Source organism: Schistocerca piceifrons, chromosome 3 (genome assembly GCF_021461385.2).
Source record: "Schistocerca piceifrons isolate TAMUIC-IGC-003096 chromosome 3, iqSchPice1.1, whole genome shotgun sequence".
In the NCBI taxonomy this organism is placed as follows: domain Eukaryota; kingdom Metazoa; phylum Arthropoda; class Insecta; order Orthoptera; family Acrididae; genus Schistocerca; species Schistocerca piceifrons.
This window is the reverse complement of record NC_060140.1, coordinates 70,762,839-70,834,927: the sequence shown is the minus strand read 5'-3', so window position 1 is coordinate 70,834,927 and position 72,089 is coordinate 70,762,839. Positions and strand designations below refer to the sequence as shown.

Genomic DNA, 72,089 nt, shown 5'->3' with positions numbered 1-72,089 from the left:
TGAGCGTCTCATTTCCTAATCTTATACCCTCAGCATCACCCGATTTAATTCGGCTACATTGCATTAATCTCGTTTTCCTTTTTATATCCTCCTTTCCGGTCCATTCCGTTCAGCTGCTCTTCCAGGTTCTTTGCTGTCTCTGACAGAATTACAATGTCGTCGGCAGCCTGAGCGATATCACGCCAAATTCTGTCCAGTTGGTGGCGTTAGTCAAAATCCTGTGAGGGTTGGAGGGCCCTGTCCACAATTATCCAAACCTCCTCAGTTGAGGAGAGATATGGCGACCTTTGTAGCCAAGGTAGGGTATGAAAAACACAAACAGTAGAAACTTTCGCCATATGTGGGCGGGCAATATCTTGCTGAAATGTAAGCCCAGGATATCTTGCCACGAAGGTCAACAAAACGTAGCATAGAATATCGTTGGCGTAGCGTTGTGCTACAGGTATGCTGCGGACGACAACCAAAGGGGTCCTGCTATGACATGAAATAGCTCCCGAGACCATCACTCTTGGTTGCTGGGTCGTATGTTGGGCAAGAGGTTGGTTTCCCACCACTGTCCGGGACATCTCCAGACAAGGCTTCGGTGGTCATCGGGGCTCAGTTCAAAGTGGGACTCGTCACTGAAGAAAGTTATAGCCGAGCTAATGAGATTTCAGGCCTAACACATGTACGAACAAGCACTGATAATAGTTCATTAATCAGCAAAGCAAAATTAATAGTCGAAATTTTTGACAAAGATCGTATGGTAAATATTCCCCTCTCATGGCAAATCAACAATAGGAATAATATCGTCTATACAATTCTGAACGTCTACATCTACACTACTAGCCATTAACATTGCTATATCAAGTTGCAATGCAGATGATAAACGGGTATTCGTTGGACAAATATATTATACTAGAACCGATATGTGATTACATTTTCACGCAATTTGGGTGCATAGAGCCTGAGAAATCAGTACCCAGAACAACCACCTCTGGCCGTAATAACGGCCTTGATACGCCTGGGCATTGAGTCAAACAGTTCTTGGATGGTGTGTACAAGTACAGCTGCCCATGCAGCTTCAACACGACACCACAGTTCATCAAGAGTAGTGACTAGCGTATTGTGACGAGCCAGTTGCTCGGCCACCATTGAACATACGTTTTCAGTTGGTGAGAGATCCGGAGAATGTGCTGGCCAGGGCAGCAGTCGAACATTTTCTGTATCCAGAAAGGCCCGAACACGACCTGCAACAAGCGGTCGTGCATTATCCTGCTGAAATGTAAGGTTTCGCAGGGATCGAATGAAGTGTAGAGAAACGGGTCGTAACACATCTGAAATGTAACGTCCACTGTTCAAAGTGCCGTCAATGCGAACAAGGGGTGACCGAGGCGTTAACCAATGGCACCCCATACCATCACGCCGGGTGATACACCAGTATGGCGATGACGAATACACGCTTCCAATGTGCGTTCATCGCGATGTCGTCAAACACGGATGCGACCATCGTGATGCTGTAAACAGAACCTGGATTCATCCGAAAAAATGACGTTTTGCCATTCGTGCACCCAAGTTCGTCGCTGAGTACACCATCGCAGGCGCTCCTGTCTGTGATGCAGCGTCAAGGGTAACCCCGGCCATAGTCTCCGAGCTGATATTCCATGCTGCTGCAAACGTCGTCGAACTCTTCGTGCAGATGGTTGTTGTCTTGCAGACGCCCCCATGTGTTGACTCAGGGACCGAGACATGACTGCACGATCCGTTAAAGCCATGCGGATAAGATGCCTGTCATCTCGACTGCTAGTGATACGAGGCCGTTGGGATCCAGCACGGCGTTCCGTATTACCCTCCTGAACTCACCGATTCCATATTCTGCTCACAGTCATTGGATCTCGACCAACGCGAGCATCAGTGTCGCGATACGATAAACCGCAATCGCGATAGGCTACAATCCGACCTTTATCAAAGTCGGAAACGTGATGGTACGCATTTCTCCTCCTTACCTGAGGCATCATAACAACGTTTCACCAGGCAACGCCGGTCAACTGCTGTTTGTGTATGAGAAATCGGTTGGAAACTTTCCTCATGTCAGCACGTTGCAGGTGTCGCCACCGGCGCCAACCTTGTGTGAATGCTCTGAAAAGCTAATCACTTGCATATCACAGCATCTTCTTCCTGTCGGTTAAATTTCGCGTCTGTAGCACGTCATATTCGTCGTGTAGCAATTTTAATGGACAGTAGTGTATGAGTCTGGTGATTCGATCCGTTGTGCTGCCATTCATGAAGCATGTTTCCCAACAGCATAATGCTCTCCTACATACCGCTGCCGTAACCCAGCATGCTCTACAGAGTGTCGACTTGTTGCCGCTGCGTGCTCGATCACCAGACCTGCCTCCAACTGCGCACATATGGAACATCATCAAAAAACTCCAGCGTCATTAACTGTTCTTGTACTGACAGGCAAATATTAGAATATGTGAAGCTGATCATGAAGACTGTTAGATGTAGTAGCTGTCTGCAGACGAAAAGATTAGCATGAGAAGGAGGTGATGTAGAATTCTATCAAGAAAAGGAGATATGAGTGACACCACAAAAGCATATAGACTATAATGGACACGGTAAGCTCTATACAAACTGAGTGTAGCCTCATTTCACAGTTGCTCGCTGCACAGTAATCTCCTAGGATATAAAACTTTCAAAACGTATAAACACAGTCTACTGTAATAAAATCTTAAGCTGTAAAGAAATTATATATTCTATGTATCATTCGAATTTTGGAAAATTTGTAGGAACTAGTTTGAGTATTGAAGGGTAGAGAGATTTTGGTCATATGGTGCCTGATTTAAGTTAGTTGTCATCTGACTGTGGTCTGCACGCACCTACCACCGTGCTCTGCTCTGCGCGGTGACAGAAAATCACTTTAGATTATCTCCCACGAAAATCACGTACAAAATCTTAAATTAACTTGGGCTATCCTTGGACGGGAAAGAAATTTCTCGTTCGGGAGCAATTTCAGTTTTATTGCCTCATATTTAAAATACTACTGAACTCCATTATTTACGTCTTTTTCCATTGATTAGCGAAATATTATGCACGCCAGTGGATGTTCCATAGTTTCATATCGCATTGCGCTTCTTGCGTATTGGCTCCCAAAAACGGTGTGTTTTACCATTTTGTCAATATTTAACTGGTAACAAGTATGAAGTTTAAAGTCTGTATCCTCTACTTATGAAAGGATTCACGAAACCGCCAAAAGGCGCTCAGCTCACGTGCAGGGTGACAATCATTGAACTACAAGAAATAAATTTGTCATAACTTCCGACCGGTTTGTGTTGGGACATTCAAACTGAACGGGTGGCCGCGGTCTGTTTGGGAATTAGTATGGTTTGGCTTAGCGACGAAGCCCACTTTCATTTGGATGGGTTTGTCAGCAAGCGAAATTGGCCCATTTGGAGGACTGAGAGTCCACATTCAGCTATCGAGAAGTCTCTTCACCCTCAAAGAGTGACTGTGTGGTGCGCAGTGACCAAACACGGAATAATCGATGCGATATTCTTTGATGGCACGGTGACTACCGAACGATACGTGAAGGTCTTGAAAGATGATTTCATCACTGTTATCTAAAGTGTCCCTGATTTCGGCAAGATGTGGTTCATGCAAAACGGAGCTCCACCCCATCGAATCAGGAGAGTGTTTAATGCACTGGAGGAGCACTTTGGGGACAGCATTCTGGCTTTGGGGTACCCAGAGGCCACTGACATGGCCCTCGATTGGTCGCCATGTTCTCCAGATCTTAAACATACGACTCCTTTTCGTGGGGCTATGTTAAAGACAATGTGTACAGCAATAACCCTAAAACCATTGCTGAGCTGAAAACAGCCTTTCAGGAGGTCACCGACAGCATCGATGTTCCGACACTTCAGAGGGTCATGCAGAATTTCGCTATTCGTTTGCGCCACATCATCGCCATTGATGTCATAACCTGAATCCAAATGTCTCTACTGACGTTTGCATGTTGAATAAAGTGTGTGCAGGCCGTAGTTTGCAACTAATTTAATTTTTTTTCATATAATTCAATAATTGTCACCCTGCAGGAAGACTTGAAGATAAATACTCATTACAGCAACCTTTGGCAGTTTCGTGGTGCTGTTCTTTAAATACACTGAAGCTGTAAACCACTGATTTCAGTAAAATTATTTTGAATATTAGGCCATGTCATTATGAAACACTAAAACAAATGCGACGTTTCGACCACCTTTGCAGTGGTTCTCTTCAAGACGAGTAATTGCTGAATTCTAGTGACAGTCTTCCACTATAAACTGTCATAGTATATGCAGTATATAGGAGAAAATGATCACCAGAAACCAACAGCTAGTCCCCCTGAAGATGACGGCCGAAAAGACAGTAGAAACGCCGCTTTTTTAGTAGTTTTTGTTTTTCTATATGACGAAGCCTAACACCCAAAATGGTTTTACTCAAACTGAGACTGGCCGTGGAAGCCTATGAACTTCTAGCACATATTCATCTAAACACTACAAGTGATCTTGTGGTGTGTCGTGGAGGGTACTTTGTGTACCACTATCACTTTCTCCTTTTATGTTCCAGGCACGAATGGTTATCGACAAGAACAACTGCAGGTAAGCCATCGCGCGACCTCTAACGTCTCTAATTTTGTCTTCATCGACTCTTCGCGAAATATAAGTAGGAGTAAGTAATATATAGGTCCACTCTCCTCGGAATATACGCTTTCTGCAGCTTAACAATAAACTACGCCATGAGGTACAGTGTCTCTCTTACTCCGTCTGCTGTTGGAGTTGGTTTATCATGTCTGTGGCGCTTTCGTGCATACTAAATGAACCTCTAAGGAAGAGTGCTGCTCTTCTTTGGAACTTATCTCTTATTTCAGTCTTACCTGGTGTGCCCTCCAGTCCGACGAGCAGGATTGAAGTACTGGTCGAATGGGGGTCTTACAAGCTACTTGCTTTGTTGGTAGACTACATTTCTTGTGGATTCTACCAACGAATCTCAGTCTGGCATCTTCCTTTTCTACGATTAGGTTTATGTGGTTATCAAACTTTAAATCGTTCAGTTCGCATATTCCTGAATATTTTATTGGCGGATCTGCTTCCAGTGATCGTTCTGCAACCAGTTAATCATATAATAATGGGTCTTTATTTCTATGTTCACGCAACATGTTACATTTCTTTATGTTGAGTGTCAATTGCCACTACCTGCACCAAGCTGCAATTTTCTAGAGTTTCGACTTCTGTATGTACAACAACATCATCCGCGGATAGCCTAATGGAACTTTAGATGTTATCTACAGTGTCATTTACAAATATTGCGAAAAGTAATGCATCTATAACACCCCACTCCCACCGGGGCATACCCAAAATCACTTTTACGTCTAAAGCCTTCTTTCCATTTTGAATGACGTGCTGTGTTCTGTTTGTTAAAACGCTTCGATCCAGTCCGGGAATTGGTTTGATATTCCGTATGCTCGTATTTTGTTCATTGTGGCAATGCAGAACTGTATAGAATGGCTTATGGAAGTCAAGGGACACGGTATCTACGTAAACACTTGTATGTACAGCCTACTGGGACTCGTGGACGAACAGAGCGAGCTGGGTTTCACACAATCCTTGTCTGTGCAGTACTGTTTACATAAAATGTTTCTATCCGTTCCAGAAATCACGAAAAATTACGTGCTTTCATATCGTACATATCTCTATGCCTCCTCTAAAAATCTGTTCCTAACTTTAATTTTTTGTTGAAATAAGCGAAATTTTCGTTTCAGAAAAGTGTCTGGCACAGTGATTTGTGCATAGGAAGAGACAACGCAACGGAAGCCGACAATGGCGGTATTGCTGGCGGGAGCAGCCCAGCGCTCTAGTTTTGAAATGTCAACTAATTTAAATACTGCTGTAGTTGTTGCGCTACTCAGAGCAAAGCACTGTCTTCCAACATGACAGTTCCACTGGGTGACACGGCGGAAGAACACGAACGCGTGTTAACACCCGAAACAATGGGACCTGCCCCCGCGATGGCTTCACATATGCGAACTTTTTATGTTTCAGTCGGTCAATTTTCGCGTATTAAGAGCAGCGAGGTGGTAGTCTTGTTAGCCGAAAATGGCGGCCGCATGCCGCAGTGAGGGGCACCTGCGTTGTGGGGGAATGGAGGGAGTGGGGAAGGGGGGGGGGGAGAATAGGTGGCGCGAGGCGGGCGAGAATGTAACAGGGCAGCCAACTAAATGTAGTTAAAAGCTTAACATATAACAGGAAGGAGCCGTAGGGTTTCCCTCACAGTCGCTGCGAGGCCGCCGCCGCGGGAGCATCTTCCCTCTCAGCTGGCAGCAGTGCAGCCACTGGCGCCAGTAGCCAGGTAAGTGGCACGGGCGAAAGGAACGCTGCCGCGCTGTGCTGACGACTGCAGTAGTTGCACTCCTGCATTATCTGAGAAACCAGATTGCTGCGGAAGTGATTACATTCCCCACTGAGCCTTCATAGTAGTAGCTGTGTGACACATCGGTGTCACTCATAAGTGTCTAGGAAAGTAAGCTTGTAATGCTTAGCGTTTCACTGAATACGCTGACGAAATACTGCTTGCTGTACGGACAGAGCTGTGTGTTTGTTTCTCCTTCTGTCAGCCTATGACCATAGATACGAATTTTAGGACAATTCTTGAGTGTTGGCTGGATATCTCAGTATGTAAGCGTACTATTTGCAAGGTTCTCTAAAAACGTGTGTGAAAGCTTATGGGACTTAACTGCTAAGGTCATCAGTCCCTATCCTTACACACTACTTGATTTAAATTATTCTAAGGACAGACACACACACACACCCATGCCCGAGGGAGGACTCGAACCTCCGCCGGGACCATCCGCACAGTCCATGACCCCCTTAGACCGCGGCTTACAAAGTTCTCTATTCGAGTCGTGGCCGACAAACAGTTTTGATCTGCCAGGAATTTCTAAAACAACGCACTCTCCGTTGCAGAGTGAAGTTTCATTATGAATTTCATCATTATACTCTCTAATTTTTGAGCTGACGGACAGAACAAGAGATATTTGTAGAGCGGTTGAGATGGCAACGTTACATCTCACGGCGGAAGCACTCAGCCCAGCCTGGAAAAGTGCCAAATAAGTTCTGCATTTGACAATTGCTATTTCCCACTTCAATACTGGCGTACAAGGAAACAATTATAATTTACATGCTTCAGTGACATGGCTTGTCTTCTCTTTTCTGTAGATTCGGCTGTAGAACTGCTCCGAAACTGCGGTATACATAATTTTTCGTCTGTAATACAATTTCATTAGGTGAGTCGTTGCAGATGTGGCAAATTTACCGATAATGATTTGTATACGGTCTCTCGTTACAAGAACCATTGCGAATTATCTTGTAATTTATGAATAGGGAAACATTTCTGCTTACTACCGATCCTTTTCTCATCGATGTTAGGAAACCGACTTGTGAGACTTGATGTTAGAGATGTCTGTCTACTACAGTGAGCGACAAATTAATAAAATAATCAGACATGAAAGTATAAGAGAAACGCGTTAAAACCTTCGAAGACCCGACGCAGTGGCACAACTGAAGAACATTATTGACAAATTTCGGTAATTGATAAACACACCACGTCGTTGCTTAGCAGGGAGTAGAAAATTCTGTACGAGTGTGGAACAGCAGCGCTGAATATTGTCCGAATTCTGAAAGTGTCCGATTGGATTGAGAAGAAAACATTCGGCAGTTCATTGACGGAATGATACGACATATTTATACTTCAGTCTGCACTGCAAACTACTACGAAGTGCATGGCAGGAAGTACTTCCCATTGTAGCACGTATTTACGCGTCCTACTGATCCATTCGCATACTGAGCTCTGGGGGATTAATTGTTTAATTTACACTCTGTGCGATGTCCTAAGGGAGCGATACGTAGGGGGTTGTAGTACATTCCTCGATTCTCCAAACAGTACAGGTTCTTCAAACTTTTTAAGTTATCAGTTCGAAAATCAGCATGGATTTACAAAGCATCGGCTCATTTGAAACTCAGCTTGCCGTTTTTTCGCAAGATAAGGTGCCAGCCTCGGATGAAGATCTCCGGATAGCCTTTGAACAGAGCGCCATTGCAGACTGTTAACGAAAGTACGAACATACCGATTAGTTTTCCAGGTGTGTGTGTCTCAAGTAACAGAACTCAGCACGCTGTCCTCAATAGCGAGTGCTCATCAGAGACGAAGGTACTGTCAGCAGTCCTCCATGGAAGTGTGACTGTACCTCTTTTTGTCTCTATACACATGAATGATCTGACAGACAGGGTGAGCAGTAATCTGCGGCTGTTTGCTGATGTTACTGTGGCATGCGGGAAGGTGTCGTTGTTCAGTGCCTGTAGCATGATACAAGATGATTTAGACAATATTTCTGCCTGGAGCGGTGCATGGCAGTTCGCCCTGAATACAGAAAAATGAAGGTTAATGCAAATAAACAGTAAAAACAATCTCGTAATGCTCGAACATAGCATTAGGAGTGTGCTGCTTGACACAGCCACGTCAGTCAAGGCGTAACGTTGCAGACCGATATGAAATGAAACGAGCATCATCGGCGGTAGTACGGAAAGCGAATGTTCGACTCCTTTTTATTGGGAGAATGTTGGGAAAGTGACGTTCATCGGTAAAGGAGATCGCGCATAGAAACCGTTCTTGAGCACAGCTCGAGTGTTTGTGATACCCACCAGGTCGGATTAAAGGAAGAGTTCGGAGCAGTTTAGCGGTGGGCTGCTGGATTTGTTACCGGTGGGTTCAATCAACAAAAAAAATGGTTCAAATGGCTCTGAGCACTATGGGACTCAACTGATGTGGTCAGTCCCCTAGAACTTAGAACTACTTAAACCTAACTAACCTAAGGACATCACACACACCCATGCCCGAGGCAGGATTCGAACCTGCGACCGTAGCAGCAGCGCGGCTCCGGACTGGAGCCCCTAGAACCGCACGGCCACCGCGGCCGGCGTTCAATCAACAAGCAAGTATTACGGAGATGCTTTGCGACCTCAAATGGGAATCCCTGCAGGAAAGACGAATATCCTTTCGCGAAGCACTATCGACTAAATTTAGAGAAACAGCATTTGGTACTGACTGTACAACGATACTACTGTCGGCAATGTACCTTTTAAAAAAGCGTGCAAAAATGTAGAAGGACTTACAAAACGCTCCACTGAACAGTTCAAGGTAGGGAATCTGGGGTTGGAGAAGCCAGCTTAAGGAAATAATAGGAATAATATCATATTACTGTGCACTTTTTTATTTACATTAATTACAATTAACTGCAAATACCATCAGTGACACAATGAACCTACCATTTGTACTGTGTCTTACAAAATGTGCTGAAACTGATGGCCATCAACCGCAGTGCAAGCAGGACATGTTGTTGTTGTTGTTGTGGTCTTCAGTCCTGAGACTAGTTTGGTGCAGCTCTCCATGCTACTCTATCCTGTGCAAGCTGCTTCATCTCCCAGTACATACTGCAACCTACATCCATCTGAATCTACTTAGTGTATTCATCTCTGGTCTCCCTCCACGATTTTTACCCTCCACGCTGCCCTCCAAAACTAAATTGGTGATCACTCCATGACTCAGAACATGTCCTACCAACCGATCCCTTCTTCTAGTCAAGTTGTGCCACAAACTCCTCTTCTCCCCAATTCTATTCAGTACCTCCTCATTAGTTATGTGACCTACCCATCTAATCTTCAGCATTCTTCTGTAGCACCACATTTCGAAAGCTTCTATTCTCTTCTTGACTAAACTATTTGCCGTCCTTGTTTCACTTCCATACATGGCTACACTCCATACAAATACTTAAGGAAACGACTTCCTGACGCTTAAATCTATACTCGATATTAACGAATTTCTCTTCTTCAGAAACGCTTTCCTTGCCATTGCCAGTCTTCATTTCATATCCTCTCTACTTCGACCACCATCAGTTATTTTGCTCCCAAAATAGCAAAAATAATTTACTACTTTGGGATCCTTACCAAATAGCGCTGACGGCCTACATCGAAAAAGTTCAAAGAAGGGCAGCACGTTTTGCATTATCGCGAAATATGGGAGAGAGTGTCACAGAAATGATACAGGATTTGTGCTGGACATTATTACAAGAAAGGCGTTTTTCGTTGCGACGGAATCTTCTCACGAAATTCCAATCACCAACTTTCTCCGAATGTGAAAACATTTTGTTGACACCTACCTACATAGGGAGAAACGATCACCACGATAAAATAAGGGAAATCAGAGCTCGCACGAAAAGATATAGGTTTTCGTTCTGTCCGCGCGCTATAAGAGATTGGAATAATAGAGAATTGTGAAGTTAGTTCGATTAACCCTCTGCCAGGCACTTAAATGTGATTTGCAGAGTATCCATGTATATGTAGATGCAGAATGAATCCAAGACTGCCACCTGCTTTACCTGCACTATGACGAGGCGACCATTACGTTTCAAACACACATAAATCGTCACACCCAGGTATTTGTGTGGTCTGACTAATTCCAGTTGTAACTCACTGATACTATAACGATAGCATACTATTTTTCTGTGTTTAGCCTCAGCACACGATTTTACCTTTAACGATAGCATACTATTTTTCTCTGTTTAGCCTCAGCACACGATTTTACCTTTCTGATCATCTTAAGCAGTTCGTCAATTTTTGCACCAGTTTGAAATTTCATCTACATTTGTTTGAATATTTGTGTATCTTTTTCACATAGAACTTATAGAACTTCATTATAAATAACAGGAACAGGATCAGCTATAAAAGTGCGGTCACAGGTGGCAAGCCGAGGGGCCGATGACCTCAGCAGTTTGGTCCCATAGGAACTTAGAACACACTTCCAATTTTTTACAAAAGTCTTAAGCTACTAATATCTTTGACTGCCAGATCGTTGAAATACAATATGAACAGCAAAGGCCTCAGTACACATCGCTGGGGATACCTGATTATACAACAACGTCTACATCTACAAACACACACATCAAGTCACTATGTGGTGCACAGCGGAAAATACCATGTACCATTAACAGTCATTCTCTTTTCTGGTCAACTCGCAAGTCAAGCGAAGGGTAAACAATTGTCTGTGTGCCTCCGTACAATCCATAATTTCGTCTTATCTTCGTGGTCCTTACGCGAAATGTACATTGGTGGCAGTAGAATCGTCCTGCAGTCAGCTTCAAATGCCGATTCTCTAAATTTTCTCAAGTTCCCGAAATAAGCATCGTCTTCTCTCCAGCGATTTCCATTTGAATTCACAAAGCACCTCGTAACACTCGCGTGCTGATCAAACCTACCAGTCCAAATCTAGCAATCCGCCTCTGTATTGCTTTGAAGTCTTCCTTTAATCCAACCTGGTGGGAAAGCCAGACACACGAGCGTCTTCAAGAATGGAGTGTACTAGTGTTCTATAAGAGGTCCCCTTTACAGGTGACCCACAATCCACTAAAATTCCCCCAATAAACGGAGGTCGATCATTCCCCTTCCCTACTTTCGTCCTTACATGCTCCTTCCGTTTCATATCGCTCTGCAACGCTGGGCCCAGATATTTATTCGATTCAGGCAACACACTACTAATGCTGTATTCGAACATTACGGCACTCTTTTCCCTACTCCTCTGCATTAACTTACGTTTATCCGCTTTTAAAGCACACTGCCTTTCATCATACCTGTCGATGAATAAGCAACATACTGTGTCCTCCCTTTCATGAACATCTCAAATAGTCTCAAATTTCATTTGATATGCCTTGTGATTGGTCTTCCATTTACGACAGTTGATTTTTTTACTGAATCAAATGCTTTCTAGAAGTTAAGGAATATTGCATCTACTTCACTGTTCAGTTTTATCCCTCTCAGTATGTTATGCAGTTCGTAGTGTTGGACATGAGCCGGAAGTTCGCATTCAGATGGAACTGTAGAACGCTGTCGTTCAAGCTTCCTGCCAGAAGAAACAATAAATACACTAATTCTGGTTGTCCACGGGTAGAAGCAAGGACAGATGTTACAGTGTTATACTCACATATGAATAGGTTGAAATTTTGTAACGTTTAGTGGACGTACACCGTTTGAAAGTAAGGACCCAGCTTGTGGAAGCTTCCTAACCTCAATGATCATAACATATCGGGCAGGTATAATCGTTTATCATTCCTACAGTGCTGCAGAAAACGTAGGCAAATGAAACAGATTCGGAAAAACTGACTATGCTGCATGCGCTGGAAAAAAATCGTTTGCTGAACCAACACATAGAATTGACGAACCAGAATTTTTAATGATACTGTTGCAATACCTTTGTCAGTGTGTACTGAGCAGTTGTACAGTCAGAAATGAAGCAAAATTTTCATGACGCGCCCCTGGCGATCTTCCGTTCCTAATAAACCTGACATCGATTGGATGTTTTAAATTTCAAACGACAAACGGCCCACTCCCCAAGTGTCACACACCACTACCAAGTGCCTGTTTCCAAAGGCCTTTCCTGGAGCTACGCGAAACACAAACCAGAAGATTTCCTCGAGTCAGCAGATACTGTGGGTGTTATCTGTTCAACCTCTGACGACTCGTTGTCTAAGGCACTTTGTACCGATGTCTTGGATACTTCTGTACGGCTACATCTTGGTAGTGAATGTCACTTGTAGTTAGTATATTAGACCACACTATGTTTGAGTTTCTCACTACCACGAATCTGTAAATTTGGCTCCAGCGTCACCATTCTACGGTAGTATCATGTGTAATGACAGGAAAACTGAATGTAGTTCCTCTCATTAGAGTAAATGGCATAATACTGTGATGACTGTAAGCTGCGACTTTGTGGACATAAATTCTACAACTAAAGCGCACGAAAACATTTAAAGAAAACTTAAATTGTACATTCATTTGATCGTAGACATTGTCATTACTTTTTGAAAAGGACCTGATCAGCTACAAATCATAATTATTATTCAACAGTTGCAGTGATAGCACATCTGACGGTAAATACGTGACGTTTGCATACATTTCGCTTTGTTTCGAATTTGTGAAACTAAGAGAGCTCTGTGTATGCGGATAGGATAGCCATCTGGGTCAACCCGCACAATTAAACGTTATTGTTGTGTACATAGTGCCGTGTAGTCAGCGCGTACACAACTTTCCACTAGAGCGCGCCCGCTAAGCACAACAGCGCAGGCGCAGCGCTCGTCCGTCTCCGCGCTATGAGCTGGCGCTGCCTTAGAGATGGACCAAATTCTGCTTCCGCCGATCCACGTATTAATATGTAATGCAGCCAATGAGATTGCTGCTAAAGTAGAACCTTTTCTCCTCGCGGATCACACTCGCGCAGTGATACCTGAACGCGCGAGGTATTGTAACGAGTGTACAGACCTCCGATTAGTCAGTCTGCATTAGTCTGTACGAGTCTGCATTTATCTGCACCTGTCTGTACCAGTCTACATTAGTCTGTACCAGTCTATAGTCAAGTTCCAGTCTGCGCCTAATAAGATTATCATATTCCTGTACATAGCCATGAAGATAAATGAATAGACACTTTGTCAAGTATCAGAGATATGTGAGAATAAGATTAACGTACCAAGACCAAAGGAACTTCAGATTGTCAATTGTAAATAGCATCCAGAATCAAGTTAAGTAAGGTTTATGACTATTATTTTAATAAACGTGTGTGAAAATTAATCAAGTTCTGTTTAAAGATGGTCACCGTCAATCTGCTACTCTAAGCAAGTGGCATTTCTATCGTCTGACCTAACGGCAGAAGATAAACACGCCACGATAAGACCACGAGGCATATTGCTGACAATCGCCTACTTCGCTAGAGCGACAAGTTAAATGATCTGGTGGTGTGTGTACCGAAGGTCTTACAGTGCGCACACCACAGTTAAGTTGGCAAAACAGTGGGGAAAATTAGTATTATCTTCCAATTCATGTGGAGCATCATATTTTATGTTTTTATCTCTAAGCAATTTATATTTAGTAATGTACATAAGTCTCTTGCTTTCTTCGCAGCGTGTGTAATTTCTGCCTACTAGTCGCTTACGCTTTGACTTTCGAAATCGGTGACTTTCCGAGATATATCCTCTTGGATAGGCGTTATGCGCTCTCCTGTCTACTCACGCCAACAACTGCCTCCAACGGATATCAAACGGATGTGCGTTTCTGGAACAGATTCTTACACTCGAAGATCCTTTTCTAAAGACGAAAACACCCTGAATAGTCCCTAGAAACCAAGTAAAATAACCAGATTTGCTGCCCCAGTGTGTTAGGCACTGACCTACGAAGCCATTGCGAAACGCTAATTGGTTTATAAACATGCCGACCACAGCGCTAAACCTTTCAGCGTAACGCAGCCAGACGACTGCACACTTGTGTGGCGTGGGCACACTGCTTGTAAGTTTTCACTGTTCATGTAGGTCACACGTCAGCACCGCGACGAAATTTACGAAAGCTCCTACCAACTGCTACTCGTGATGGTGTTCTCATATTTGCACGTGGTCGGAAAGCTAGTCTCTTCACTATCGTACGAAGTAGGAAATTCCAGAATCCAAATGGTTACTACCAGTTCTCGTGTTTCCAAAGTCTTGTTCTGCACGCTACTCTAGTTCTTCTTTGGTATCTTCACCGATGATATCATAGGATTCAGTATTATCTATTCTCTTTGAAGCACGACAATATGTTCTTTGCCTCTTTTTCCCCTGTATATAATCGGCTTTTAATGCTTGTAGCTCTACGTTCCGCCCGAAAACGTTCATAATGCTCTTTTACGCTGATCTCTAGATAGCTGTTATGAACTTTATCTAATTAAATGATCGAAAAGAGGAATTATGACTCAGTTCTATAACCCTACAGAAAAGGCAGAACTGTCGAGACAAGAACAAGAACTGTTAATCTTCTTTGCTAGTTAATTAAGCAAATGCTATAGATTTACCTCTCAAGTTACACTTCCCAATTGAAGTAGGAGTTGTTGCGAATGATTTGTATTTGCATTTTATAAATCTCTCGTAAGACTATAAAGAGAATGGTTGCCTTGACATTAGTGAGCTTTACGAAGCCATCATCACTGTAATAGCGGGACTGTACGACGACGACATGCTCAGCTCTTAAATGGAGTACGTGTTGTTTAGATGTTGATCGTGTCTCCATTTTCGAGATTTTTCACTGTCCCCATAATTCTCATCCAGCATAGTTTCGGACAACAACCAATACCGTCCGTTAACTGCTTCGCCATGGAAAGTAAAGCACACATTCATATTGTTTGATTGAAAACATCGTAAAACAGTTCTTCAGTCTCTACTCTCTCCGTTATTAATTAATTCCATAATTTGCGTATAATTAACAACCTAACCTAGACGTTAAATTTCTCATAATAGAGTGTTATACTGTGAAATGGAATGCGTATGTAGAAAGTATCTGTGCTGCGTGTAATTCAAATCACACGCTTCCGAGATTCCGCAGCTAAAATGGCCTCGTAAATGGGAGCGAATGTTTGAGAATTTTTAGAGGTAACAGGAAATTATAGCATAAATGAATATCAAAATTTTTGCCGCAACCAAAGATTCTGGTTCCGCGTACTTTTTCATGTAAACTTTATTAGTTGTTCCACATCCTCTTTACATGTTACGTATCTTTTCCTCTATGGCAGATTTTCAAAGCCCATTTTCTTGAATCTCTCCAAGATATCTGAAGTTATTAACTTTTTCTACTTGATCCCTGTGTGCTACTGAAGAGGGAGGTGCATTTTTTTATGTAAGTAAAACTCGTTAGAGATTTTTAATCTGCTTTTTTGGCTGTCTGTTTCAAGAGACTGACAAGTATTTATGCATCTGTCATTATTTTTATTTTTCATTAAAACAGTTTAAATGATTTGTCGACGAGTGCTCCACATAGGGTACTTTATTATAGATAAAGGTGGAATAGTGGTAGACCAGCTTCTTCCGAAAGAAACCATCGCGGCGCTTGTAGTATGTGCCGAATGGATGGACCGAAATCTGTGTAGGACGAGTGATTATGTTTCTTAGTAAGTCTCGCTACAGACCAAGGACATGTCTATACATAAAAATTCACGTGTGACGTGATGTCTTTTACGAAACTTGATGACTTCAATGCGCGACCAGAACAGTAACTCTCACCCATCTCCGAAATGGTTTTCGTAGTACAATGCGTCGCCTGTTTACTTAATGAGAAATCCGTATTCAGCTCTTCTTTCAACACTGTTGATATTCCAATACAGTGTATGAACAACCGATGGATGACTGCACTGCGTTGATCTGACATGGCTGTGAAGTGTTGCGATTGTGTGCAGAGATAAAATGTGACCTCATTTGCTTCCGGCATGACGCTTGAATAGCGGCTTGGTTCTAAATTTTTCTTCCTTGTAATTTACGTAAAGTACCGTCAGATAGATAAGTAGGGGTTACGACTGCTTCTTTCATGCACTCATTACTTTCTAAAAATGGAATGGCCATGCCAAATATAAATTGTTAAAAAGTTCAGATATACATGGCGATTTTTTCCACGGTGTACGAACTCTAGGGATTGATCGATGAGAGGATACGGAACAAAGAAAGTCGAATTAACTCATATATGGAAATGCTTGGTTTCCATGCTAGAGACCATTTATTCAATCATACTTTGTTCCAGAGACTGCGGCCTAGTACGTCCTGTACCAAGGAGCCAAGTTACAATATGCATGTTTTCCTCTTAGAGAGTGGTACTGTTCCTCATACGTCATGCCCTAGTTCCCCATTCTGCCATAGTAATTGGTAATGTTGTGTCCGATTTATTTCTCTTGCTGACTGACATTGTACTGGACGTGATACCGCGTTCTGTACAATGGTTCCGTTTTCGAATCGAGATCCTGCCGACATGGTGTTTACTTACGGAAAGGCTAATGGAAATGGGCGGCAGCCAGCAAGGTTGTATCAGGAGACCTATACCCGTCGACAACAACAGAGTATTCAACGTCAGCTATAGTGTTTCGCCGTTTGTCTGGGACAGGGTCGTTTCAGGAAGCAGGAAATCATGGAGGACATACTCAAGATCTTCGGACTCAAGACTTGGAGGAAAAGTGCAATTAATACTGTGGAATGCGACCGCTGTGTCAGTACCAGGCAGTTCGACCCCCCAGTACAGGGTAGGCCAGACGAACATGTGGAACACTCTCCGTGACAGTTGTTACTACACTTATCACTTACAGCAAGTGCAAGGCTTACTAGCGACAGACTTTCCACATCGAGGTTTTGCCACTGGGCCTTCACCAGCCAACCAAGATTCCGGGATTTGCGTCATCCATACTATTCACTGATCAGGCCAGCTTCATGCAGCGTGAAATCTTCAACTTTCATAACAGTCTTCTGTGGGATAGTATGCAGAACCCTCATGATGGTGACAGCTAATTATCAGCGTCGGTGCAGCCGGAATGTGTGGCCCGGGATAATTGGCGACCGTATTTTGAGACGAGTCTTCCTTCTACGTCGCGTTTCTTGCGGCTGACTTTGCCTCCCCTGCTGAAAGAAGTGCCGCTGATCGAAGGGTTACGTGGCTGCTCCAGCCCACTTCGCCGTTAACGTCCGAACACAGTCGGGTTTTATTTGTTTTTTTGTTGGTTTTTTTTGTTTTTTTTTTTTTTTGTTTTTCAAATGTCTGTAAATCTTATGGGACTTAACTGCTAAGGTCATCAGTCCCTAAGCTTACGCACTACTTAACCTAAATTATCCTAAGGGCAAACACACACACACATGCCCGAGGGAGGACTCGAACCTCCGCCGGGACCAGCCGCCCAGTCCATGAATGCAGCGCCCTAGACCGCTCGACTAATCCCGGGCGACCATCTCAGTCGTGTCTTCACTGGTCGATCGATCGGACAAGGGAGTCCAGTTGCATGGCCTGCTCATTCACCGGATGTGTCAACCTGTGCGATTTCTGGTTATGAGGCCATCTCAAAAGTATTGTGTATACGGAGCCCATCCCAGATGTGGAGACGCTGGAGCATGACATTTATGCTGCCTTTGACATTTTTCGGATACAGCTGGCCGATGTGAACGTGTTAGACAGCTACGGCGCGCATACGCACGCGTTGAGGCACACACAGACCATTTTCAACACATAATGTAACTATGGCTGCATGGTACAGCGCGTATTAGATAGCAGTCTCTGTAACAATGTGTGACTGCATAAATGGTCTCTAGCATGGAAATCATGCATTTCCGGACATTAAATTCATTAGACCTTGTTTGTTCCGCATCTTTCCATCGATCAATCCCTAGAGTGTGTAAACGGTGGAAAAAAATCACCCTGTATAAAAAAAACGTATTTAGGAACAACATGAGCTGACTTGCTCGTACAGCGTAAAACACTTTTGAGACACGGAGATGAGAAGGAGCCCGGATAGGATCCGCGCGGGGGTTTACCGTCCGTGTTGGGATAGCTAACTGGAAAGCCTAACTGAGATTTTTAGGCTTTTTCCCACTCTCGTTTATTCAAAGCGTCCGCAAATTCTGTCTTAGAGAATACGATACCACAACAGCTAAAATGCCTTTCCGCAGAGTACGAAGTTTGGTCAATTTACAGACAGATGGTGCGGATGACTTCTCTCCTTCAAGTTACCTTGGCGACTGTAGAGTCAGGAAAGAATCCGGCCAATAAATCAAATGCTAAAATAAAATTTTCGAAACGCGTTCAGGCTGACACCGCGTTTCTGTACTTACAGAAGGGATTCGATACAGTACCGCCTGTCACGTAGGGAACACTATAAGAGATTAGAACATCAAACGAGATTTGTGACTGTATTCAGACAGAATATTCGCGATGTCTCTATATGCTTACCATGATAAAAAAAAAGTAATGTAATTCTTCATTGGATGTAGTAAATAAAACATGCGTTCTACCACACAGATAAGCCTATATTCGTTAAGTTTTGAACCTTACACAAACATGTAACACATGAAATACACTTGGTAACCCCTGGTAACATGCAACAAACATCTCCTTGTCCGTTTCTGAACCGACCCCGGTGCAATAACTTTCCATCCATGTTCTTATTAACTTGACATCAGGTGCTTTCTTTCAATAATGAGACACAAAAGTTCGCTGCACACTAACCGATGATTTGGTTACTGATAGCCACACAAAATACTGAGCTTTCTCCTCGCGTAGAAATAATTTTTACAACACTATTGGCCATTAAAATTGCTACACCAAGAAGAAATACAGATGATAAACGGGTATTCATTGGACAAATCTATTATACTAGAACTGACATGTGATTACCATTTCACGCAATTTGGGTGCATAGATCCTGAGAAATCAGTACCCAGAACAACCACCTCTGGCCATAATAACAGCCTTGATACGCCTGGGCATTGAGTCAAACAGAGCTTGGATGGCGTATGCAGGTACAGCTGCCCATGCATCTTCAACACGATACCACAGTTCATCAAGAGTAGTGACTGGCGTATTGTGACGAACCAGTTGCTCGGCCACCATTGACCAGACGTTTTCAGTTGGTGAGAGATCTGGAGAATGTGCTGGCCAGGGCAGCACTCGAACATTTTCTGTATCCAGAAAGGCCCGTACAGGACCTGCAATATGCTGTCGTGCATTATCCTGCAGAAATGTAGGGTTTCGCAGGGATCGAATGAAGGACAACACATCTGAAATGTAATGTCCACTGTTCAAAGTGTCGTCAATGCGAACAAGAGGTGACCGAGACATGTAACCAATGGCACCCCATACCATCACGCCGTGTGATACGCCAGTATGGCGATGACGAATGCACGCTTCCAATGTGCGTTCACCGCGATGTCGCCAAACACGGATGCGACCATCATGATGCTGTAAATAGAACCTGGATTCATCCGAAAAAATGACGATTTGCCATTCGTGCACCCAGGTTCGTCGTTGAGTACACCATCGCAGGTGCTCCTGTCTGTGATGCAGCGTCAGGGGTAACCGCAGCCATGGTCTCCGAGCTGATAGTCCATGCTGCTGCAAACGTCGTCGAACTGTTCGTGCAGATGGTTGTTGTCTTGCATCGTCTCCATCTGTCGACTCAGGGATCGAGACGTGGCTGCACGATCCGTTACAGCCATGCGGATAAGATGCCTGTCATCTCGACTGCTAGTGATAAGAGGCCGTTGGGATCCAGCAGGGGGTTACGTTTTACCCTCTTGTACCCACCGATTCCATATTCTGCTAACATTCATTGGATCTCGACCAACGCGAGCAGCAATGTCGCGACACGATAAACCGCAATCGCGATAGGCTACAATCCGACGTTTATCAAAGTCGGAAACGTGATGGTACGCATTTCTCCTCCTTACATGAGGCATCACAACAACGTTTCACCAGGCAACGCCGGTCAACTGCTGTTTGTGTATGAGAAATCGGTTGGAAACTTTCCTCATGTCAGCACGTTGCAGGTGTCGCCACCGGCGCCAATCTTGTGTGAATGTTCTGAAAAGCTAATCATTTTGCATATCACAGCATTTTCTTCCTGTCGGTTAAATTTCGCGTCTGTAGCACATCATCTTCGTCGTGTAGCAATTTTAATGGCCAGTAGTGTATATACACTGACAGCCCAAAACATTGTGACCACTGCCTACAGCGACTTGGCGTTGCGGGCAAGTGTCACGGTAACAAAAGTGTGTAAGCGGCCCAGACACGGACGTGGGATCACCCTAGCGACGATAACGGCTGTAAATGGGGAAACCCATTGAGATAAGCGTATTCGACAAAGGGCAGATTATTATTACGCAGAGCCTGTGAATGAGTGCCTCGAAAACGGCGAAGATGGGCGAATGTTCACGTGCTACTGTCGTAAGCACCTACGGAGAGAGGTGAAACTACTTTTAGGCGCTAAATGATTGGACGTCCACGACTCTTCACATAACGTGGGGTTCGGAGGTTTGTCTGCTCTTTAAAGTAGGGTAGACTATGATCTGTGGCATCTCTGCCGCCAAAATAGCACAATGCCATTGTTGAACATGGAGCTCCGCAGCAGACCAACCCTACCATTCTGACTCAACGACATCAACTACGATTGCAGTGGGCACCGGACCATCGGCATTCCACCATCGATCAATGGAAACGTGTCGGCTCTTCACGTGAATCACATTTTTACTGCACTAGGCCGACAGTCGTCTCCACAAACTCCGTCATCGTGTTGAACTACGGCTCGAAACGGCAAGCGCGCCAAGGACGCAGTTTAGTGAGAGCAGTCTTATGCAGTAGCAGACACTCTACTGCGCTTGCATGGGATCTGTGGTAGCAATCGAAGACACGCTGATAGCAATGAACCACCTGCGTCCCTTCAAGCTTGATGTGTTCCCCTTTGCCAACGTCATCTTTCAGCAGTATAACTGTCCGTGTCTCGAAGCCAGAACCGTGCTCCAGTGGTTTGAGGAGCAATACGGTGAGCTGACGTTGATGTCTCGGCAACCAAATTCGCCTTATGTAAATCCTATGGAACCCATATGGGTCGCTATCGGGCGCCATCTCCGAGTACGCAAATCAGAGGCCTGTTATTGCCGCGAGTTACATGACGGATTTCAAACCTCCGTCTGCCCATACAGATTAGGTTCCCGTCGTTTTACTAAATGGATGGGGGCGACAGCCGGGATAGTTCTTCTGAAAACGACACAAGCTGTTTCTTTTCCAAACCGCCTCCACGCCGAGTTTACCTTAGGTCTACATCATCAACATCTACATGAGTACCCTGCAATTCATAACTAATTGCCTGGCCGAGGGTTGATCTGACCACCTTCAAGCTATTTCTCTACCGCTCTCGAACAGCGCACGGGAAAACACTGAAATCTTTTCGTGCGAGCTCTGATTTCTCTTCTTTTATTACACTGATCATTTCTCCCTACGTAGGTGGGCACCAAAAAATTTTTTTCGTGTTCGGAGGGTAAAGTTGGTGACTGGAATTTCGCGAAAATATCGTCCCGCAACAAAAAAACGCCTTTGTTTCAATGACTGCCACCTCTACTAGCGTATCATATCCGTGATACTCTGCCCTTTTTTGCATCCCACACCACACAGCAATACTCCAGAAGAGGACGGAGAAACGTAGTGTAGCCATTCTGTTTAGTAGACCTCTTGCATCTTCTACGTGTTCTGCGAATAAATCGCAGCCTTGGTTTGCTTTCCCACAGCTTTATCTCTGTGATCGTGTGAGTTTAAGTTATTCGTAGTTTTATGTGATTTATCATGTAACGGTGGTTCATGGTGTGGGTTCCTGTAGTCATGTCCTAGTTCATGAACCACGGGCAACGTATGAGTGGCCAAGTAAGTGGTCCCGACAGTCGGGATACCAGTTACTTTGGAATAAGGCTGGGCATCTCGGACATATTCTGAGTCGTGGTCACCTTTGTACTCATACGGCAAAGACTACCAAATCCACCGGTTAGTCCCTCAGCCGTTAGGGGTAAAACCCAATGGGACTCGGGGCAAGTAAGGCTAGCAACCTGCTTCCCTGGTACTTTAAATATGATGCTGGCAACAATCAGAGCAAAATGCCTCGGACCTTTGGAGGTGATGGAGTCCCACCTCTAACTGACAAACCAGGGACTCCTAAGATACGACTTGGCAAACAAATGGTAATGAGATGGGGAGCTATTAATATCAATGGGGGCTACTCTTGGAAGAAGGTAGAGCTGGCAGAGGCTGCAAGTAAGATGGGGCTGGACGTTTTAGCTGTTAGTGACATTCGGGTAAGGGGTGAGAAAGAAGAAGAAGTGGGAGAATACAAGGTCTACTTGTCAGGAGTCAAAGCAGGAATAGCACAATGGGGTGTGGGGCTTTACATCAGGAAAGAAATGGAACCCAGCGTAGTTGCAATAAGGTATGTAAACGAACGACTGATGTGGATAGATTTGACAGTGTCTAGCAAGAAAATTAGGATTGTGTCAGTATATTCGCATTGTGAAGGGACTGATCAAGATAAGATGGATAGTTTTTATGAGGCACTCAGTGATGTAGTTGTTAGAGTAAAGGACAAGGACAGTGTTCTGCTCATGGGTGATTTTAACGCCAGGATTGGAAATCGAACAGAAGGGTATGAAAAGGTTATGGGTAAATTTGGAGAGGATATGGAGGCCAACAGGAACGGCCAGCAACTCTTGGATTTCTGTGCCAGTATGGGCTTCGTAATCACAAACTCCTTTTTTAAACATAAGAACATTCACCGGTATACTTGGGAAGGCAGGGGAACCAGATCTGTCATTGACTATATAATAACAGATCAGGAATTCAGGAAGGCTGTGAGGGACACACGTGTATTCAGGGGATTCTTTGATGACACTGATCATTATTTAATCTGCAGTGAAATTGGGATTGCGAGGCCGAAAGTGCAGGAGGTCAGGTCCATATGTAGGAGGATAAGAGTGGAGAAACTTCAGGATAAGGAAATCAGGCACAAGTACATAACAGCGATCTCAGAAAGGTACCAGTTAGTTGAATGTAGTCAATTACAGTCATTGGAAAAGGAATGGACAAGGTACAGGGACACAGTACTAGAAGTGGCTAAAGAATGTCTTGGAACAGTAGTGTGTAAAAGTAGGAGGAAGCAAACAGCTTGGTGGAATGACACAGTCAAGGCAGCCTGTAAAAGGAAAAAGAAGGCGTATAAAAAATGGCTACATACTAGAACTCAGGTAGACAGAGAAAGTTATGTTGAAGAAAGAAACAAAGCCAAACAGATAATTGCAGCATCCAAGAAGAAATCTTGGGAAGACTTTGGAAACAGGTTGGAGACATTGGGTCAAGCTGCTGGAAAACCATTCTGGAGTGTAATTAGCAGTCTTCGAAAGGGAGGTAAGAAGGAAATGACAAGTATTTTGGACAGGTCAGGAAAACTGCTGGTGAATCCTGTGGATGCCTTGGGCAGATGGAGGGAATATTTTGAAGAGTTGCTCAATGTAGGTGAAAATACGATCAGTAATGTTTCAGATTTCGAGGTAGAATGGGATAGGAATGATGATGGAAATAGGATCACGTTTGAGGAAGTGGAGAAAATGGTCAATAGATTGCAGTGCAATAAAGCAGCTGGGGTGGATGAAATTAAGTCGGAACTCATCAAGTACAGTGGAATGTCAGGTCTTAAATGGCTACACAGGATAATTGAAATGGCCTGGGAGTCGGGACAGGTTCCATCAGACTGGACAAAAGTAGTAATCACACCAATCTTTAAACATGGAAACAGAAAAGATTGTAACAACTACAGAGGTATCTCTTTAATCAGCGTTGTGGGTAAAATCTTCTCAGGTATTGTTGAAAGGAAAGTGCGAGTATTAGTTGAGGACCAATTGGATGAAAATCAGTGTGGGTTTAGGCCTCTTAGAGGTTGTCAGGACCAGATCTTTAGCTTACGACAAATAATGGAGAAGTGTTATGAGTGGAACAGGGAATTGTATCTATGCTTTATAGATCTAGAAAAGGCATATGACCGGGTTCCTAGGAGGAAGTTATTGTCTGTTCTACGAGATTATGGAATAGGAGGCAAACTTTTGCAAGCAATTAAAGGTCTTTACATGGATAGTCAGGCAGCAGTTAGAGTTGACGGTAAACTGAGTTCATGGTTCAGAGTAGTTTCAGGGGTAAGACAAGGCTGCAACCTGTCTCCACTGTTGTTCATATTATTTATGGATCATATGTTGAAAACAATAGACTGGCTGGGTGAGATTAAGATATGTGAACATAAAATAAGCAGTCTTGCATATGCGGATGACTTAGTTGTGATGGCAGATTCGATTGAAAGGTTGCAGAGTAATATTTCAGAGCTAGATCAGAAATGTAAGGACTATGGTATGAAGATTAGCATCTCCAAAACGAAAGTAATGTCAGTGGGAAAGAAATATAAACGGATTGAGTGCCAAATAGGAGGAACAAAGTTAGAACAGGTGGACGGTTTCAAGTACTTAGGATGCATATTCTCACAGGATGGCAACATAGTGAAAGAACTGGAAGCGAGGTGTAGCAAGGCTAATGCAGTGAGCGCTCAGCTACGATCTACTCTCTTCTGCAAGAAGGAAGTCAGTACCAAGACTAAGTTATCTGTGCACCGTTCAATCTTTCGACCAACTTTGTTGTATGGGAGCGAAAGCTGGGTGGATTCAGATTACCTTATCAATAAGGTTGAGGTTACGGATATGAAAGTAGCTAGGATGATTGCAGGTACTAGTAGATGGGAACAATGGCAGGAGGGTGTCCACAATGAGGAAATCAAAGAAAAACTGGGAATGAACTCTATAGATGTAGCAGTCAGGGCGAACAGGCTTAGATGGTGGGGTCATGTTACACGCATGGGAGAAGCAAGGTTACCCAAGAGACTCATGGGTTCAACAGTAGAGGGTAGGAGGAGTCGGGGCAGACCAAGGAGAAGGTACCTGGATTCGGTTAAGAATGATTTTGAAGTAATAGGTTTAACATCAGAAGAGGCACCAATGTTAGCACTGAATAGGGGATCATGGAGGAATTTTATAAGGGGGGCTTTGCTCCAGACTGAACGCTGAAAGGCATAATCAGTCTTAAATGATGATGATGATGATGATGATGATATCATGTAACGGAAATTTGACTGATTCCTTTTAGTACTCATGTGCATGATTTCACACGTTTCATTACTTAGTCATCTGCCACTTTTCGCACCATACAGAAATGTTGTCTAAATCAGTTCGCAATTGTTTTTGATCATCCGAAGACTTTACGAGACGGTAAATCATAGCATGATTTGCAAACAATTTAAGACGACTGCTCGGATTGTCTCCTAAATTCTTTATATAGTTTACGAGCAGCAGAGGGTCTATAATATTTCCTTGGGGAACGCCATGTATTACTATTGTTCCACTAGATGACTTTCCGTCGCTTAATACGAACTGTCACCTTTCCAACAGGAAATCACGAATCCAGTCACAACTGAGACGATAGGCACGAAATCTGATAAGAAGCTGCTTGTGAGGAAAGCCTTCTGGAATCAAAAAATATCGAATCAGTCTGACGTCCCTTGTCGGTAGCACTCATAACTTCGTGAGAATGAAGAGGTAATTTTGTGTGATCTTAGACTTTCCAGGCAAATCACCTGTTTGTACTGTTGTTAGGTTTCCAGACGAGTGCAGCCGACTGGACACCCGACAACGGAACAAGCAAGAGCACTTGTTGTAATTGTTGTGACTTGGCAAGACAGCCAAGTCACAATGAGAGGAAGCCGAAAGGCACGCGTTAAGCTCACGCAGATTGGCGTGAGGTCTGGAACAGTTAAAGGAATTAATAGTAGCAAATAAAGTACGTAGTTGATGTAATACTTAACTTTAATCCACAGCTGTAGAACATCTCTCTTGACGGTACATGCTATAACCACAATATAAAATAATATCAAATGCTATGGCGCCTTGCTAGGTCGTAGCAAATGACGTAGCTGAAGGCTATGCTAACTATCGTCTCGGCAAATGAGAGCGTATTTGTCAGTGAACCTTTCCTAGCAAAGTCGGCTGTACAACTGGGGTGAGTGCTAGTACGTCTCTCTCGACCTGCCGTGTGGTGGCGCTCGGTCTGGCGACACGCGGGTCCGACGTATACTAATGGACCGCGGCCGATTTAAAGGCTACCACCTAGCAAGTGTGGTGTCTGGCGGTGACACCACAGTAATTCTTCATGCTGTCCCGGCGATCTGTTGACATCTTGGATCTTCGGGAATCCAGCCGGATGTTTGCGTCGTTCTCGCACGATATTTCAACAGCGTGCCTCGCTGTCTTCTTCAGGTGGTACCTGAGACTGAACACAATGTATCCTCCCGAATGTTACTGCAAATCGACGTTAGTAATACGGGTCCGTAATTCAACGGATTACTCCTAATTCGTTCCTTGAGTGTTAGTGTGCTCTGTGAAAATTTCTAGTCTTTAAGTATGTATCTTTTATCGAGCGAGTGGTTGTATATAACTGATACGAATGGAACCACCGTATCAGCGTGCTCCGAAAGGAAGGTAATTGGTATACAATCAGGACCAGAACACTTGCCTTTACTGGATAATTTAATCTACTTCACTACACCGGGGATATCTACCTCTAAATTACTCATGCTGACAGCTATTCTTGGTTCGAATCCTGGAATATTTAATTGGCCTTCGTTGGTGAACCACTTTCGCTAAACCCTGTTTAGACACTCTGCTTTAGTGGCAGTGTCATCGAGAACTTTATCATTGCTGTCGAGAATTGAAGGTGTTTATTCCGTCTTGTTACTGGTGTACTTTACATACGATCAGAATCTTTCTGGATTTTTTGGCAGACTTCGAGGCAGAGTTTCGTCGTGAAAACAATGAAAAGCGTCTGTCCGCGCTAAATTTCAAATTCAGTAAAACATACTAATCTTGGATATTTTGCGTTCTCTTAAACTTGACACGCTCTTATCGTTGATACCGCAACGGTTTTCTGACCTTTTATGTTTACCAAGCGTTTATCATTACCCATCAGGGTCAGGCCGTTGACCTTCTCTTATTTTCCCGAAGGCCTGGTTGACTTACGACCATCAGGATATAACGTGATTGTAAATCCAACCAACATCACTTTTTCGCAACTTGATAGTTTGGCTCAAAAAATGTGTTCAAATGTGTGTGAATTCCTAAGGGACCAAACTGCTGAGGTCATCAGTCCCTAGACTTACACACTACTTAAACTAACTTATGCCAAGAACAACACAATCACCCATGCACGAGGGAGGATCCGAACCTCCGGCGGGAGTGGCCGCGCAATCCGTGACATGGCGCCTCAAACCGCCTGGCCACTCCGCGCGGCTAGTTTGGCTCTCCATATTCCTCTGACTGCGGTACCACCGAGCAACGCAAGCTCGTGCATGATCTGCCCCAGCTTTGTTCGTCTGCGTAGCCTTCATACGTAGAAAATTTAACTGCTGTCGAGCTACTTTTAGACAGTTAAAATCCCTCCACTCCATGACTGACGCAGTGGCTCTGGTACAGCAACCATCGTAGATCTTTATAACAGAAAAAACAGTCTTGGTTTGCACAAGATACATTGAGTCTTCACGAGTTACTCTTTTCACCTGTACTAGGCATCATGAGACAATCTGGGGAAACTGTAAACTAGTATAAGTCTAAACTGTTATTAAAGGCGATAATAAATGAATAAATTAAAAATAACGAAAGGAAGACATATATCTATTGAACTATGGAACACAGGTCCACATTTGTGTTTCACAGGGTGGTGAGGCGTCATAAAATATTGCACCATACCTGAGTTTGCCGATAAAAATTATTGCTAACCGTGACCGAAGTGACGAACATAATTAAGAGTTCCATAGGACTGGGAGGTAACAGCAAAATAGCCACTGTCAATGCTTCGTTACATCACCTAGAAGCAACACGAAAAAATGTAACGACAGTATGAAAAAGAAAGCTGCTATAGCGTGCAACTGGTACCTAACTTAGGGAAATAAGCAAATTCAGTGAGAGAAAAAGTTTACGAGTGCAAAATACACCCATATAATGGCTAGGCTAATACACCTTTGGAAAAAGAAAGGGCATTTATAAAAAAAAAAGAAACATATAAACATACGAAGCGACGAAGCCATAAGCAACACTAAACCGGTAAACAGACTAACGATAATAACTTACCCACGAAGAAACTGCTCCATGGACACAAATACGATCTGTTTACAGTACTGTGAGTACGCGCTACCATGCCGGTAACTAGACTGTCAAGCATGTGTCAAGGCCACGTGGAACCTCAGTGAGAAAAGGATCACAAGTTGGCGCGTTAAAACTCAACTAACCGATGGCTAAGGCTTAAATAAAATAATCAATAAATAATATAGGTGCCAACTATCATTTAAAGATATGCATCATTATATCCAAAAATGCTTGATGCTTTACAACAGACCTGTTCGGTTTTTTTTTCCGGAGATTTGAAAAAGATATGGTTGAAAATTTCAAACTCTTCCAAAAATTCAGTTTCTTGCCTTTGTTGGCAAATCTGGGGCTGATGGGCAGAAGATTTGAGGGTAAATTTTTTCATCTGAACGTTTTTTTATCAGTATCTGCCCGTTAAACGTAACAGCGAAAGATCTCCCTGTATGGTCGATGTACTCGGTGGGACATTCTGTACACCTGACTTAGAGAATAAATTCCTGATAGGTTGCTCGTTATGGGGGAGCGAGTTTTGCATGAGAGAGTCCTTGAAAAAAACAGTATGAACATTAGTATGGCCAGATAACTTAGCCAAGTTGTATGAGAATGACCCAAAAAATGGGACAGCCAGGTGTTGCTTCTAGGTGATGTAATGAAGCATTGATAGCGCCTATTTCGCTGTTACCTCCCAGTTCTTTGGGACTCTTAAACATGTCTGACGCCTCGATTGCGAATAGGAAGAATTTCATCGGTGAAGTAATGAAGCATAGACAATGGCTGTCTGACTGTTACCTCCCAATTCTATGGGACTCTTAATTACGTTCCACGCCCCGGTCACGCTTAACACGAATTTTTATCGGTAAGCTCAATCATGGTGCAATATTCTATGACTTGAAATTTATACCCCTCACCATCCCCTGAAACATAAATGTTGCCCTGTGCTCCATAGTGCAATCTGTGAATGTCTTCCTTTTGTTATTTTTAATTTACTCATTTATTACTGCCTTTAATAACGATTTAGACTTATTCCAGTTTGTAATTTCCCCAAATTGTCTGATGATGCCTAGAACTGGCGAAACGCTTCACATATGAAGATTAAAAAAACCTATATTGTGCAACCACGATTTTTTTCCCGTTCTGTTTTTAGGCAGTGTACAATGTTATTCAAGTTGGTGTACATACGATACTGTTAATTGATAATGAAAACTAAATTTCTTTGTACACATTTTGCGATGATGCTATTCCTCTTTTCTATATCATGTCAGTGTTTGGCTTTTCAGAAAATTTCGTTTCCGATCTTAGATTACTTTTTCCATAGTACGAGGAGTGTACTCCCACACGCTGCAGTTCACGCTACTAACAATACTGTTAAGTCATTGGGAAGAGTATGTGACTATTCGATGCAGACAACTGAGATCTCAATGTCGCTTCACTACAGTTCGTCGACCATTGTCATATGATTGACGAAGAATTGTCAGCGAAATTTGTCCAAAGGTTGCAGTAAAGTAATCCATTTAGGTTCTTAACTGTATCTGAAGGTCGACTCCGTTGCCTCGCCAGTCAAGCCTGTGTACGATGTCGATCCTTGAAAAATGAGCAGGAGTCGAACAACACTTTCTTGGGGAGTCAGAAACCGACGCATCACGTGACCTGCCAGTGAATCGACTGGATGGCATTAAAACTGATTTGCAGTGCAGTGCAGTAATCTATATGGCGTGTGTGTCAAACGAAAGGAGAGAGCGAAATCTAACGCTGAAGACATACTTTCTCTTATTACTTTTGAACGTTTCTGCTTCTTGCTCCTCAGGTACTCTACTTTGCTTTCGTTATCCTCAGGCACATTTCTTTTTTCTGTGTGTCTTGATCTCCCACTTCCTCCTTCTTCCTTTTGGACAGTTGTCGGCCAGATGGACGTAGGATTGCCTCTTCCTCTCTTACCTCTAGCGACGTAGTAATCTGGTCTGCACTAAACGTAATCACATATCACAGCCTGGACTCTATAATGAGCGCAGTTTTCAGACTATCCCTCATTTATTAGTGAAGGGCTTCATGAGCAAGGATGACTTCTCATAACCATCGTAACAGCAGCAACTCTGCGGATTGAACTTAGCTTGCTATGCGTCTTCCTAGCAACCTATACCTCTCCGCCAGACACAATTGCTGGTTAATAACTTCCATTCTTTGCTGTCGGTAACGTGAGGCATTTTTCTAGGAGACACAATTCCAGGAAACGTGTGCCACTTATTCCAATATGTGCTTATCCAATGGATAGCATTTATGTCTATAGTTCCGTCGTGCGATTTTACTGTAGCTAAATATTTGAATCTGCTAATCATTGGTAATTTCGTTTTGTCAATATGGGCGTAGTCAGGTGGTTGAGGCTAGGAGGATCGAAATAGTAGAATAAGAACCCTATTTTGGTCCTAGTGATTTGCTTGTCAAAACTGCATGTGCGTGGCCACCGTTTCAAGATATCTTGATTTCCATTCTGTCTTCCCATGTTAACTCCACCTCATTAACATAAAAGCATTCCACCGGGTGGAATTCCATGTTATTTTACTAAAGAAAGAAAAAGTGGATGAAGATGGGATGAAGTACCTGATATTGAGAGAAGAACTTGGCTGAGCACTAAAAGACCTAAGTCGAAACGAGGCATCAGAAGTAGATGACATTCCATCTGACTTAATAATATCTTTCTTGACACCACCAACAATAAAGCTACTCCACCTGTTATGTAATATAAATGAGACAGACGAAATACATCCAGACTTCAGGACGTATTTAATAACCCCAATTCCACAGAATGCACGTATGGGCACGTATAAATATTACCGAAGTATCAGTAAGTCACGTTCGCTAAGCACCAACACGAATTGTATATTGAAAGCCGAGATAGTAGAAGATTCGTTTGGGTACCAGAGAAATGCAGGAACACTTGAAGTGATACTGACACGGCGACTTCTCGAAGAAAATATATTGAAGAAATCCAAACCAACATTTATATCGCGTGCGGTTTTAGAGGAAGTTTCTTGACAATGATGACTGGAATACACACTTCAGACTGAATACAACAGCCAAAATATTACTTGAATGAAATTTTCACTCTGCAGTGGAGTGTGCGCTGTTATGAAACTTACTGGCAGATTAAAATTGTGTGCTGGACCGAGACTCGAACTCTGGACCTTTGCCTTTCGCGGGCAAGTGCTGTACCAAGATGTTCTGCAAGGTTCGCAAGTGAGCTTCTGTGGTGTTTGGAAGGTAGGAGACGAGGTACTGGCAGAACTGAAATTATGAGGTTGGGTCGTGAGTCGTGCTTGGGGAGCTCAGTTGGTAGAGCACTTTCCCACGAAAGGCAAACATCCCGAGTTCGAGTCTCGTTCCCACACACATTTTTAATTTGCCAGTAAGTTTCAAAATATTACGTACTAGGTACTGAAAAACCTGATTTTCTGATTCTTGTTGTCTTTTTTTGTGTTCTGAGCGGCAACAGTTTCGTATGAAAGACTACCCACAAGGAAGTGGCTTCAGTTCTGATTACTCACTTAACATTTCCAGGATAAGTTCAATCCTGTCCTTCAGCATCAAACTGTTTTACAAATTTAAGACAATCTGCGAAACATCCAGTAGGAATAAAAGGTTTCGCCCGACGCCTTTCCAAAGTATTCGTATTTTGTCAGATGAAGTACGTCTTTCGCCACATAAGGGCAGCCACATTAAAACCAGACAGACGCAAAAAAAAGTAAACTGTTCGTAATTTCAAAAGTAATCGCTATAACTGTTAATACATTTGCCCCGTTGCGACACAAGACAGTCAAAACAATATTCAAATATGTGTGAATTCCTTAAGGGCCAAACTGCCGAGGTCTTCGTTTCGTCCCTAGACTTACACGCTACTTAAACTTATGCTAAGAACAACACACACACCCATGCCCGAGAGGGGAACGAGCCTCCGGCGGGAGGACAGTGCAGTCGTTGGCTTCATGGAATAATGTATGCGGTTGCCTACGAATCCATGATTGTACCCCGTCGTGCACCTCTTCGTCCGAAGGAAATCAATGGCCACGACTGTCTCTCTTCAGGGCACCAAAAATCTGCAAATCGCATGGGGACAGATTGGGAGGTAAGAGCTTCCCAGCGAAACTCCTGCAGCGTACTCAGAACAACCTTGGAATCAAGTGGATGGGCATTGTTCGGAAACACAATGCTGCTCTTCAACACTACTGGGCATCTGGACTTGGAAGCGTGCTTCAACTTCTGTAAAGTGTCCACGTACCGCCGTATGAGTCACCCTCTCTAAACGCCCGGGAATGTTGACGGACAGCATCATTGTGTTGCGGTATAAAGAATGGTTCAAATGGCTCTGAGCACTATGCGACTTAACTTCTGAGGTCATCAGTCGCCTAGAACTTAGCACTAATTAAACGTAACTAACCTAAGGACATCACACACATCCATGCCCGAGGCAGGAGTCGAACCTGCGACCGGAGCGGTCGCTTGGCTCCAGACTGTAGCGCCTAGAACCGCAAGGCCACTCCGGCCGGCTGTTGCGGGATAATAGCTGTGGCTATGCTGCAGGTGGAAAGTCCATGCGCGTGCTCCACACACTCCCGATCTCCACTCACGCTATTTCCATATTACTGGAGCCCTGAAGAAAGACAGTCATGGTGGCTGATTTGCTTCGAAGAGATGCACACCTGGACACAGCTATCGTTCCGCGGGCAGTAGGAAACATTTTTCCATGAAGACATGGACCATGTTGTCTCACAATAAGGTAAATGTACAAAAGGCACATTTTACACCTAAGTGTCAACCAGTTTCGGCCTTGAACCATTTTGACGGATAAAGGGTTAAAATGGTTGAAGCCACCATATTGCATTAGTCATTGCTTAAAACGTGTAGTGCATGCCATGACTGTAAATATATAACACAGAACTTTAAAAGCAAACATACGAATACTAAATGTACACAGAACAGTACTGCTCTGTATACATTTGGTATTCGTATGTTTGCTTTTAAAGTTCTACATTCATGGCATGCATTACATTTTTAAGCAATGACTAATGCAATATGGTGGCTCCAATTATTTTATCCCCTCATACGTGAAGATGGTCCAAGACCTAAACCGGTAGATGTTTGTGTGTAAAATAAAAATAGCTGATAGTTCAGATGTGCATTTCATACATTACTTAACGCCTGTTGATTAAGATGCACCATGTCTATAAGCCGGCTTTTGGAAAGATAAGTGTAAGTTCCAGAGAAACGTAGGAAGCATGTGAGGAAAAAATGGTTCAAATGGCTCTGAGCACTATGGGACTTAGCTTCTGAGGTCTTCAGTCCCCTATAACTTAGAACTACTTAAACCATAACTAACCTAAGGACAACACACACATCCATGCCCGAGGCAGGATTTGAAACTGCGACCGTAGCGGTCTCGCGGTTCCAGACTGAAACGCCTAGAACCGCTCGGCCACTCCGGCCGGCATGTGAGGAAAAAGTCATATCTTAGATGATAGCTGGAAGGAAGGCAAACCTAATTTTGACGGTAGCAGCGTCAAAACAGAGGGAGTGAAAGGTTATTTACAATTTGTACAGAAACCAGACGGCAGCTGAGTCGGAGGACATCAAAGGATCGCCGCATATTTGAAGAGAGTGAGACACGTTTCTAGCCTATTCCTCATGTTAGTCGGTCTGCAAATCGTTCAAGCAGTAAAGGAAAGCAAGAAGAAATTAGGGACGGGAATTAAAGTACAGGGACACGAAATAAAATTTTAGAGGTTTGCCGATGCCATTATAAATCTCTCAGAGATAGCAATGGTCTTGGAAGAGCAGTTGAACGCAGTGCGTAGTGTCTTGAAAAGAGATTATATGACGAAAGTCAAAAAAAGCAGAATAAGGGTAATGGAACGTAGTCGAACGATGAGCGAATTAAATTAGGAAAGTAGTAGATGAGGTTTGCTATTTGGGCAGCAAAATACTAATGATGGCCTAAGTAGAGATCATATAAAATGTTGACTGGCAGTAACAAGAGGAGCATTTCTGAGAAACAGGAATTTTTTAATGTCTAATACTAAGTGTTATGAAGTCTTTCCCGAAAGTATTTTTCAGGAATGTGGCCTTGTACGGAAGAGAAACGGTTCAGACACGAAGAGTGAATAACATCTTTTGAAATGTGGCCGTGTAGAAAAAAGCTGAACGTTAGATGGGTAGATCGAATATGCAGTGCAGAGTTATTGAATGGAATTGGAGAGAAAAGAAATTTATGGTACAACTTGATTAAAAGGTTATAACAGTTGACTACATTAATATGGTAATGGAGTGGAACATGATGGGTAGAAACTGTAGAGGAAGGTCCAGACATAAATATAGCAAGCAGGTTCAAATGGATGTAGGTTGCAGCAGTCATTCACAGATCAAGAAGGTTGCACAGAATTGACTAGTATGGAGACTGCACGGACTTTGAAGTGAAGACCGTGACAGCAAAAACAACAAAGGACGCTTTTTGTGTCTAGTTACCATTATGTCAAATTTTCTCTTTGTTGTCTTACTTTATCTGCAAAGTTACGTACACTAATGAAATTTCGGTAGTCTTTCCTTCTTATAAGTTGTTTTACAAGAATTAATAACGTGTTGTTGTTGTTTTCCCTCCAGAGAGAACAAGACGTACGGCGTCGCCTGTGTTGCCCCACTGCAGCTGCTGGACACTGCACAAGATTAGCGATTAAAAAACTCTTGTGCGTGTGACAGCGGCTATTGTGGGTGCTTCACCTCCCACGGGAGGTCCGTCGGTTGCCATCAGGGCGAGCGCTGCGACGCTGAAGCGGCTGGACCCAACTGGTGTCTTCTCTGCACGCCGCCACGCCTGCCTCGAAGACATATATAACATCTTCCAAGTCTGCAGTCGCATCGTCCGTACTGGTTACCATCCATGCTACTAAATCTGTCCTCACACAGGACGTAATTAACGTTCCTGGAGGCGGATCTGGTAGAGTTTTACGACGTCACAATGTCGCATTTCACGTTTCAGAGTATTTCGAAGCGTGAAAAACTCAATGAGACACCTCAGATTTTTTTGTTCCTGAAGAGGAACTTGGCCAATGAGAGACAAGGAAACCTCGTACATTGCAAGCAGAATATGTGAGACACCATACTGGATTACGTCGTTTGCAATTGAAGCCCATATTTAGTAGGTTTTATACTTCTAGCATTTGTAGACTTAGAGAAAGCTTTTGGCAATGTTGACTGGAATACTCTCTTTCAAATTCTAAAGGTGGCAGGGGAAAAATACAGGGACCGAAAGGCTATTTACAATTTGTACAGAAACCAGATGGCAGTTACAAGAGTCGAGGGACATGAAAGGAAAGCAGTGGTTGAGAAGGGAGTGAGACAGGGTTGTAATCTATCCCCGATGTTATTCAATCTGTATATAGAGCAAGCAGTAAACAAAACAAAATAAAAATTCGGAGTAGGTATTAAAATCCATGGAGAAGAAATAAAAACTTTGAGGTTCGCCGATGACATTGTAATTCTGTCAGAGACAGCAACGGACTTGGAAGAGCAGTTGAACGGAATGGACAGTGTCTTTAAAGGAGGATATAAGATGAACATCAACAAAAGCAAAACGAGGATAATGGAATGTAGTCGAATTAAGTCGGGTGATGCTGAGGGAATTAGATTAGGAAATGAGACACTTAAAGGAGCAAAGGAGTTTTGGTATTTGAGGAGGAAAATAACTGCTGATGGTCGAAGTAGAGAGGATATGAAATGTAGACTGGCAATGGCAAGAAAAGCGTTTCTGAAGAAGAGAAATTTGTTAACATCGAGTATAGATTTAAGTGTCAGGAAGTCATTTCTGAAAGTATTAGTATGGAATGTAGCCGTGTATGGAAGTGAAACATGGACGATAAATAGTTTGGACAAGAAGAGAATAGAAGCTTTCGAAATGTGGTGCTACAGAAGAATGCTGAAGATTAGATGGGTAGATCACATAACTAATGAGGTATTGAATAGAATTGGAGAGAAGAGAAATTTGTGGCACAACTTGACAAGAAGAAGGGACCGGCTGGTAGAACATGTTCTGAGGTATCAAGGGATCACAAATTTAGCATTGGGGGGCAGCGTGGAGGGTAAAAATCGTAGAGGGAGACCAAGAGATGAATACACTAAGCGCATTCAGAAGGATGTAGGTTGCAGTAAGTACTGGGAGGTAAAGAAGCTTGCACAGGATAGAGTAGCCTGGAGAGCTGCATCAAACCAGTCTCTGGACTGAAGACCACAAAACAACAACAACATACTATAACTTACGTAGAATGAAAATACGCTAACTGCTCAAAAGCATCCGGACTCCCCCATGTAATGCGAAATTGATCACTAGATGTCACGGGAGCGGGACCCGCCAGTATAAAAATAGGCGACGAATATTGCGATGTTAACAGATGAGCAGTAACAGGTGAACGGGTTGGTCAGGAGAGCTCAGTGACTCGTCGTGGACTGGTCATTGGTTGTAACCAAATCCATCAGGCACTTGTGAGTCCTTCTAAAGCTGCCCAAGTCGACTATTGTGAACTGAAAACGCGAAGGGTCAGTCATTGGTAAACCGAGACGTTGCATAGACAGAGAGGGGCCGCAGAGCATTGTGGAGGGTGATTGTAAGAGATCGCATGAAATCAGAGGGAGGAACCACACGTGAGTTCCAAAGTGCTACCAGCAGTCCAGTCAGCACAATGACTGCTGGTAGTGGGTTGAAAAGCATAGAGTACATTAGGCGAGCAGCTCCTCTTATGCCACGCATTTATGTAGTCAGTGGTAAGCTACGCTAGATGTGGCGTCGTGAGGGACACCTCTAGATAGTGGATGAATGGAAACGAGTGGTTTGAAGTAATATCCTGTGGTAATCTGACGGAAGGGTTTGGGTTTGGCAAGTGCCTATACCACGTGCAAGACACCAACAGAGATCCACGTGGACTTACGTGAAACAGCTCCCATGAAGCCCCTGAAACACACATAATGGTTAAACCAAACTGTAGTTATTTATTTGAAAATATAGATTTTAAGTTACACTTAACCTCTCCAACTGACAATTTCACAATTTTCGAGAATGGGGAGTAAAAGCATTTTGCATTCACGTAAACTAATTTTTGCTAACACACATTATGGACGCTAGTATAGAACTGCTTAAAATCAACTCTATTGTTTGAGGAGTGCCAATCATTTCAAAACAGTTACGAAGCTCATAAATACTGTATATTTTGTCGCTATTTATTTTAGTGAATACTAATTATTTAAATGATGATAAAATAGCCCCAAGTGACTGGGTTATGTCCGTTCTGTCGTTGCAAACAACAAAAAATACGTGTTTTTTATTCACCAGAAGCGTTTCGCTTTATTTAGGTAAAGCATCATCAGTGGTTTGTGATTAAATTATTTTCATTTAGATCTATTACCTGGTGAAAAAAAAAACCACGCATGTTTTCTAGCTGCAACGACAGAACGAAAACACCCTCAAGAATTTGTAAATAATAGAATTCAGCTATCAGTCGTCCTTTGGAATTTTTATTGGCAGATCTAGATTTCAGCTAGAAACTAGCCATTCTCAATGTACTATCATTTTCGATCAATGCATGTAATGCATGTTGGTCGGGCTTCATCCACAGTTCATTGAATGTTAAATGGAAACCAAATGCCTAATGGAAACCAAAACCTGCGACATCTTTACTACACGACTGTGTACCATGTAATCGATTCCGAGACTTTTCGGCTTCTCCGCTCCAGAGTTCATTGTTATAATTTCGTGCACATTGCTCTGCCAATAGGAGGGCTAACTCTAAGGCTTCTGTCAAACAGAAAGCTTAATAACAACGTTATATCAGAGCCAGTCCTGACAAAACTCTACAATTTGGTGAGAAAAATGTATGAGACAGGCGAAATTCCCTCAGATTTCAAGGAGAATATAGTAATTGCAATCCCAAAGACAGCAGGTGTTGACAGATGTGAAAATTACCGAACTATCAGTTTAATAAGTCGCAGCTGCAAAATACTAACGCGAATTCTTTACAGACGAATGGAAAAACTGGTAGAAGCCGACCTCGGGGAAGATCAGTTTGGATTCCGTAGAAATATCGGAACACGTGAGGCAATACTGACCCTACGACTTATTTTAGAACGTACATTAAGAAAAGGCAAACCTACGTCTCTAGTATTTGTAGACTTAGAGAAAGCTTTTGACAATGTTGACTGGAATACTCTCTTTCAAATTCTGAAGATGGCAGGGGTAAAATACAGAGAGCGAGAGGCTATTTACAATTTGTACAGAAACCAGATGGCAGTCATAAGAGTCGAGGGACATGAAAGGGAAGAAGTGGTTGAGAAGGGAGTGAGACAGGGTTGTAGCCTCTCCCCGATGTTATTCAATCTGTATAGTGAGCAGGCAGTAAAGGAAACAAAAGAAAATTCGAAGTAGATATTAAAATCCATGGAGAGGAAATAAAAACTTTAAGGTTCGCCGATGACATTGTAATTCTGTCAGAGACAGCAACGGACTTGGAAGAGCAGTTGAACGGAATGGACAGTGTCTTGAAAGGAGGATATAAGATGAACATCAACGAAAGAAAAACGAGGATAATGGAATGTAGTAGAATTAAGTCGGGTGATGCTGAGGGAATTAGATTAGGATATGAGACACTTAAAGTAGTAAAGGAGTTTTGCTATTTCGGGAGCAAAATAACTGATGACGGTCGAAGTAGAGAGGATATAAAATGTAGACTGGCAATGGCAATCAAAGCGTTTCTGAAGAAGAGAAATTTGTTAACATCGAGTATAGATTTAAGTGTCATGAAGTCATTTCAGAAAGTATTTGTATGGAGTGTAGCCATGTATGGAAGTGAAACGTGGACGATAAATAGTTTGGACAAGAAGAGAATAGAAGATTTCGAAATGTGGTGCTACAGAATAATGCTGAAGATTAGATGGGTAAATCACATAACTAATGAGGAGGTATTGAATAGAATTGGGGAGAAGAGGAGTTTGTGGCACAACTTGACTAGAAGAAGGGTTCGGTTGGTAGGTCATGTTCTGAGGCATCAAGGGATCACCAATTTAGTATTGGAGGGCATCGTGGAGGGTAAAAAACGTAAAGGGAGACCAAGAAATAAATACACAGAGCAGATTCAGAAGGCTGCAGTACGTACTGGGAGATGAAGCAACTTGCACAGGATAGAGTAGCATGGAGAGCTGCATAAAACCAGTCTCAGGACTGAAGACCACAACAACAAACCCTCACAGCACAGGGGTCCATCGACGATATTCTGCGTTCCGTTTCGTTGCCATCGTGGCAAGCCATCCCATGCTTACATTTCAGCAAAATAATGTCCGTCCGCACAAAGCGAGAGTTTCTACTGCTTCTCTTCGTGCCTGCTAAACCCTGCCTGCCGTCAAGTAGCCGAAACGCTTGGTGCATTACGGGCACAGTGCTCCAACCACATCGGGATTTCACCATCTAACGCGCCATCTGGACAGAATTTGGCATTCCTCAGGACAAACATCAAGTCTATGGTGATTGCATAAGGGGCAGAGACAGACCAACGCTTTATCGACTTGCTCAATTTGTGAAACTCTTTCTCTTGAATGTCCGCAGCTGGTGGTCTTGCGGTAGTGGTCTTGCTTCCCGCACACGGGGTACCGGGTTCGATTCCCGACGGGGTTAGGTATTTTTCCTGCCTCGAGATGACTGTGGTGTTGTGTCGTCTGCATCACCATCATTTATCCCCATTACGGTCGGAGGAAGGCAACGGCAAACCACCTCCACTAGGACCCTGTCTAGTAGGCGGTGCGGGTCTCCCGCATCGTTCCCTACGCTCCTCGGAGTATGGTACCTTATCAACGTCATCTTTCTCTTGAATAAATCATTTAAATTTTTCCGAAAATGCAATCAACTGTTTGCCTGTACATGCACTTCACATCTAACGATTTCCTCCCCTTTCGGTTAATTCTTTCGTGATGCGTTCTACATTTTATTATTATTTTATTTATTTGTTTATTTATTGTCTGAGAGTGTAAAATGTCGATTAACATCACATGGAGGGGAACTTAAAGAATTTTCTTGTTTGGTTGTTTTAGTATTGTAACTTGCGTACTATGACAGTATGCCACTTAAAGGCAACGACGCACTGAACTAATATAAAAAATCCGTCTTACTTGGTAAAATTTGTTATAATTAAATATCGGTTACTGACAAACAGCGGTCAGAGGCTTCAAGATATTGTAACATCAAAGACACAGGCTTACATAACAGCATTTCGTTGTAGCGTGCTGGATAGATGCGTGGCATTGTGAACTCTATTGTAATTGGTTGCCTTCCTGCTCTCTGCAAATACGCTTTCATGCACCTTCAAATTTTCTAAAAGATCCTGGAACTTACCGGTTAATAAAAGTCTATTCTGTAACATTCGATGTTCATTCCAAAATCGTTCGAAGTTGTGGAATACAATATTCCTGTATAAATATTGTGCATGATTGTTTAAATATGTATGTACGCACAAACACACACACACACACACACACACAGAGAGAGAGAGAGAGAGAGAGAGAGAGAGAGATGTACATGAAGTACAGAATATTTACCAGTAATATTGCTGCAAATAAATGTTTTTGGTTTTATCTACAAGAGAGCTTGCATTACTTGCAGTCCAAGATATGCAACTTTCTTATTTCAAGACTTGTATTTCATATTACCTAAGAAATTATGCTTCTAATAAGGGTGATCTTAGGATTTTACTAAAAACTAAGACTTAAGACATAATTTTCACCTAATGTGCAAAAGAATTGTAAATCCGTATGTATGTAAAACTATTGTGAATTTGTATGTACCTGTGATGGAAGTTTGGAAAGCTGATTTTCTTACTAACTGGCCACGGAACTTTCCTTCTGTCTTGTATCACGTTCACTGATGAAGTTCTTATTTATGTACTAGCTGAGCGCCCAGCATTGCCTAGGTAAGTATTTACTCCATTCTTCTATTAGTCTACCTCTCCCACTCCCTTTTTCTGCCTACTTCCTCCAAACCCCCCCCCCCCACCCTCCCCCTCCCCTATGCATCTCCTTCTCTCCCCTCTCTCTGTCCATCTCCTTTTCCCCCCTCTCTATGCCTGTCTCTTCCTCCACTTGTCTCTGTCCAATCTCCACAACGTTGCAAAAGTCAACACTATGCACTGTAAGTCTTGTTTCGCAACAAACTTGTTCCACTCATTTGAGATAATTATTGTTGACAACAGTGATGTCCTCCTTCCTCAACCTTGCATTCGGTACTGCTCCGTCTGGTCTCGGTTTTGCTTTTCCAGTAGTGTTGAGTGTACCTTAACAGCGGTAATCGGCAGTATGAATGGTTGTACTGACGAAAGGACTGGCCGATATGCACCTGGTGTACGGGCTCACTGAATGCAATGGGAAAACGGCATTACGATACCTGTACTTAGCTATTCCCGCACCGGCGGCAGCCACATCACACTAACTTTTGCATCTGCCTGAGAGTCATTGCATCGCTCTGTGATTTGTGTTGTACGTTTTCGTGATTGCATACACTAGCTTTTCCACTGTTCTGAAAGTCTTTCCACACATAAAAATAACTGTTGTAATAAACCGAATAAATCGTAATTACACTACTAGTCAGTAACGAGCGACCGGAAGTCACCCATCTCTTATACCAAAATACTCAGAAAATTTCCCTGAAAAGAAATTTTGACGTTGAAACGCTACTTCACCCTGTATACGAGCATTTCGGTGATTTAATGTGACGTTTTAAAACGTTTTTGGTTCTCCTCTGATGCACACGTAATCCTGAAATCCAATTGTAGTTATTTACTTGAAAATATAGATTTTATGTTATACTTAAAATTTGTAACTGGTAGTCTGACAATGTTCCAGAAGGGAGAATGAAAACATTTTGCATTCAACTCAAATAACTTTTGCTAACACACATTACTGACACTGATCTAGAACTACTGAAAATCAACCATAAACTTTCGTCATTTTTTTCCGTCGTTCCTTAGTTGCTTCAAAATTCATGAAGGTGTACTCCGTCTTTACAGTGGTAGATTGATTTGCCACACGCGTTTCGCTTCTTTTCAAGCTTCGCAAATGAAAGAAGCGAAACGCGTATGGCAAAAAGCAAATTGCCTTTCATTTAGTCGGAAAGACAGAGTATACCACCTTGAACCATCAGCTATTTGTAAGAATCCGAGTACCGTACCTCGTCATAATGTAAAAAATTACACCGGAGAGAGCAACGTTTCTGTCACGGTTACAGTGGCCATCTTCTGGTTCTGCTGATCAGCAGACACAGAAGAAGGCCACTGTGACCGTGGCAGAAACGTTACTTTCTCCGGTGTAGTTTTTACACTATGACGCGGAACGGTACTGACAAAACTTTTACAACTGACTAACGCAGAAGCCTTCGCAGCTATATTTTGTTACAAGTGCGGATCATTTCACTTACAAGTGCGGATCATTTCACAGCAGGTCCGAAACTTATAAACATTTTGCCGTTCCATGAAAGATACACAAAGTGAACAAGGAAAAAATATTACAGATTCTCATAAATCTTCCATGCATTCCCACTGTAATCCTTAAAGCCGTCAGTATAACTTCAACTTCGTATTTATTCAGATTTATACTCTTAACAGCCTCATGGGGTTGAGCTTCTTGGGTATGCTTCTAGGAATTCCCATGTGCGTGTTGCTGATCTCCTCATGATGAACTATAGTTACTGACCATGTACCGGTAGCGTTTTTATTCCTGATAATGATGCTTTTGCAAGGCTTGAATTGAAAATACCTACCGCTGCTTATAAAGTACGTATATAGCAATAAACACTGTAATCTTGAAGAAATAATTTAAAAAGATTAATGTTCTGGAACTGTAACGAACTTTCAAGCGTTGTTTTCTGTGAGAAATGTGGTTGTACCTGTAAGTGATTTAAATTGTGTGGGAAGCTTCTTGTATGAACCGATGTAGGTATGTCCAAATTGAAATTCTGTGGACATAACAGGTTTTGGACATGAGCAATTCATATCAAACACCAATTCACGTCATTTCAGCTGCTACCCGGTATTGAATTAATGTGCGTATCCACCTCCATCAACCACTGACAGTCACTGAAATTATTTTGCCTCCTTGGCGCCTTTGCCTTGCCGCCAGCAACTCTAGTCGGCGATTAGGCTGTGCAGCGGGCATAAATTGTTCAAATGGCTCTAAGGACTATGGGACTTAACATCTGAGGCCATCAGTCCCATAGACTTAGAACTACTTCAACATAACTACCCTAAGGACGTCAAACACATCCATGCCCAAGGCAGGATTCGAACCTGCGACCGTAGCAGCAGCGCGGTTCCGGACTGAAGCGCCTAGAACCGCTCGGCCACAGTGGCCGGCGCAGCGGACATAATTCAGTGGCAATACACCTCCATTCGTTCTTGTTCGCAGCATAATTTCGTAATGCTTGTCATTAAGAAAAGTGTTTAGCCCTCTCTCTTCCCCTGTACTTAAGCAACACATTTCCCCACAAGCATCTCTATCACTTTTTCTCTTCCTCTCTTCCGCACACACACACACACACACACACACACACATACACATACACATACACACACACACACACACACACACACACACACACACATACACGCACACACAGACTCTCTCTCTTTCAAATTTGAGTTTTTTTTTTTTTTTCCCTCGTCACTGTTTCATTCCCCACGCTCCATATTGGCTGGGGTAGGCTGCCAGCGGTACAAACGTCCCGCTCTTTAGCCAGTAGGTGTAAGAATACGTATATTTGGAACAATGAGAGTTAAAGGCGGAACAGTTTTCAAATTACGTATTTAAGAAAAAATTTTATTGATGGTACTACATAAAATTATACTGACAGCTTTCTTCCTTCTTAATTAAAAACGGAAACTAAAGATAAACTATAAATAACTAAAAAGTTATACGAAAGTATGGTGCTAACAGATGACGATCTTAAAATTCGACACTGCACCTTAGCTTAAAGCTGATGGACCTCCACTGGTGAAGTATAGTTAGGAAGAGAACAACTATGGAAGTTCTTTAGTTTTTGGGTCGTATGTGCTTAAACAAATGGGTCCTGTGAGTTGTAACTGCGGGTATGAGGGTAAGTTTCGTAGCGGACCCAGGTAACAGAAAGGAAGTAGGAGTCTGGGAGATGGGCGGGGCCATAATATGAAGAGCAAGAAGATAGAGAGAGGGAAGGGGGACAACTGATGTGGGATAAAATAGAGGGGGAAGAGACAGATAAAGAGTTGATGGATAATATCGTTATGTTGGGAGAGGATATGGAGAGGTTATAGGGGAATGTGGGGGAACGTGACGCCGGTTATACAAGCACAGCAGCGTACCAGAATTCGAACTCGGAGTGGAAACAACACTGTTATTAGAGACGAGATCACGGAAAACTTCCTTCAGACGTGACAAGTACCGTTTACATCTGAGTGGTGTCTCTCGAAGATACACATTTCCGAAGAAGAGGGGACGGCTCCTTGACGTTTGTTTCAGTGTGAATGCACAAATATCGTCCGAAGTGCGTTTAATGTAATGTATGAGTGACGCTGCATGCAGCCACGGGTAAGTTTGGTAAGTTGGAAAATTTGAGTCGGTCAGTGATTGTCCCCGAATGGCCGACGTGATTCAAAACTGAAATTTTGGATATTTGTGGTAAGTTCCTATGGGACCAAACTACAGAGGTCATCGGTCCCTAGGCTTACACACTACTTAATCTAACTTAAACTAACTTACGCTAGGGATGACACACACACACACACCCATGCCCGAGGGAGGACTCGAACCTCCGAGGGGTGGTGGGGGACGGGCGGTGGGGGGGGGGGGGGGGAGAGGAGGGAGCCGCGCGCACCGTGGCAAGGCGCCCTTGACCGCTCGGCTATCCCGCGTGGCTTTAGGATTTACCTCAACCGGCGTATACAGGGGACAATACTCATCCTACGAGAATATGACCTGGTCAGTCTGCATACTCAGCTGTTGCAGTGTTTTCCTTAGTTAGTATGGCAGTCACTACGTAACTTTAAAAATATATATAGATATATCTGCCCCCTTCGACCCCTATCCCTGGAGCAGGGCGACACAGTGGCCAGGCCTCGGGTGGCGATCCCTGCCCTACCGCCATGCTCCATACCCTAAAGAGAGGGAAAGAAGTGGTTAAGGCAACCGCTCACGAGAATCGATAAATCTAGGACCCGGTCCGGCACAAATTTTCATCTTGCGCCATTGCATTACCACAATTCCCTGTGCTGCTAGCCATCACGATCTCAAACCCACCCTTTCCTTCTCCTTCCTACTTTTCATGGTTCAAATGGCGAGCACTATGGGACTTAAGTTCTGAGGTCATCAGTCCCCTAGAACTTAGAACTACTTAAACCTAACCAACCTAAGGACATCACACACCTATGCCCGAGGCAGGATTCGAACCTGCGACCGTAGCGGTCGCACGGTTCCAGACTGTAGCTCCTAGAACCGCTCGGCCACCTCGGCTACTTTTCATGTTTACACGTGAAAAGTACTCTGACAGCGTTATAACTACTGTGGCTTCGGAATTAATGTCAGAGCTCCTACTGTTTACAAAAGAATGGGGGAACAAATCTAGCTGCGCGTGTGGAACATGATGGACCGGAATGTACATGTGATGAAACCTTGAGAGCATCAGGGCACCATCAGCTGCAGGACGCTCCCGTCTTCGTGGCATTGCGTCGAAATTTGCCGTATTGAATGAAACACAGAGACTGTTAACAGGGAGCGTGCTAGCCAGATAACACTTGTCCAGATCAGAAAGATACGACAGTGCATGAGCGAAGACGCAGGTTCGACAGCAGGAATTAGCTACAGAATTGAGGCAAATAGGTCTGCTAAACCATGTGTTTGTTTTCCGAACCGAAAGCGAGTTTCAAAGTCACACAGACGGTGAAAGGGGAAATACCCCATTACACTGCCGATTTGTTATTCGATCCACGACGTTCCTGAAATGATCATGGTGAGGACAATTGATGTAGGATATCCACGGAATCGATAGCAGTTAAAAGTAATACAGCTACAGATGTAAGTTGTCATCTGTCCACCACACTTAAATGAGAACGAGACAGACGGAAAAAGTTAAGTAAACCTCTTTTTACTATTACAGAAGTGATCGCCATTACTGCTAATACAGCCCTCCTACTGTAAGACAAGAAAGTCAGTGCCTTCATGGAGAAATGTTTGCTTGCGGAGCGATGATTGTACTCAGACGTGCACCGCCTCGTTGGAAGTAAATCGACGGTGTCTAATGTTTTTTTCAGGGCTTCAAAAACATGAAATTCAAGTAGGAAAAGATCAATCGCCCACATTTTACCAAGATCGTACGAAGCAGAAGTTTCACTGGGAAGCCCCCACAACCTCCATATAGACCCGATCTCTCCTCACTCCATTTCCGTATTTTTAGTGCCTTGAAGAAACAATCGTTACGGTCTAATTACCTCGATAGAAATGGTGCACTCCTGGGTACAAGCAGGGATCCGCAGGCACCGGAAAACATTTTCCATGAATACATTGACCGCACAGTGGGATAAATGGTCTAACAGTTGCGGCGATTGCTTTTGAAACAATAAATCTACATCTACATCTACATTGATACTCCGCAAGCCACCCAACGGTGTGTGGCGGAGGGCACTTTACGTGCCACTGTCATTACCTCCCTTTCCTGTTCCAGTCGCGTATGGTTCGCGGGGAGAACGACTGTCTGAAAGCCTCCGTGCGCGCTCTAATCTCTCTAATTTTACATTCGTGATCTCCTCGGGAGGTATAAGTAGGGGGAAGCAATATATTCGATACCTCATTCAGAAACGCACCCTCTCGAAACCTGGCGAGCAAGTTATACCGCGATGCAGAGCGCCTCTCTTGCAGAGTCTGCCACTTGAGTTTATTAAACATCTCCGTAACGCTATCACGGTTACCAAATAACCCGGTAACGAAACGCGCCGCTCTTCTTTGGATCTTCTCTATCTCTTCCGTCAACCCGACCTGTTACGGATCCCACACTGATGAGCAATACTCAAGTATAGGTCGAACGAGTGTTTTGTAAGCCACCTCCTTTGTTGATGGACTACATTTTCTAAGCACTCTCCCAATGAATCTCAACCTGGTACCCGCCTTACCAACAATTAATTTTATATGATCATTCCACTTCAAATCATACTCCCAGATATTTTACAGACGTAACTGCTACCAGTGTTTGTTCCGCTATCATATAACCATACAATAAAGGATCCTTCTTTCTATGTATTCGCAATACATTACATTTGTCTATGTTAAGGGTCAGTTGCTACTCCCTGCACCAAGTGCCTATCCGCTGCAGATCTTCCTGCATTTCGCTACAATTTTCTAATGCTGCAACTTCTCTGTATACTACAACATCATCCGCAAAAGCCGCATGGAACTTCCGACACTATCTACTAAGTCATTTATATATATTGTGAAAAGCAATGGTCCCATAACACTCCCCTGTGGCACGCCAGAGGTTACTTTAACGTCTGTAGACGTCTCTCCATTGATAACAACATGCTGTGTTCTGTTTGCTAAAAACTCTTCAATCCAGCCACACAGCTGGTCTGATATTCCGTAGGCTCTTACTTTGTTTATCAGGCGACAGTGCGGAACTGTATCGAACGCCTTCCGGAAGTCAAGAAAAATAGCATCTACCTGGGAGCCTGTATCTAATATTTTCTGGGTCTCATGAACAAATAAGGCGAGTTGGGTCTCACACGATCGCTGTTTCCGGAATCCATGTTGATTCCTACATAGTAGATTCTGGGTTTCCAGAAATGACATGATACGCGAGCAAAAAACATGTTCTAAAATTCTACAAGAGATCGACGTAAGAGATATAGGTCTATAGTTTTGCGTATCTGCTCGACGACCCTTCTTGAAGACTGGGACTATCTGTGCTCTTTTCCAATCATTTGGAACCCTCCGTTCCTCTAGAGACTTGCGGTACACGGCTGTTAGAAGGGGGGCAAGTTCTTTCGCGTACTCTGTGTAGAATCGAATTTGAATCCCGTCAGGTCCAGTGGACGTTCCTCTATTGAGTGATTCCAGTTGCTTTTCTATTCCTTGGACACTTATTTCGATGTCAGCCATTTTTTCGTTTGTGCGAGGATTTAGAGAAGGAACTGCAGTGCGGTCTTCCTCTGTGAAACAGCTTTGGAAAAAGGTGTTTAGTATTTCAGCTTTACGCGTGTCATCCTCTGTTTCAATGCCATCATCATCCCATAGTGTCTGCATATGCTGTTTCGAGCCACTTACTGATTTAACGTAAGACCAGAACTTCCTAGGATTTTCTGTCAAGTCGGTACATAGAATTTTACTTTCGAATTCAATGAACGCTTCACGCATAGCCCTCCTTACGCTAACTTTGACATCGTTTAGCTTCTGGTTGTCTGAGAGGTTTTGGCTGCGTTTAAACTTGGAGTGGAGCTCTCTTTGCTTTCGCAGTAGTTTCCTAACTTTGTTGTTGTACCACGGTGGGTTTTTCCCGTCCCTCACAGTTTTACTCGGCACGTACCTGTCTAAAACGCATTTTACGATTGCCTTGAACTTTTTCCATAAACACTCAACATTGTCAGTGTCGGAACAGAAATTTTCGTTTTGATCTGTTAGGTAGTCTGAAATCTGCCTTCTATTACTCTTGCTAAACAGATAAACCTTCCTCCCTTTTTTTATATTCCTATTAACTTCCATATTCAGGGATGCTGCAACGGCCTTATGATCACTGATTCCCTGTTCTGTACATACAGAGTCGAAAAGTTCGGGTCTGTTTGTTATCAGTAGGTCCAAGATGTTATCTCCACGAGTCGGTTCTCTGTTTAATTGCTCGAGGTAATTTTGGGATAGTGCACTCAGTATAATGTCACTCGATGCTCTGTCCCTACCACCCGTCCTAAACATCTGAGTGTCCCAGTCTATATCTGGTAAATTGAAATCTCCACCTAAGACTATAACATGCTGAGAAAATTTATGTGAAATGTATTCCAAATTTTCTCTCAGTTGCTCTGCCACTAATGCTGCGGGAGGTCGGTAAAAGGAGCCAATTATTAACCTAGTTCGGTTGTTTAGTGTAACCTCCACCCATAATAATTCACAGGAACTATCCACTTCTACTTCACTACAGGATAAACTACTACTAACAGCGACGAACACTCCACCACCGGTTGCATGCAATCTATCCTTTCTAAACACCGTCTGTACCTTTGTAAAAATTTCGGCAGAATTTATCTCTGGCTTAAGCCAGCTTTCTGTACCTATAACGATTTCAGCTTCGGTGCTTTCTATCAGCGCTTGAAGTTCCGGTACTTTACCAACGCAGCTTCGACAGTTGACAATTACGATACCGATTGCTGCTTGGTCCCCGCATGTCCTGACTTTGCCCCGCACCCGTTGAGGCTGTTGCCCATTCTGTACTTGCCCAAGGCCATCTAACCTAAAAAACCGCCCAGCCCACGCCACACAACCCCTGCTACCCGTGTAGCCGCTTGTTGCGTGTAGTGGACTCCTGACCTATCCAGCGGAACCCGAAACCCCACCACCCTATGGCGCAAGTCGAGGAATCTGCAGCCCACATGGTCGCAGAACCGTCTCAGCCTCTGATTCAGACCCTCCACTCGGCTCTGTACCAAAGGTCCGCAGTCAGTCCTGTCGACGATGCTGCAGATGGTGAGCTCTGCTTTCATCCCGCTAGCGAGACTGGCAGTCTTCACCAAATCAGATAGCCGCCGGAAGCCAGAGAGGATTTCCTCCGATCCATAGCGACACACATCATTGGTGCCGACATGAGCGACCACCTGCAGATGGGTGCACCCTGTACCCTTCATGGCATCCGGAAGGACCCTTTCCACATCTGGAATGACTCCCCCCGGTATGCACACGGAGTGCACATTGGTTTTCTTCCCCTCTCTTGCTGCCATTTCCCTAAGGGGCCCCATTACGCGCCTGACGTTGGAGCTCCCAACTACCAGTAAGCCCACCCTCTGCAACTGCCCGGATCTTGCAGACTGAGGGGCAACCTCTGGAACAGGACAAGCAGCCATGTCAGGCCGAAGATCAGTATCAGCCTGAGACAGAGCCTGAAACCGGTTCGTCAGACAAACTGGAGAGGCTTTCCGTTCAGCCCTCTGGAATGTCTTTCGCCCCCTGCCAAACCTTGAAACGACCTCCCACTCTACCACAGGTGAGGGATCAGCCTCAATGCGGGCAGTATCCCGGGCAACCACAGTCGTAGTCCGATCAGGGGATGCGTGGGACGAGCTGGCCGTCCCCGACAAACCCCCATCCGGACCCCCACAGTGATGCCCATTGGCAACAGCCTCAAGCTGTGTGACCGAAGCCAACACTGCCTGAAGCTGGGAGCGAAGGGATGCCAACTCAGCCTGCATCCGAACACAGCAGTTGCAGTCCCTATCCATGCTAAAAACTGTTTTACAAAGAACGTCTGAACTAATCTACAGAGAGCGCAAACAAATCGACAAAATTTTAACGGTTATTAAAATACAAGATTGCCTAGTAAATGCAGTAATGCTGCTACTTGCGCACTGCTGACACTGCTCGGCGGCGGAAGGAGACTAAGCGAAATTACACTATTCAGGTACTAAAACGCGATGCTACACTCTCAAATACTATAATACGCCCGAAATTTATGAATTAAACAATGCAAGTACCAAAAACACGCAAAGAAATTAAGAATTAAACTATGTAACAAATGAGTGAGCTAGGAGTATACGACTTGCTGCTCAGCTGCTTATCCAACGGCGGCAGGGAGCACACTGACTGTGACCAACCGACACTGGCCGTTCAAAACAAAAACAGTAGACAAACGACTACGCGAATTTACACTATTCAGGTTTGCTTACTTTTTTTTTAATCTGTCTCGTTTTCATTTGACTACCCCTCGTATTTTAATAGTTATGAAACTTCCCTCTTTATTATTTAATTTCTTTCCTTCCCATTTCCTATCTCTATCTTCCAGTTTTTTTGCTATCTTCGTATTAACCAATTAAGATCACGTAGCGACTTCGTTCTCTCTCATGTCTTCGTTGTTTCCTATTTTTCCAGTCACCTTTCAGTTTCTCTCCAAGTCGTCATGTCCTTTCTTCTGGCAATGTTGTTCACGATAGCTTGCTTCATCTGCCTTGAAAATCTTCTAAATTTACTATTTACCCTTAAAAAGATTTTCTGTGCTATTTTCTCGTATCTGATGTTTCTTTTTCTTTCCTCATTCTTTTCTTATTTCTGTAACCTCATGGGAATTGGGAATTACGCTCGATTTTCTGCTCTCCAAAATTTTCGGAATCTCAGAATGGATACTGAGATGAAGAACGCGGTATTGCGTCCTGTAGTACAATGGGGCCTAGGATTCTGGGGAATCTCAACATCTGTGGCGAAGGAAAATGTGACATCTTATGGTTTATTATCGTTAGATTTTTTTGTTTTACGGTCTTATACTTTGGGTGTGTTTAAGGGGTAAATTAATAACTACGAATTAAGTGTCATCGCTTTCCTTGAGAGAAACAACTGCTATCAAATCACATTAACGGAACAGTCGTCCGCAGACAAGAAACGTAATTGTGAAAACAAAACAGATGCTTCAAAAAATAACAGTAAAAGTGTGGATACATTCTCTACAACTTCAAAGAATAGTCTTGTGTAAAAGAAAACAGTCTATATTAGTAACCTTGCTGATGGATTACGAATAAAATGCATAAAAATAATTCATAAACAAGGCTTCTGAACATCCCAATCAGAACACTCTAAACAGCCGTGAACGGCAAGAAATTTGAAATTAAAACCTTCTTTCACCATTCAATAATGAGTTCCAGACGAAAACCTCACTACTCATATGAAATTACAGGCTGCTTACGGCAAAGACGTGTAAAGTTTCGTCGTCCCGTCTGAAAGATTATATCTGAAGTATGCGGATAATGATCAGACATTAAAATCGAGGTTTCTCATGAGATCACTTCATTTGGCGCCTTCTGATAAGAACAGACATTTATTAAGTAAAGCCGTCACCAGTTTTTCTCTATATTAACCAACTCATTGCCTATATGATGCACCACACAAAACGGAAATCGACACTACCAAATAATCAACAAAAACGATACAAGTAAAAATGACCAAGAATGAGAAGGAAATGAGATGGCACCTGTACTAAGACCCCGATGTGAAAGGAGAAGTGCATGCTGCAGATTAAGATTTGAAAAACATAATCTCAGTAACACAGCATATACACTACTGACCATTAAAATTTCTACACCACGAAGATGACGTGCTACAAACGCGAAATTTAACCGACAGAAAGAAGATGCTGTGATATGCAAATGATTAGCTTTTCAGAGCATTCACACAAGGTTGGCGCCGGTGGCGACACCTACAAGGTGCTGACATGAGGAAAGTTTCCAACCGATTTCTCATTCACAAACAGCAGTTGACCGGCTTTGCCTGGTTAAACTATGTTGTGATGCCTCGTGTAAGGAGGAGAAATGCGTACCATCACGTTTCCAACTTGCGGTTAATCGTATCGCGACATTGCTGCTCCCGTTGGTCGACATCCAATGACTGTTAGAACATGGAATCGGTGGGTTCAGGAGAGTAATACGGAACGCCCTGCTGGATCCCAACGGCCTCGTATCGCTTGCAGTCGAGATGACAAGCATCTTATCCGCATGACTGTAACGGAACGTGCAGCCACGTCTCGATCCCTGAGTCAACAGATGGGGACGTTTGCAAGACAACAACCATCTGCACGAACAGTTCGACGACGTTTGCAGCAGCATGGACTATCAGCTCGGAGAGCATGGCTGCGGTTACTCTTGACGCTGCATCACAGACAGGAGCGTCTGTGATGGTGTACTCAACGACGAACCTGGGTGCACGAATGGGAAACCGTCATTTTTTCGGATGAATCCAGGTTCTGTTTACAGCATCTTGACGGTCGCATCCGTGTTTGGCGACATCGCGGTGAACTCACATTGGAAGCGTGTATTCGCCATCGCCGTACTGGCGTATTACCCGGCGTGATGGTATGGGGTGCCATTGGTTACACGTCTCGGTCACCTCTTATTCGCACTGACCGCACTTTGAACAGTGTACATGACATTTCAGATGTGTTACGACCCGTGGCTCTACCCTTCATTCGATCCCTGCGAAATCCTACATTCGAGCAGGATAATGCACGACCGCATGTTGCAGGTCCCTGTACGGGTCTTTCTGGATACAGAAAATGTTCGAGTGCTGCCCTGGCCAGCACATTCTCCAGATCTCTCACCAATTGAAAACGTCTGGTCAATGGTGGCCGAGCAACTGGCTCGTCACAATACGCCAGTCACTACTCTTGATGAACTGTGGTATCGTGTTGAAGCTGCGTGGGCTGCTGTACCTGTACACACCATCCAAGCTCTGACAATGCCCAGGCGTATCAAGGCCGTTATTACTGCCAGAGGTGGTTATTCTGGGAACTGATTTATCAGGATCTATGCACCCAAATTGCATGAAAATGTAATCACATGTCAGTTCTCGTATAATATATTTGTCAAATGAATACGCGTTTATCATTTGCATTTCTTCTTGGTGTAACAATTTTAATGGCCAGTAGTGTAGTATCATGTTTATCAAAAGTTTTCATCAGCGCTCATCAAACATAATTATTAAGTAAAGAAAATTATATTTTCCTTTTTAAACATGGTTGTGATTTGCAATTTTTTAATAGTTTCGCAAGTTATTTTGCAATTCGATGTCAGCTCAGTGCTTTTAGGCGCCGGCCGCAGTGGCCGAGCGGTTCTAGGCGCTTCAGTCCGGAACTGCGCGGCTGCTACGGTCGCAGGTTCGAATCCTGCCTCGGGCATGGATGTGTGTGATGTCCTTAGATTAGTTAGGTTTAATTATTTCTAAGTTCTAGGGGATTGATGACCTCAGATGTTAAGTCCCATAGTGCTCAGAGCCATTTGAACCATTTAGGCGTGCTTAAGTTAATGTACTTAGTGTGTGAGGTGTATCGAAAACAGTTTTTCAATTGAAACTTCCTGGCAGATTAAAACTGTATGCCGGACCGAGACTCGAACTCGGGACCTTTGCCTTTCGTGGGCAAGTGCTCTACCAACTGAGCTACCCAAGCACGACTGACGCCCCATCCTCACAGCTTTACTTCTGCCAGTACCTCGCCTCCTACCCCCCAAACTTTACCGAAGCTCTCCTGCGAACCTTGCAGAACTAGCACTCCTGAAAGAAAGGATATAGCGGAGACATGGCTTAGCCAGAGCCTAGGGGATTTTTCCAGAATTCTAGTTGTTCAGTTTTTCATCGACAATGACAATTTCAAAAAAGAATTATCTAAAATTTTTGTGGTATATCGAGATAAATGACAGAAGTGGATACCTCCCATATTACAATAAAATTGAAGGTAGACTTTCTCTAAACCCGTGATTGTCTCCCATTGCAGCGCATAGTTTGAAACTTAGCTCAAATGTTCCTAAAATTTCCTCTGTAATGGCGCAAAAGTGTGGCGACTTGCGACGTAATCCTCGGGCTCGGCAGCGCTTCAAACAGCAACGTGTCGACTCATGCGAAAAAAATGCCGCAACTCAGAAATTCATGTGAGGTGTAAGGTGAGTTAATGATGTTATATTGGCATCAAATTTCACCACAGTTCTGGACAACGCCACTGTGGACGCGTCACGCGATGCGATGCCCCTCACACCCCCTCTTACCGACAACTCATCCCTTCTTTTGACGCCTATGCGATTGAGGTCAGAACAGCGGCAATGTTGAAAACACCCGGTTTTCTTAAGAGTGACCGAGGGAAACAGTTCAGTCACACCGCTGCTCAGGACAGACACGAAAAGGTCTCATGGGGTGACATGAACGGCGTCAATGAAACAACCACTTCCCTTTGATCCTCACACTTTTCGCGGTCGAAATCGACATTCTGCAGAGCGATTAGCAATAAGAAGACGTTCTTGACAAATCTGGGCACTGATACTACCCCCTGAGCGTTTCAACCCTACGCTAAGGAAATCGCGGAACCGCAACCCAACTGAAAGTGATCTCATCCGTTTGCAGTGTTACATTACAGCAATTTTTGCCGTGTCATACAGGATGGGACCACTACGGACCGCTCAATATCACTCGACGACATTTCAACGCGATCCGAAACAATAAAGTGTTTATATGCGCCTTCATCCCTCGTTCTTTGCGCCCTCCTGCTGCGTGAAGACGAGGGGGTTCGACACTGACACATGGGTTCAAAAATGGCTCTGAGCACTATGGGACTCAACTGCTGAGGTCATTAGTCCCCTAGAACTTAGAACTAGTTAAACCTAACTAACCTAAGGACATCACAAACATCCATGCCCGAGGCAGGATTCGAACCTGCGACCGTAGCGGTCTTGCGGTTCCAGACTGCAGCGCCTTTAACCGCACGGCCACTTCGGCCGGCTGACACATGGGTGAATAAAGTGACGGAGTGTCCCTCTAACAAGGAAACCTCCCCATCGCACCCCCCTCAGATTTAGTTATAAGTTGGCACGGTGGATAGGCCTTGAAAATCTGAACACAGATCAATCGAGAAAACAGGAAGAAGTTGTGTGGAAATATGAAAAAAATAAGCAAAATATACAAACTGAGTAGTCCATGCGCAAGATAGGCAACATCAAGGAGAGTGTGAACTCAGGAGCACCGTGGTCCCGTGGTTAGCGTGAGCAGCTGCGGAACGAGAGGTCCTTGGTTCAAGTCTTCCCTCGAGTGAAAAGTTTATTTTCGCCGAGTTATGATCTGTTCGTTCGTTCATTGACGTCTCTGTTCACTGTAATAAGTTAGGTGTCTGTGTTTTGCGACCGCACCGCAAAACCGTGCGATTAGTAGATCGCAAGGTCATAGGTCAACCGATTTCTCCACAGGAAAGCACGTCAGATAATAATTGTCTGAAAATAAAAAATTGAACTTTTCACTCGAAGGAAGACTTGAACCAAGGACCTCTCGTTCCGCAGCTGCTCACGCTAACCACGGGACCACGGTGCACCCGACCTTACATTTACGTTGATGTTGCCTATCTTGCGCATGAACTACTCAGTTTGTATATTTTCCTTAATTTTTCGTAGTTCCACACTTCTTCCTGTTTTCTCGATTGATCTGTGTTCAGTTTTTCAAGGCCTATCCACTCTGCCAACTTATAACTAAATCTGAGGGGGGTGCGATGGGGAGGTTCCCTTGTAAGATCACCCAGTTCAGCAACGTCATCGGTGCCAACCACACACCTTGCTTGAACCCGTTAGAAACATATCTGTAAACTTCGACACGAATTCAACTTAACGGCTACTCTAGCGCCTGCGGTTTAGGCGACGCCTTTGAAATCCCTAGGTGAGGCATCAAACGAAGGAGTGAAATGATGTTGAAACGGGGTGTGACGACCTTCCCATAGTCTGACACGTCCGCAGTTGCGCTGATCAGAATTTTTATGAATTCTGGTGCCTACGTGACTTCATTAACCTACCTCGCGGCTCACATGCACTTCTCAGCTGTCGCCTTTTTCTCGCATGTGTGACACCTTGCTGTTTGAAGCTTCACAGAGCCGGAGGGTGAAGTCGCAGGGTGCCATCCTTTTGCACCACTACAGAGGAAGGCTGTAGGCATTCTTGAGACAAGTTTCAAACTCAAGCGTCGTAATGGGAGACAGTTACGGGATTTCGAAAAAGTGATCATTTAATTTTTAGCAGTGTACTTTCTCCTGTTGCACCTTTTCAACAATTATGACAAAATCATTGGTAGTGGAAAAGTGTTAGTGTGTTTCTACCTTAATCCCATCTCCAAACGTCACAATATACGAGGGTGAGTCAAATGAAAACCTTAAATTTATAACAAATCGAAATTTCGCGCCGTTATCCTGTAAGTTGGTAAGCGTGCTACAAACAGCGTGCAGAATGGCCTGTAGGTGGCAGCATAGTGCAGATGCACACATACCGTCGCAGTATCAGTATAAAGATGGCCGCCCCACTTGCGACGTGCACCAGGGAAGAACAGCGTTCTGTTATTCGGTTTTTGCGTAGTGAAGGTGGGAAACCTACTGAAATTCATCGACGAATGAAGGTTCAGTATGGTGATGCATGTTTGTCACAGCAGCAAGTCTACGAATGGAGTAGGAAGTTCGCAAATGGTGTGATTTCAGTGGCAGATGCTCCTCGTCCAGGTCAGTCACAACGAGATGTAACTCCACAGAACATGCAGCAGTTGAAGCCATACTGAAGGAAAACCGCCGAGTGATACTGAATGACACTGCAGCATGTTTACGGATTAGTCATGGGTCAGCACAGCACATTGTATATGATGTGCTCCAGTTCCACAAAGTGTCTGCAAGATGGGTGCCACGGCAGCTGACTCCTGAAATGAGAGAACGACGTGTTGATGCTTGTCAAGAACTTCTTCCGCGCTTTGAACGAGAAGGTTATGGTTTCCTTGCAAGAATCGTTACTGGGGACGAAACATGGGTTCACTTCCACCAACCGGAAATGAAGAGAGCGAGGAAAGAATGGCGCCATTCCTCAGCACCAAAACCAAAGAAGTTTCGAACAGAACCATCAGCAGGGAAGGTTATGCTGACTCTCTTTTGGGACGAAAAAGGCGTCATTTTGGAGTATTACATGCCTAGAGGGACCACTGTCACCAGTGCATCATACACAGATCTAAAAAATCATCTGCGGCCTGCAGTCAAATCAAAGCGACGTGGATTGCTGTCAGCAGATGTCCTTTTGCAACATGACAATGCAAGATTCCACACTGCCCGTACAACAGTTGCAACAATCACAGACCTGCATTTTGAGTGTCTTCCTCATCCACCATACTCACCAGACCTTGTCCCAAGTGATTTCCACATGTTTCGACCACTCAGAGACGCAATGGGAGGAAAGAAGTTCCGTTCTGATGAAGTACGCCACGCGGTGCATTAGTGGTTGCGCGGACTACCAAAAGAATTTTTTTCTAAAGGAATTTATGCACTTTGTAAGCGCTGGAGAACTTGCATTGAGCGTGTGGGAGGTTATGTTGAAAAGTGAAACAGCTTTTTACCACTTCTGCACAATAAATAATATTTAAAAAAATATTTAAGGTTTTCACTTGAATCACCCTCGTACAAGCAAGCAAAGATCCTTCTTGCAACAAGTGGAGACTCTAGAAGAAATGCGCCGTAAGCCAAATGCCAGCAGTATAAGAGGAAGTTAAATCCCTTCAGAAAAAAGCATATTATCGATTGGTTGAACAAGAACTGTTAAAGGCAAAATAGTCTACGACAACGTACAGGGTGACTTTTTCCATCGCGCGCAAACTCCAGGGATTAATCGATGAGAGGATATGGAACAAGAAATGTCTAATGAACTTATGTCCGGAAATGCATGGTTTCCATACTAGAGACCATTCATTCAGTCATACAGTATTACAGATACCGAGGTCTAATATGCGCTGTACCATGCAACCACATTTACAGTATGCATGATTTCATCCCAGAGGGCGGTAATGTTCCTCATATGTTAAGCCATAGCGCAGCGCCCTCTCCTGCCATAGTAATGGGTAATGTTGCGTCCGAATCACTCCTCTTGCTGGCTCACCTTGTAGTGGATGTCCGCCCTCGGTAGTTGAATGGTCAGCGGGACAGATTGTCAGTCCTCTGGGCCCGGGTTCGATTCCCGGCTGGGTTGGGGAATTTTCTCCCTCCAGGGACTGGGTGTTGTACTGTCCTCATCATCATCCTCATGGACTGCAGGTCGCCGAAGTGGCGTCAAATAGAAAGACCGGCACCCGGCGAACGGTCTGCCTGACGGGAGGGGGGGGGGGGCCCTAGCCATACGATTAAATAAAAAAACCTTGTAGTGGATGTGATACAGCGTTGTACACAATGGTTACGTATTCGAATCGAGAGCTTGAAGACAGGATGTTTACTTACGGAAGGGCTAAAGACAATGGATTATGTCTCCTGATACAACCTTACTAGGTTGTATCAGGAGACATAACCCAGGCGACAACAACCAAAGTATTCAATGTTTGAAACAGTGTTTCGCTGTTAGTCTGAAACAGGGTCGTTTCAGGAAGCAGGAAATCATGAAGGACATACCCGAAATGATCGGACACCAGACTTGGAGAAAAATGTGATTAACACTGTGGAAGGTGACCGCCGTATCAGTACCAGGCAGTTGGCCCGCCAGCACGGGGTAAACCAGACGACCGTGTCGGACATTTTCGTTGACAACTGCTGCTGCCCTTATCAGCTACAGCGTGTGTACGGCTTACTCGCGACAGACTTTCCAAATCGAGAGCACTTTTGTCACTGGTTTCTCCACCAGGCAACCACGATTCCTATTCACAGATGAGGCCATCTTTATGGTGAGTGGAACATTCAACATTCTTGAGAGTCATTTGTGGGATAGCATGCAGAATCCCCGCGATGCGGTGACAGCGAATTATCAACATTGGTGCAGCTGGAAAGTATGGGTCGGGATAGCTGGCGACCTACTCTGGGACCAGCCTTCCTTCCACGTCGCCTAACAGGAGGTAACTAAAGGCGTCTCTTGCAGGTGACTTTGCCTCCCCTGGTGGAAGAAGTGCCATTGATGATTCGAAGGGTTATGTGGCTGTTACACTGTGGGCCATTAAAACTGCTACACCAAGAAGAAATACAGATGATAAACGGGAATTCATTGGACAAATATATTGTACAAGGACATCTGATTACATTTTCACGCAGTTTGGGTGCATAGATCCTGAGAAATCAGTACCCAGAACAACCACCTCTGGCCGTAATAACGGTCTTGATGCGCCTGGGCATTGAGTCAAACAGAGTTTGGATGGCGTGTACAGGTACAGCTGCCCATGCAGCTTCAACACGATACTACAGTTCATCAAGAGTAGTGACTGGCGTATTGTGACGAGCCAGTTGCTCGGCCACCATTGACCAGACGTTTTCAATTGGTGAGAGATCTGGAGAATGTGCTGGCCAGGGCAGCAGTCGGACATTTTCTGTATCCAGAAAGACCCGTACAGGACCTGCAACATGCGGTAGTGCATTATCCTGCTCAATCGAATGAAGGGTAGAGCCACGGGTCGTAACACATCTGAAATGTAACGTCCACTGTCCAAAGTGCCGTCAATACGAACAAGAGGTGACCGAGACGTGTAACCAATGGCACCCCATACCATCACGCCGGGTGATACGCCAGTATGGCGATGACGAATACACGCTTCCAATGTGCGATCACCCCGATGTCGCCAAACACGGATACGACCATCATGATGCTGTAAACAGAACCTGGATTCATCCGAATAAATGACGTTTTGCCATTCGTGCACCCAGGTTCGTCGTTGAGTACACCATCGCAGGCGCTCCTGTCTGTGATGCAGCGTCAAGGGTAACCGCAGCCACGGTATCCGAGCTGATAGTCCATGCTGCTGCATCTGTTCGTACAGATGGTTGTTGTCTTGCCAACGTCCCCATCTTTTGACTCAGGGACCAAGAAGTGGCTGCATGATCCGTTACAGCCATGCGGATAAGATGCCTGCTAATGATACGTAGCCGTTGGGATCCAGCACGGCGTTCTGTATTACCCTCCTGAACCCATCGATTCCATATTCTGCTAACAGTCATTGGATCTCGACCAATGCGAGCAGCAATGTCGCAATACCACAAACCGCAATCGCGAAAGGCTACAATCCGACTTTTATAAAAGTCTGAAACGTGATGGTACGCATTTCTCCTCCTTACACGAGGCATCACAACAACGTTTCACCAGGCAACGCCGGTCAACTGCTGTTTGTGTATGAGAAATCGGTTGGAAACTTTCCTCATGTCAGCACGTTGTAGGTGTCGCCACCGACGCCAACCTTGTGTGAATGCTCTGAAAAGCTAATCATTTGCATATCACAGCATCTTGTTCCCGTCGGTTACATTTCGCGCCTGTAGCACGTCATCTTCGTGGTGTAGCGATTTTAATGGCCAGTAGTGTACATGATGAAGCGCCAACCCACTTAGCTGTAACTACCGAGCGCATGTCAATCGTGTCCACCCTGCATGGCCTATTCTTTCACCGGATCTCAATTTCTGGTTATGGAGCCATTTCAAATGTGTCGTGTATACAGAGTCCATTCCAGATGTGGAAACGCTAGAGCAGCGTATTCATGCTGTCTCTGACACTGTGTGGATTCCGCCTGGCCGATATGAACGTGCGAGACAGAACATGCTGCGGCGCTTACACGCCTGCGTTGAGGCACGTGGAAACAATATTCAGCTCATATTCTAACTGTGGCTGCATGGTACAGCGCGTATTAGACCGCAGTCTCTCTAACAATGTATGATTGCATAAATGGTCTCTAGCACGGAAACTATGCATTTCCGGACGTAAATTCGTTACACCTCTTTCGTTTTGTGTCCTCTCATCGATCAGTTTCTAGAGTTTATTCACAGTGGGAACTATCACCCTGTATAATGACAATGTGGAACTTCCATCTACATTTACAGTCTGCACCTCTATGGAGTGCATGGCAGAAGGAATTTCTCCTTCCTGTTTCGCTGACTTATGGAACGCGGAAAGAACGACTGCTGAAACGCCCCTGTGTGCGACATGATCCATCTAGTCTTGTTTAGTGGTATCTACGAGAGCAGTTCGTACAGGCTCGCTGTATAAGAGTAGATTCCTCGTTTAACGCTCGTTTTTGAAGCGTTTTAAGCAAGCTTTCACGGGATCTACCTCGAAGCGTCTCCCAGCTCAGCATTTCCACCATTCCCGCGACGCTCTCTGGTGGTTCAAACAAACCTGTGACCATTCGGGCTGTCCTTACTTGAATATTGTCAAGATCCGCTGTTTTTATCTATTAGGTATAGCGCAATCTCACTGCATTCCCACACTATTTGCCACACTAGCACAGCGCTGCACAAAAACTGAAAAGTATATGTCCAAAATGTATCAGATTACTTCTAGACACTATATTCACACTGTAATAAAGAACTAAAATATTTTGTTGATGCAGATTCTTCATCTTTAGTGTATTTCTCTTACGACAGGTTTCAACTGGAGGCTATCCATCGTTTCTTGTTCTGAGCATCTTTCCTCATATGTTTGTATATACGTCCTCTTCTAATGTCATCCATCATTGTAGTTCTCTTCCTACCTCTTCCTCCCATTCCTTCTGTTTTTCCTCTACATAATCTTCTTTCTTCCCCTATTTTCTTCATTACTGCTTCATTCTTCGATCTGTCAGCCACTTCACTTTGAAGATTCTTCTCCATAGTCACATTTCAAAAGTTTCTAAATATCCTTCTTTCTTTTTTGCTGCTGTATAACACTACATTCCAGACAAAATATTTAGCGCCATTGGAATGCTTTTAAACGTTAATAACGGCTTCATCTTTTCAAGCACTCTCTTCTCTTAGAGATCCTCCTCCTTACTTCTTTTGTACAGCTTCAGTTGCGTGTCATTAAACTTCCCTGGTAAAGAACTGATTTTACCTTTTCTATCTTTTTTCTGTAGAAGAATACTTTGACAGGAGCTTCTTTCTTGCTTAGTCTCATCACTTTTGACTTTCCTATATTTATCTTCATCCCTTACTGCTCGACACTTCTTGAAATACTCTTGAACATATTCTACAGCTCCCCTTCCGTTTCTGCCAGCACTGCTTAATTATCCGCGTATTTAATAATCTTTATTCTTCCTTCTCGAATTCCAGTGCCTCTTGCATCCTCTGTAACTTTACCTATCAGTTCTTCTGCGTGTGTGTTGAACGGCTTCGGTGACAGTGAGCATTCTTGCCTGACACCCCTTCCAATTCGAGCTGTTAATTTTTTCTTTATATACATCTTCCATATTAACTTTCTATCTTTCGGGTCTAGACCAACATCTTTTAAAATTCTCAGTAGTATACTCCAGTTGACTCTATCAAAACCATTCTTCCAGTCGATAAAACAAATATAGACGTCCTTGACATTTTCTGTCATTCTCTCTCTGATCATCTTCATGTAACCTACAGCATTTCTTGCTCCTTTACCCTTTCTGTTCCCGACCTGGTTTTCCTCAGAATTTTCCTTAATTTTCTTTCCAATTCTCCTTAGTGTGACTCTCTTTACAGGCTTTGTTACACATAAAACTACTTGTCCTATAGCCTTTCCATTCTTTTGCGCTGCACTTTTTATGCAAAGGTACTAGAACGTTTTTTATAGACTTAGGATCATTATTGACAACAAGGAGCTATGTACAGCAATGGAAGAGTTGGTCATCCCTAATAAACTGACTACCTTAGTGAAAGCCATTATGGAAAACACGCGGAATCAAATTAAAATACAGAATATGTTATCAAGCGCAGAGATCACAAAAAATCGAGTAGACAGGGAGACACATTATCCTGCCTTCTGTTTAATATGACCTTGGAAAAGGTTATAACAAATGAGGGAATCAATGCAAGAGGGGCTAGCCTGTACAAACCATTTCAGGTGCTTGCTTATACAGATGATAATGATATGACTGCAAGAAATGAAAGAAGCCTTTACAAATCTTGGAAGAGCTGCTAGAAAGATAAACCTAGAGATAAATGAGGGGAAAACCAAGAATATGTCCTTAACTAAGAAATATTCCCCAAATGAGCCCCCATCCATAGAAATTCGTTCATTTAAGTTTGATGTTCACTTACCTTGGATCAGAACTATCGAAAAACGAATACTGTCCGCCAAAAATGGCTACCATAGCCTCCGAAAAAAATCTGAAATCTAGGTCGCTCCTCGGACAAAAAGATCTTGAGACAAATTCTAGGGCCAGTGGAAGTAAAGGGTGACTGGAGGAGGAGATTCAACTACGGATTATATAGTCTGTATAAAGAACCAGACATTGTCAGCTGCATTAAGATTAAAAGGTTGAAATGGACAGGATGTACTGAGAGCAAACGACACAATGATTAAGAAGATATTTAGCTCAGTGCCTGAAGGAACCAGGAGAGTTGGAAGCCCAAAGCTTAGGTTTGAGTAAGGTGTCAGAGATGACATAAAGAAAATTTTAATTCAAAACTGAAGGAGTTTCCCAGTAAGCAGGGAAGAGTGAGATAATATTCTACAGAAGGCCAAGATTCAGAGAGGGCTGTGCGCCAGTGGTGGTGGTGGTGGTGATGATGATGATGATGATGATGATGATGATGATGATTAGAATGCTCATAAGTACAGGTTGAGGTTAAATTCCTGTGTCATAAATTCTGTTTATTACATCAGTCAATCTGGCCTTAAGACTTAACTGCCTCAGATGGCATTCAGTCAGAGCCCAATGCTCTCTTTTCTGGAGCTCCTGAATTGTCCTCTCGTACCCCCATTTCAGTATCTTAGGACTTCTGTGTTCTTCATTTTGCCCACTTCATCTTTCAAAACTAGCCTGGTATTATCAGCCTGTGGAGATGACGAGCTGTAAAAATACATTTACATTCATCATGACATGCAGCTGCGACTACCAGTAGCTAACTTATGGACTATAACTCAGACTACTTATTTAGATATTGGGAAAATTTTTGAACAGCTTATAACAGTGCACGGTTTAACACCTTCAAACTACACAGTTTTTATATACATTAGTTACACATTTTGTATAAGTAATACGTATTATTTAATGGAAAAATTTTTGCAGTAATTCTTTGTTAGGTAACAAATAGTTGTCTTTTGAAAACATTAGAGATGATGATGAAATGTACATGTGTCAGGTATGCACCAGTGAATTAGAAACACCCACCCAGTAACCTGTAGCACCACGTTTGGGCCTAATAATGGCGCACGGTGAGCGGAATACTCGACAACGCAGTTAAAAGTCCAAATTTCATGTAGTTTACACAAAAATTGCTACAAATATGTAGTTTATGGGTCAAGAATAAAATATTAAAAATATTTTATAAATATTCAAAACACTCTCTAACAGTCAAACGAATGCTAGAAAAATTCCCGAAAGTAAAAAAAAGTTGGATCAAAAGAATACTATATCCTGCATTAAATGCTGCTGGACCAAAGAACACTTCTTTCACTTATGTAAAAACGTGTTAAATTTGTGTGTCACAGAAAACACCAGGGAAAGGTAAAATGGACAGCATTGCTGGAGATATTATGCAACTTTTCATGAAATATTAATATATGTATTATATATAATTGCAATATCTTGTGTAATATATGAATTAATACAACCACATATTATTTCTAGATGTTGATGCAAAAATAATGAGTACATGTGGAATTTATTTTAAATATAAATTACTGCACAATGTTAAGATTCCTGTGCATTCCTGTCTTGAGTGTCCGTTTGAATTACAGTTTAAAGCGTGCAGAACCATATTTTGAGAATTAGCTGCAGATGTAGGCAACATTGACATTTATTACATAAAATTTAACAAAATCTAAAAATTGATAGGTATCAGTCATTAATAATTTAATAACTAATTTCCAGTATGTAATGTTAATAACATAACTATTTAATAATAATGTAGTATTAAATATTTCTATTGCCATTTGTATAATTTCAGTATCGAATAGAGACGTATTTTATACCTGAAAGAAGCATTTCTGATGTGGGTCCGTCCACATCAAGTGGATCAATTTTCGGAATCATTCCTACTCAATCATCCCTCATTTGAATCGAATGTTACACAGACGTTGCCTGTACAATATAACTAAGCTGCGCAAAATCTGAGCTGAAGTTATAAAAACTTTAAGATTTTAGGAAGCTTTCAGTGGAGGGCTGCAGTACGAGCTCTGTGATAGTTTTGGCCAGATTTGCATCTAATTTGTGCATGCTTTGGTGTCCTATTAAAAATCGACGCCACCCATTTTCTTATTTTCGTTTTATCATAAAGAGCAGGCATTTTCGCACTAGAAAAGTTTTCATTGTTTTCAAGTCTTTGTGAATAAAGTTTAAGAAATGAACTTAAAATATTACCTTTAAAAATGCGCAAACTGATGTTATATATAGTTTTTGTCATTTTTAAGTGCTGTGATTTTGTTTATATGCCTAGTATTTCTTTTATCTGTATCAAATCATTTTGTAAAAATTATTACGACACTGGATATCTAATAGAGAAATAATCAGAAAGCAGAACAGGCTACAATCCACCGACAGATGGTTTCACCAATCTATTTCTTCAACTACTGTGACACAAACATATAAAGTCGTTTCCAGATGCACATTCGATAATGTATGCCAAATTGTAATTGGGGGTAGTGTTGTGGTCATTATGGTAATAATTATTGGTGGCTGCCATCAACAACTAAAATACACCACACGTTAGCCAGTGTGTGTCTGGAAACGACTGTGTGTGGGTGTTTCTACTATTTGAAGATGTACACTTTCATGAATTGTGTATACATAAGTGATAACTTTTTATCCTTTTCGAATTATAAATGAGAAATTAGTCACATTTCAGTCCAAGGACACAATAAGCCAATTATTGCCAATTTATTTGCGAGATCTTCATTAAAAATAAAATTGTTTTGTTTAGTAGGCAGCTTCAAGATGTAGTACAAGGTTGTCTAACCAAATTTATGTTCTGTGGAACATATGGATGCTGGTGTTTGCCTTGGAGTGCCATTTTACACAATTGGTTATTTTGACAGTTCAGAGTGCCATTGGATCTAGTTAGAAACAATAAAATAGACTCAAGATATTCAATGAGTTCCAACCTGAGCAACAAATGTTGATGGAAGTAGCCTCTAGTTATGACCCTGAAACAGTGATCTGCTTTTAGCAAGACGCCTTACTTGTAAAACTACTACTGCAATTCTTTCCCAAAAACAAATACCATCACTGAAAAAGGCTTACACGCTCTTGATAGACAGTAGTTGAAATACGGAAGCTTGAAAGTTTCCAGTTGCATTTGCAGCTTTCACTACTTAATTTGCTACTTTTACTATTCAATTATTTCACAAATGGCTAACGCAGGTTTTCTGCAAAGATGTAATTCTGAACGTAATTATCGATTGCTCACAGTTCAGTTTTTTAGGTAAGTCTGCGAGGTATATGAGAAGCATCCATTGAGTTCCAGCTAGAAGAGGCAGTTTGTGCGTTGGTAGTTTCATGATTTGGATGTGTGCCATACATGTGAACATACGGTCTTTGTGAGGAGACTCACATCAGAATCTGTCTGATATTAATTCATCCGAATGGTAGAGCAGTTAATTTCGTCGCACTCCCTATCAGTGAACAGTTCTAATTGTTGTGCAAGTTGCAAAGATCTTACCTTGTTTGGTTTCTTCACTTGTTGGACATCTGTGGGCAGGTTTTTTTTTCAGGGCATTAAATATAAATAATGTGTATCCACAGGACATGTGGCCTGCAACTGAAGAAGTGTCATGATGATCTCTCCATTGATAAATGAATCCAGAGTAGTCCCGTATTCGGATCTCCGGGAGGAGATTGGCAAAAGGGAGGTGACCATGAGAAAAAGGTTGAATAGCAAACGAAAGGATAACATTCTGTGAGTCAGAATGTCAGAAGCAACCATCTTACACTGTTTTCAGATGGTGCTCTCATTTACCGTTTTGTAGATTCATCAGATAATTGGGACTGGGATTTTCTCATCAGAATCGACAGCAAATCACCACCGACAAAGATAATTCAGTTACATATGCCGACATCGCAAGCTGAAGAAGAAGAGATAGAGGAAGTCTATGAGGATACTGAGAAAGTCTTCTGTACATAAAGGGAGATGAAAATCTAGTAGTCATGGGGAGATTGGAATGCTGTTGTAGGGGAAGGAGTAGAAGAGAGGGTTACGGGAGAATATGGTCATGGTACTAGGAATGAGAGAGGAGAAAGACTAATTGAGTTCTGCAATAAATTTCATCTAGTAACAGCGAATATTCTGTTCAAGAATCACAAGAAAAGGGGATATACTTGGAAAAGGCCGGGAGATACTGAAATATTTCTGTTAGATTACATCGGGCAGAGATTCAGAAATCAGATACTGGATTGCAAGGCGCACCCAGCAGTATATACAGACTCAGGTCACGATGCAGTAGTGATGAAGAGTAGGCTGAAGTTTGAGAGACTAATCAGGAAGAATCAGTGCCCAGACAAGTAGGAGATGGACGTTCTGCGTAACGGAGAGATACGCACGAAGTTCACTGCGACAAGGAATAGCTCAGTAGGAAGTTCAGGTACAGAGCAATTGACATGTCTGAAAAGGGCAATCACGGAAGCTGGAAAGAAAAACATAGATACAAAGAAGGTAACTGTATAGAAACTGTCGGCAACAGAAGAAATAATTCGGTTGATCATTGAAATAAGAAAGTAAAAAATGCTCATGGAAATTAAGGAATACAGAAACATAAGTAACTTAGGAATGAAATCAATAGGGAGTGCATGGAAGCTACGGCGGAGTGGCTGCATGAAAAATGTACAGAAATGGAAAAAGAAGCGATTGTCGGAAGAACTGACTCAGCGTATACAAAAGTCAAATCAACCTTCGGTGACATTAAAAGCAAGGTTGGTAAAATTAAGAGTGCAATTGGAAGCCCACAATTAAATGCAGAGGAGAGAGAAGATAAATAGGAAGAGTACATTGAAGGCCTCTATGAGGGGGAAGATTCGTCTGATGTGATAGAAGAACAAACAGGAGTCGATTTAGAAGAGACAGGGGGTCCAGTATTAAAGCCAGAATTTAAAACATCTTGAGAGGACTTAAGATCAAATAAGACAGAAGGGATAGGTAACATTCCATCAGAATTTCTAAAATCGTTGGGGAGGTGGGAACCATACGACTATTCATATTGGTGCATAGAATGTATGAGTCTGACGATATACCATTGACTTTCGGAAAAACATCACCCACACAAAGCCGAAGTTTAAAAGTGCTGACACGTGTGAGAATTATCGCACACTCAACTTAACAGCTCATTCATCCACGTTGTTGACAAGAGTAATATATAGAAAAACGGAAAAGCAAATTGAGGATATGTTAGATGACGATCAGTTTGGCTTTAGAAATAGGTAAAGGCACCAGAGAGGCAATTCTAACCTTGCGATTGATAATGGAAGCAAGACTAAAGGAAAATCAAGACACGTTTATTGGATTTGTCGACCTGGAAAAAAGTTTTCGACAATGTAAAATGGTGCAGTATGTTCGAAATTCTGAGAAAATTAGGTGTAAGCTATTGGGAAAGACGAGTAATAAGTAATATGAGGTAACAATAAGCCTGGAAGATCGATAATATAGTGCTCGGATTGAAAAGGATGTATGAGAGGGATGCAGTCTTTCATCCCTACTCTTCAATCTATACATCGAAGAACCGATGACGGATATAAAGGAAAGGTTCAAGAGTGGAATTAAAATTCAAGGTGAAAGAAGACCAATGATAAAAATCGCCGATGACATTGCTATCCTCAGTGCAACTGAAGAAGAATTACAGGATCTGCTGAATGGAATGAACAGTCGAATGAGTACAGAATACGGCTTGATAGTAAATCGAAGAAAGACGAAAGTAATGAGAAGTATCTGAAATGAGTACAGCGAGAAACTTAAGATCTGTATCTCTGATCACGTGGTAGATGGTGTTAAAGAATTTTGCTATCTAGGCAGCAAAATAGCACATGACGGGCGGAACAAGGAGAACATCAAAACCTGACTAGCACTGGGCAAGGCCTCAATTTGAGGAAGAAATTTCTGAGAATGTACGTTTGGAGCACAGCAAGGTATGGTAGTGAAACATAGACTGTGAGAAAACCGGAAGAGAATCTAAGCATTTGAGATGTACTACAGAAGAATGTTGCAAATTTGGTGGTCTGATAAGATAGGCAATGAAGAGGTTCTCCGCAGAATCGACGAAGAAAGGAATGTATGGAAAACATTGACAAAAAGGGAAAGGGTGGCGAGCCATCTGTTAAAACATCAAGGAATGTCTTCCACGATACTAGAGGGAGCTGTAGAGGGTAAAAACTATAGAGGAAGACAGACATTGGAATACATCCAGCAAATAATTGAAGACATAGTGGCGGGCCACATCAACCAAGCCAGAAGACTGACGACTTAAAAAATATGCTATTTTGATTTAATTTATTTTTAGAGTCAGTTATACAGATTTACATTCAAGCATTCTTTCCTCTCAATTTTTCCTTGCCAATCATTTTTCTTTTGAGAGAAGTTTATGGCGACTTTCATTCAGCAGCGATATTCGATGCGAAATATACTACTTTTTTTCAGAAATTATCAGTATTTTTATGGATTACTTACTGCCATCGGTTTCGAAACTAGAATCTATTACCGAAAATACCATATTCTGTGTTCTTTGTATGATCTTTCAGCAGAAAAAAGTAGTTTTGATGTTGACACAGCAGGCAGGGCTGCTGTCCTTCATTCTACACAAAGTTTGATTATCTGATGTCTTGTAAACGTGAGCTATTAATTTGGACTGCTTTCGCATGCCCGTAGCACTGTGCATAGCTGTATGCCACGTTGCTCTACATATTTTTCACGCTTGGTGAGACGCTTGTCACGACTATTCTGGTTCACATAAACTCAGTTTCATTTTACTATGCCATTTACAAATCGTTGCGAAAAACGTAAGGTTTCACTGACGAGGTAATTTTCTTCAGCCTATTTGCAGTCAGATCGCATTACTAGTTTGAATCATGGGCCTTAATATTCTAAATGAGAATGCAAACTGTTTAATTTATGGCAAATTCGGAATTACTTTCACCAGTAATCCATTTTCAAAACCTAGTAGGACCTTAAATCTGGCCCACTCTGCTAGAAATACAATTATTCGTATTGCTAATTATACATATGATACAAACTTTCTCAGTTAAATCTAAGTATTTCTTTTTCTATCCCGTCAGCAAGTTTTACATATGTCAGACCTTTAGCCAGGATTTAATGCTTGTGAACCTTCTGATTAGTAGCTGATTGATATTTATTTCATTTCTTACCCTGTTTTGTGATTATAAACCTTTCTGCTTATGGTCACTTAGTTGATATTTCAATAATTTAACATTTACCTCGTTCACAGAGCGATTGATTTTGCTTTTTCTGTTTGTCTGTTTTCTATGGGAAACAGTATAGAACTTGAACTGCTCTTTATTTTGAGATCAGTGTAACCACACTTTTAACGCATATGAAGCTCACCTGTTCGATTTGTCGGCACTGCAGTCATTTGCTGTGTATCGAAGCTTACACTATTCCCCTGTACTGTTTGACTGTTTGCGAGCTTTTTCACTCTTTGTTACTTTATGGGAAAGTTAAGATTTTGTTGTGGTGATTTATAAAAATGTGGCAGCTATTCAAGCGATTATAAGGCTGAAGTTATTACTGTTTTTCATTGTTGAGGGGGTGGAGTATTTGTTGTTCCTTTTATTTATTTATTTATTTATTTTGTTTGAG

At 43.0% G+C, this 72,089-nt stretch overlaps 1 non-coding gene across 1 annotated transcript; it reads right to left on the bottom strand.

The window, feature by feature from the left end:
• Nucleotides 1-54,774: 54,774 nt before the first annotated feature.
• On the bottom strand, nucleotides 54,775-54,849 carry Trnas-cga. Its single transcript has one exon. It is a non-coding gene; the product is annotated as a tRNA-Ser (tRNA).
• Nucleotides 54,850-72,089: the final 17,240 nt, after the last annotated feature.